The sequence below is a fragment of the Magnolia sinica genome, chromosome 4 (assembly GCF_029962835.1).
Source record: "Magnolia sinica isolate HGM2019 chromosome 4, MsV1, whole genome shotgun sequence".
Lineage (NCBI taxonomy): Eukaryota > Viridiplantae > Streptophyta > Magnoliopsida > Magnoliales > Magnoliaceae > Magnolia > Magnolia sinica.
Window position 1 is genome coordinate 1,625,442 of NC_080576.1, and position 72,089 is coordinate 1,697,530.

Below are 72,089 nucleotides of genomic sequence, written 5' to 3' on the forward strand. Positions count from 1 at the left end.
TTTACATTTTCAAGTACTGCATATGTGCCAGATGTGTCATTCTCCATCTTCAAGTGCCCAAAAAACAAAAATAAAATAAAAAATCACAAGCAAATGAAAGGAGGTGGGAATAACCATCTTTCCTTTCCACCAAGCCAAACAGTTATTCCAATATTTTGAAGGGTCAAAGAGAGGATATAACTTTAGATTGGGGCTACATGTAACGGGTTGTAGGTGATCATTTCTCCTGTCAAGTATTCATCCCAAGATTTAAATAGATTTTTATGATGTTCTGTAACCCTACATGTGTGTGTGCATGTACCTCATGAATCACGTTCTGCAGCAGTCCTAGCCCAAAAATCAGACCTGTTAATAGGTTCCCAAAACAAATGGATGACTGAATAAAATCTACAAATATTCTGTCCCATGCAATGAGCGAATCACTAAAATTTTGGACGAGGGCATTTATAAAGTGGGACCTACACAATGTAGTGCTTGGAACCTCACAAGTGTGCCACATGGGCACATGTGGTCTCTAGATGGCCCACCTTAATGCTGCGTGCCAGATCAGCATATCTCATACTTTTTTCCTACATTTACGTGAAACTACGAATTGAACTTCAATAGAGAAAATAGTGCTTAGGCTCCTTTTTGTTTTTATGTTGTTGAAACACTTTGAAACCATCATTTAATTGTCTTGCATTGCAGAAGGAGAAGAAACTGAAAGACATACAGAGAAGTGGAAACTGCATAGTTAAGAAGTTCCAGAAGCCAAAAGGAGATTGTTCAGATGATACCCTCTTCTTCTCAAAGGTAGACTTGACATTAGTATCAAGGGTACTGAGAATGTCAAGAATAACAAATGATCAGCTACTATGGTGTGACAAAAAATTGAGTATGATTACTTTTAAGAGTAGAAAGCTTTGTAGAGAGCCCTCGTTTTTATTGTTTCCTTGTTGAAATCAAACACTCTTGCATGTCCTTCACCTGTAGTCACATCCCCTTGTATAGAGAGAGAGAGAGCACTGTAATTTGGTTATTTATGTAGATCTCTTCCTCAGTTTGCTTGCCTAGTTTGAGGGGCCAGCCTCTATTACAAGGGACTACTCTCGACCGTTGCTATATATATATATATATATATATATATATATATATAGATATATATATATATATATATCCAGGGCTCTTAATTTTCATATTAGTAAGGACAGTGATTAAGGGAGTACCTTGGTCCAGGGAGCAGTGGTTTAAGGGCTGTGGCAACGGAGCTCTACTGCTAATCAACCTGGTTTAGTTCATGTGTTGGATTATTATTGTAATAATTATGAATTGATGATGGCTATAGATGTCAACTGGCAGGGCGGCTCAGCAAGTCCAACCTAGCTTTAGACCAGGCTTGGCCTATTAACTTACCATGCGGGCAGGGCTTGGGGTTGGCATGTATGGCCCTATCAATTTCCAGGACAGGTTTGGCTTTAGGTAATTTTGGCCTCACCTGATTTGACTTCATGCATACATTTATCCTATTTGACTAAGGCATACTTCGTGTATGCATATGGATTCTAGCTTTTTTTTTTTTTTTTTTTTTTAATTTATAGATTATTTGTTTTCAAGTAAATTAATGTTAGAATAAATTATTTTAATACAAAGTACTTATTTATAGTTTGTCCACTTTACTTTTGTACGAAAGCTTATGAAACTGAAGATGGTTAACCCTAACATGTGATACTTAAGTGAGATTTGTTGCATTTCTAAAATGATAGACCTACTAGCCCTAGTTCGATGCAAGCCACGTGTTCTGAATGTGCCACGTGTGTAACCATACAAGTTTAAACACCCACATTTGCAGGTGTACCACAATCAATCTTCATGTGCTCAATATGGCATGTCTATAATCATGGATCAGGGTGCCACCATCTATGTTAAGCTTGCCATATGTCACATGACTGATCCTTACTTTAGTTTTTAGAGTGTTTGACAAATAAAGAACAAAACAACTAATTGTAATAGATAGCTTATGATAGCGCAATTAGTACCAACTCCCTGTTGCAATTGGCAACATAGTTTTGCTTAATCCAAAGGGCTCCATAAATTTCTATCTATTTATCATCTATGGCCCACATGATCAAAAGGATGGATTAGGAGCATTTGTTGTGGGAAGGGATTTAAATAATTTTTGGGCTGGGTCGGAAACAAGCACACACCATTTTTTTGGGTGTAGCTTTTAACTTGTTGTGCTATGCCATTGTTGGGCTAAGTCAGGCTCAGGACTTGGGCCGGGTTGGCCCTTGCCTGACCTTATTCAAACCCTGTCCTATGGCCACCTCACCGAATCCACTAGACTCAGCTCAGTGGACTGTCCACCAAATACCCTGTCATTCATAAAAGAAAAGTGCGTGGAAATATTGAAGAAGCACTAGTGTGAGAACCGCATGATTCATAAGGTGAAATTAACCGTGGGTATGCCCTGGCAAAAAAATTAGGTCGGTCCCCTCTAGTGGGTCGCCTGGCGCGAGAAAAATGATCGGTTATAGAGGGATGATTAATGGTCTATATCAAATGTGCCTGTGATTCCCACCTAATAAGCAGAACTTCATTTTTCAGGCCTAGGTATGTGAGTGATGGGTTGGATATGCAACTGGGTGGCAACATATGGGACCAGAATCCTCTACAACACCTTTTTTAAACTCAAGCTTTGTGGCCCCACCATATTTTCTATGTCACATGGACTCCTGCAATCAAGTGTGCTCCACAATGCTATGGCCCAGGGCTAAAAAATTAGCTAGATAGAGAGTCATGTGGGCCACACCACAAGGGACTGTGCATATGAGAAACCAACCATAGGTTTGAGTATGGGGCCACCATACTTTGTATCTTTCATCAACCTGTCATAAGGGGTGGCTCACAAGGATGAAGAAAAGAAAAAACAAAAAATCAACCCGCTTCAAAACTCATGCAGACCAGGCCATGTAAACTTAGAGATTTTAGACATAATCTTCGATTGCTTTGATTTTATGGTCCATCTAAGTTTTTTCTCGTGTTATTTATTATTATTATTATATTTTTTAATGTATGGAGAAAGAAAGGTTATCACCTGATGAAATGAGTGGAACTTTTCTTTCAATAGTGTAAATTTGATTGATTTGCATGCACCAATTTGAAAGCAAGCATGATAGTGAGACTCCTGCACTAGGGCCCTTATCTTGACAAGACAAATGCAATTAGCACTAACTGGCACTGGGACCTGTCACATGGCTTTTAATGTAGGTTGTTCCTCAAAGGACTTGAATTTTAAGGGGCCATGTAAGCTTGACATATGGCAAACTATCATTGGGCGATGTTAGGGTTACATGAAACCTTGCAGCCCTAGTTGCATGCAATCCACTATAAATGCCACCTGATAACAAGGGACATTAATTTCCTCAGCACTTGTCACCACGGGTCCATCTAAGAATGTCCTCTATGGGGCTATGGCAGTGTTTCTGTGACATCCGCTCCGTCCATTTGTTGTGCCAAATTATGTTTAAGAGGTGGGACTAAAAATCAGGTAGATTAAAAGCCCAATTGAACTGAACTACAAGAAACAGTAAGGACCCAACTATTGAACCTTAAAAGAGGGTATCAACATTTTCAATCGGGATGATATTTGTATTTTTACTTCATCTCAGTAGGACTCACATAACAATTGGGTTGGAAGACATGAAAAAAATCCTTGTGGGGCCGTAGGAATTTTTCAATGGTGGCCACCTTAATTGCCGTTTCTTGCTCGCAGTGTAGCCTTTTCTTAGTTTTGGATCTGTCTCAGTTTTTATGATTCCATCCAAACTTTAGCAGGTGAAATTATCCACCGAAGTGGCCTCTACGGAGTTTTTTTGTTACATGGCAGGTGGCCACAGTTGGAAAGCTGAATGTGGTTAACTGTCCTCTTTCCAGAATGCCTATGGTTTTCTTCCACACCCCTCCAGTGGATTGCCACAATTTTTGGCCCAGACATCTACATGGTGGCCCGCTTGATGAATGGCACGTTTCTTGCACATACATGACAAGTTCGCATGTTTGCCCATCGGTTCAAATGCGAATTGTGACGTGAGAATTCTTTTTGGCTAGTAATTAGCCAGCCCGCTTCTCAGAGATGAAAACGATGAATGGCAGAGAAAAGGGACTGGAGTCCTCTACAGCACATGGTTTGGGCATGTTTTATGTGCAATATCCACGCTGTGCATCATGTGCACCCCATGAATCTAGGCCTGCTAACAAAATTAAGCTGGATCCACAACTTAGGTTGGCCATGTTACAGGAAACAACAGGTATGCCACACCAACCATACGCTTGCACATGGGTCCATCATGGTCTTTAATTCATCAAACTGATTCACCTTGGTCTATATATCTCTGTTATGATCAAGGTAAAGAAAACGAAAATCAGCCCAGTCCAAAACTCAAGTCGGCCATGTAGCGCAAACTAGTGTTTTAAGCTATTTCAAGTGCAATTTTATACTGTTTCCATTAGTATATGTAGCCCATCTGAGCGAATATATTCATCTAAATAAATGGATAGAGTGGATGTTACAAATGCAACATTGCAGACCCCACAAAGTTTGATGGACAGATTGCTTGTGGTTGGATCCACTTCAGTCAGCGATGATGTGTAAAAAAAACTGTTATAGGCACCTATTAGATATGAAACTTATAATAAAATGTAAAAATTAATATAATACAATAATTTTGGTTTTTTCACCATGAGCTTCATCACATCTCACACATGAAAAGAATAGTGATGTGGGGCGGGGGGGGGGGGAGGGGGGGGAGGGGGGGGGGGGGGTTGTGGTATATAGGGCTGTTAATAGGCTGGGCTTAGGATTGGTGGAATTTGAACTGTCATCCTGCATGGCTGCCGAGCTGTGTAATTTAAATATAGGCAGGCCGAAGCCCACCCCATTGACAGCCCCATGCGTGTGAGTGTGTAAAAAAATAAAAAATGAATCAAGTGGATCTAAGAGACTACACATTTTCAGCCACGACCGAATACACGAGTTGGATCAAAGAATCAAGTGGACCCCACCAAGCGAAAACACAAAATCGACTCCGATATGGACGAAGGTAAAACAAAGCAATAGACTTATCCAAAACTTCCGTCTGTGGGCCCAAAAAGTTTTTAACAGTAGTCGTTCAATCTGCACTGTTTCGCATGGTGTGGTCCATATCAGCTTTGGATCTGCCTCGTATAGAATATTGTCTTATAATGGGCTGGAAAAATGAATGGACGGATTGGATATAACATATACACTAAGGTGGGCCCACAGATTCTGCAGACAATCTGCGTCCCATATGCAATACCCGACACCCAATCTCCTTTTCGTACGCATCCAAATAAAACAGAATCTCGTCCGTCCAATGAATTGTTTTACTTTCGTTCGTTGGATCTAGGGCATCGACGTAGGCATTCGAGCGGAGAAACCCTTTTTCTATCCACCCTCACTCCCACTGCAAAACCCTTCCGCCTTCTCGTTTTCGTTTACTCCAGCGGCGAGAGAGAAGAGAGAGATTTGAAGATGGTGCAGCGGTTAACGTATCGGAAGCGGCACAGCTATGCTACCAAATCCAACCAGACGAGGGTAGTCAAAACCCCCGGTATTTAAAAAAAAAAACTCAAAACCCTAACCCTAATTTCTCTGTAAAAAACCCTAACCCTAACTCTCTCTCTCTTATTCTTTTTCTCTTTTTTTGTGGTGATTGTGTAAAGGTGGGAAGCTCGTCTATCAAACTACGAAGAAGAGAGCAAGCGGACCCAAATGCCCTGTCACTGGGAAGAGGATCCAAGGGGTATCTATGTCATTTTCCATCTTCCTCTACACCCGATCTAATTCTTTGTTTTGAAATCTCATGGTTCGGTTGATTTCTATTTTGTAGATATTTCATGATATGACTGTCTTTTCTCTAGGGTTTTAGGAATCTGTGACTCCTGTGTTTGTTCAGCTCGATTTTGAAAATGGTGGTGACTCGTCCTCCTCACGCGTGGTACTGATGTTCCGGTATCTACTAGACCATCAACATTATTGTTCCCATTGTGGACGGAGCATATATCTAGAATCACACTGATCAATCAATCCCAACCATCCATTTAATGTCGATCAAGTGGAATTTCTAATAGTAAAATTAGCGGGTTGTCCTTATTCAAAGGGAAAAAATCAGATGGTTAATATTATGTTTTCAGTGCAATTTTTTGGTTATGCTTCATCCACAAGCGATTTTGACGGTCTGGATCACCGAACAACTATGCATTGTGTACGATTTAAGAGTCGCTGCCATTTTTGAAATGGTGTGAGAAACCTTCACAAGGAATCTATCTCGGGGATGGATACTCTTGTGGAGATTGTATTTGTTGGGTCTACTTTCTATTGTGTTGCTTATTCGGTATGGTTGCCGTTAGGACTTAAAAAGAGTAAAATATATTCACTTCATCAAATCAAATGAATGTTTGGTACTTATTGTTGATTGTGGCTCTTTCTTTTGTTTTGTTTGGTTCCATGGGCCAATATATAGTATCTGACTGTAACTGCGATCAGGAATTGCACCTACACTGGAGCATTGTTATTGGCGAACCTTATATCCTTCCAGGCCCATCGGCTTTTCACTGTTGAGGTTCTGGTATTGTTTCTTGGTGCTTAGACATTGGGACCTGCTTATCACTGACCGATATCAATCGGAGTTGCAACAGTGCTGTTTTTTATTTTTTATTTATTTTTAATTAATTTATTTATTTCTAGTCCAGTATGCTGGTTAGTCCAGTCTGCTGGTAGTTCTGTGCATTTTGTTTGCCCATATAGGAAAAGAGACAAACTCGGTTATGGAAGTAGTTGTTAAAGGTGTTTGTTCTTGGCTCTTTGCATGGGGAATTGTTTCCTTCTCTGATGTTTATAATATTTTTTCTTACCAGTCATGAAATGACCATGTGGAGGAAGTCCAGTGAATTGTTTGAGAAACCAAGACTCTGCTGTCTATCAATCAGCTGGTCGGGTTGCCCTGGGACTGGGTTGGTCAATCTCGTGTGTTGAGAAAATGGTTTTGTTATATACGAGTGTGTTTGATTTCTCCAAATATCATGAAATTTAGTGCAACCAAGTTCACCCTAATAAAAATACAATAAAGTAAAATAAATAATAAAGTAAAGCAAAACTCCCTTATGTTAGATGAGCTGGTAGATACAGTGCAGTGTGCAAGTGATCCAGGGTTCAATCCCTGATAGCATTACCTTAAAAAAATCAATAGAAAGACATTAAATATCTCCTCATTCTTGCATTGCAAATGTCTCTCTTATGGTTACACTGTCAAGTTTATAAAGAAATGTGCTAAATAGTTTCACCGTGATCCAAGTGTGTGGCATACACAAGTTCACTTTTAGTGGATCATGGAGTTCTCAAGTAAACTAGAATCAATTAGGATTTGAGCAAGACTCGAGTGGGATTGGTTTTAGGGCAAATGTGAGATTTTTAGAGTAGTGCCCTGAAGAACCAATGTGGCTGAGAAGTCCGGTTCAACAAATGTGCTTGAAGGACTCGTATTAGGTGTTAGCGTCATTACCTAAGCAAATTTCTCCATCCTAAGAAACCAAATCTCTGTTCCCCCCGCCCCCAAAAATCCAATGATCTCTCTCTCTCTCTCTCTCTCTCTCTCTCTCTCTCTCTCTCTCCCCTACAAAGCCAAAACACTCTCTCTCCCCCAAGAAATGTTTGGTTTCTTGGGAGAGAAATGAACATTGGGTTTCTTGGGAGAGAGGAACGTTGTGTTTCTTGGGGAAGAGAGGAACATTTTGTTTCTTCGGAGAGAGTGAGGGGACTTGTGGGAGTTTTCTTGGGGTACTACTCAAGACGACTCTTACAAGTTCAGTTATATGATACTCAAGCTGGTTATAACGCTTGATATGCAAGCACTCAGATTAGTGTGCGTGGCACATACTAACTCAAATAAGATCAACTAGATTGTGCATCCTATTGTTTCCAATACACTATACCAATATCAGGTTGTTTGAACAAACCTGACCTCCGATTCATGGATGCTTGTTTGTAGGAATTGGACTGTTGGATAGTTTTAATTTTCAACCCTCCAGTAAATTTCAACCAGGATGATAATCAGATAATCAAATATGCTCAACTTTTGGTTCACAATATACATACACTGGGTGTCATAAGACAGTTTAATTTGACTAGGGAGGTGTTTGATTTTTTATTTACAATTGTAATTCAATGTATAAATAAGTCATGATTATTTACTGGCGTAATTACAACAGCGTTCCCAATGTTAATGTTGACAGGAGCTTGTTTGCAAAGCTTCAGAGTCCCCTGCATAATTTCTGTATGTAAAAATTGTGGGCCTCACCATGATGTATGTATCTTATCGACTCTGCCCATCTATTCTGCCTGCTCATTTTAGGGCATGAGCCAAAAAATGAGGTTGATCTGAAGGTCAAGTGGATCACACCATAGGAGATGGTGGGAATTGAACGCCTAATGTTAAAAAGTTCTTCGGGGCCACAGAAGTTTTGGATCAAGCTGATATTTGTGTATACCCTTCATTGTGATCTTATGAACAGGCTGGATGATAGATACACATCCCTGTGGGCCCTAAGAAAGTTTCAGTTTTGACTGGTAGATGTCATTTACCCCACTGTTTGCTGTGGTGTGGTCCACTTGAGCTTCCAATCTGCCTCATTATTGGGCTCATGCCCTAAAATGAGATGGTAAAACGGATGGATGGCATGGATCACACCCATACATCATGGTGGAACCAATGTTGTTAAACGAGATTGCCTATTCACATATGCGAATTCTCCCATGCATTTTGCATATGCAAAAAAAAAAAAGTGAGAATGTGCGATTACATACAATATATGCGATCGCACATTGGCATCCACAAATCATTATTATATATTTTTTTTTTGCAAAAAAAAAAAAAATACTTTATGCCTATAAAAAGGCATCCAAACCTCCTCCATTTGCAACATTCTCAATCCAAAACTCTCTTACTCGCTTTTTCTCTTACATTCTTCCTTCCAAGTGCCATTAATCTCTCTTTCTCTCTCATAGTCATAGTTCCTATCCTACTTCCAATCAAGTTCCAACATCCAAGTTCCTAGTTCCTACTTTACAAGATTAAAGCAAGAAGATCATTTATTCATTTAAGAATAAAAGTTTCCTTCTCTCGTGGAACATCAAGATTCAAGCTTCAAGCACTCTCAAGGAAGATTCAACTTTCAAGATTGAAGAACTCTTATTCTACAATCTACATTTCTATCTTACATACACAATAATCCTAATCTTGAATGTTGATGATTGGATGTATAATTCATTGTTTAATTGATTTTATTTCTCTCAGATGTATTTTAAATATTTAAAATTAGATATCTATTAACTCAGGAAAGTTTCCCCTAATTTCTCATATTTTTTTTGTACATTTTTTTAAAAAAAATTCTCTCTTTTTTTTTTGATTTTTAAATTTTTTTTGAAATAAATTAATAAATATGCGGTCGCATATGCGAAAATAAATAAATATGCGGTTGCATATGCACAACTTTGCATATGCGATTTAACAACATTGGGTGGAACCCATGGATTTTATCGGGACCCAATCCCTCTTTGATATCATACATTTGGATGCGGTTTTTGAAGCCTATATATAGGTATTTTCCTCTCAAACAAACACCCATCAAACATTACTATTAGCTATTTACCCCCATTTAAAATTGTGATTGAAAAAACAATCAACACCTAATTTTATGCCATGTTTGCTTTCTGTAAGTAATTTCGAGGGTTCTTGCTTATCATCCACCACATTGCTAGATTATTATCTTTTGAAAATGCTTGTGGGAGTACGGGGCTACATATTATCATGTGGATGAGACCCCCCGTCCATCGGGTGCGCCACCCTATAACTCGGCCTAGGCCCAAAACACGAAGCCTTAATGACCCTAGTTTAGAGTTCATACTAGAGGAAGTTTGTGTTAGAAGAACCTGAATTTTTGTAAAATTTTGGATCCATTTATGTGGTTGTGCGGCTTCTTGTGGTGATATAACAAATATTGTCAATGTCACTCTTACGGTAACAATGTCGGGTTTATAATGAAATGTGCTAGTCAGTTTAGTGATGATACAAGTGTGCAAGATGCAAAAGTTCACTCTTTTGGTGGATCATGGAGTTCTTAAGTAAACTAGAATCAAGTAGGATATGAGCAGAATTCGTTTTAGGCCAAGTGGGAGATTGTTGGAATAGTGGGCTAAAGAACCAATGTGACCAACAACTTCGATTCGACAAATGTGTTTGAAGGACTCGGAGGTGTTTCCTTTGGGGAGAAGAACATCATGTTTAGAGGGAGGGGACTTGTGGGAATTTGTTTGGGTATTATGCAAATGCCTCCAATGAGTTCGGTTATATGATACTTAACCTACTTGTAGCACTTGATATGCAAACACTCTGAGTTGTACACGTGGTGTATATTAACTCGAATAAAACTGACTAGATTGTGCAGCTCACTGTTGCCAATTCTCAATCCCAATTTCCCAATATTAGTAATTTCAAGGTACATGCCGGGATATGAAAGTTCTCTTGCAAAACAATTGTGGGACTTTGGAGCCCACATTGTCATGTGTGTCTTTGCTATTAACTGGTGTTGATGGAGGATTCATGTGGATGAGATCCACCTCCTCCATCAGATGCGTCACCTTGTCTCTTGTCCTGGGCCCAAAACACGGGATTGCAATCACCTCGACTTGTTCATCCTAGAGGTTGTTTATGTTAGAACAATCATACTTTTTGTATGACTTTGATGATATATCATATATTGCATTGACAGTTTCGCTCTTTGAGTGCACTTCATAGAGATAGAATAGAGGGAGAATTCTAAAGTGGTATCAGAGTAGTCCGGTTTGTGATAATCATCAGTGTCTAATTTTGTTCATGCTGATGGGTGTACGTGTATCCATTTTGCGCTCTGAACAATTAGATTGTAGTATTATTAGCATCGGCCATCTAAAATATGAGTGTGAATGGATACATGGTTTGGTATATCTAGTTGATTCAAGTTGATGTTTCGTTGATGGTCCACATTGAATCCATGAACGATTAGGCAAATTGGCACTTTTACATGTTTTTTGTTTGTCGATTTTACAGCATGTGCTGTGGTGATGCTTCTGGGTTTGGGTGTTTTTTATGATGTTGATTGGTGGTTAACTTTGGAAATTACATGTTTGTACGATTATTATTGAGTGGTTGAGGTCGACCAATGTTTTGATTTGAAAGTTGTGTAATTTCATATTTATTACACATTTCAACATGTTTAGTATCTTATATACCTGTATTATCCAGATCCTGATGCTAGCTGATAGCTCTTAGTTTTTAAATTTGCACTGTTGATGGAAATCTAATAATGCCTGATGAAGGGATTGCAAGAGAGAGAACGTGGTTGGACTAAGCGTCATGGGGGGAGATGAATGGACTGAGTGGATTCTACGATGGGGGACTGCACATGGGCCCCATGCACAGCCAACCATATGGATGCCGTCCTATGGACATATAAAGTAGGCGTCAGCCTCCACTTTCCCTCTCCCTCCCACAATCTACTCTCTCCTAAGTCTTCTCTCTCACTTTGGAATATGAGTCACCCCAAAATTCCAAATTTGGAAGTTTTCTTTCCATGATTTCCTTAATGCACAAGTTTATTAGAAGTAGTGAAAATTGGAAATTGCTACAGAACATTAGCTCCATGTGTTCCCAAATCAATCTGGATCATTAATTAATCATGCATTAATTTGTATCTAAATTTGGAAAATGTGCTTGGCTTTGGAGGTTCCACATGTGAATGTGTGGGGCCTACCCAGTTTGATGTTTGTTTGGGCAGCGCATGTTTAGATTCGTAAGATCATGTGTGGGAACTAGAAAGATGATGGTTTGGAATGGTGGCTCAATTTTGGTCCAGATCAAGGTTCTGTTTGCCCGATTTAAACTAGTGGAAGTTTAAAGTGTGACGTGGACATCAATATAATGTGGACACCAAGCAGGACAATGCATGGATCCTAGTAAAATTCGCCGGTTCTGATCGACCCTACATCAATAGGGCTGTATCTTAGAAATCATGTGTTAGTTTGACATGAAAATTGGTCAGTTGGAATTTCTCAATGTACTCTTAGAGATGGTTTGGTGATCAGATATTAGATGTTCGGATTTGGATCAAATTCAATATTTGCTATTTAAAACATGAGTTTTTGGTCCAGACGACCCCTTACTATGACATGGTCATGACATTAGCCCGTACAGACCAGATATAAGGTTTTGTAGCCCTAAAACTACTTTTTCATTTTTTGGAGGACGAAAATGCCCCTCTGCCACAATTGTGCTTTGTATGACGGGCTCGTCTTGGAAAGAGAAATGTCCTTTTAAAAAAGAATGTGGGCCCCACTCGAAATTAAAATTCGGCCTACCCCTTGGCTGATTTGATTCGTTCATTTTAATCGGACAATTGTCAACCCACAATAGGGTTTCTGGTTGTAATTCTCTGTGGCCCACAACTACACTAATGTTGTGCGTTAATTTTAAACTGTTTTCTCTTGTGTGATCAATATGTGATGAACTTTGCCCTTAACGTTTGACCGATGACATGAAATTAAAATCTCTTACATATGGACATGTTGGATTTGCTTCACGACAACCTAGTGGGCTCTACATAAGTTGTGGATGTGTTTAAAACATGAGGCCCATCCATATGAGGGCCATTTAGCCATTTTCTTTTTCTCAGGGTTTTTTTTCACGGGAGGGTTGGATGGTGTTTTTTGGTTCCCTTCTTCCTTATTCCTTCTTCGTCCTTGCTTGGTTTCCTTTATGGTTGTTTTTATTATTATTATTATTATAATTATTTTTTAATTTGGTATGAATGGTAAGAGTTTGTGAAAGGGAAGAGGGTGTGGAAGAATACTGTAATGGATGAATTTCGATAATGGAAGGATATTGTAATGGATGAATTTTGTAATAGAAGAATGTTGTAATGAATGAATTTTGTAATGGATGAATGTGCTGAATGTTGGAATGGATGACTATTGTAATGGAAGAATGCTGAGAAGGAAGTATGTTTTAATGGATGAATGTTGGATGGTGGATCATCGATATTTATTGTGGATCGACCATATTTTCACCGTGGATTGCTGATATTTAATGTAGATCATCAATATTCATTATGGACCGCTGATATTAGGAGTGGACCGCTACCAGGGTTTTAATTTCATGTCATAAGTCCAAGTTTGAGGGCATAACTCATCACAGGAGAAAACAATTCATAATTAATGCACAATATTAGTTTAGTTGTGCGCTACAGGTAACTTCAAATAGAGAATTGAAAAATACTCTTTTGTCGGTTCACGACTGTTCGATTAAAATGAATGGATCAGATCGACCAAGGGATGGATCGAATTTTAGTTTTTGGTCGGGCCCACAACCTTTTTAAAAGGACCTTTCTCTCTCTGAGATGAGAGCCCACCATATGAGGTGCAACTGTAGCAGAGGGGCATTTTCGTTCTCCAAAAAAATGAAAAAGTGAATTCAAGTTAATAAATTCTTATATCTAGTCCGTACGGGATCCTACCACGACCACGTCACGGTATGGGGCCATCTGGACCAAAACTCATTTAAAACACTGGATGTACCACCTTGGATATCCATTCAACCTAAGGATTGACTAAGTATGACTTGGCATAATCTCGAGTGATTTGTCCATGAGGTGATTCTTAGTTTTTCTGTGTGGTGTCTTTTCAAGGCATTGCCTTAAAGATGAGCTTGACAGGGATATGTGATGTTGCTTAGGAGCCATTCTTTCAGAGAGTGCTGAAGGTGTTTCATCTATTTAGTTATTTATGTTGGCATAGTGGTTGTTGCAATCTTGATTGATTAGGTCTGTGCAGTGGCATTTATAGGCATTACCTTTGAGATGAATTTGACATAGGTGTTCTTGTGTATTTTCTATTCTTGTTGTGAGTGCTGATTGCTGAGGATAATGACACTTGTGAGAGGTGTTGTAAATTGACTGCTCTCGTATTCAATTATTGAGAGGTTGATTAATGTTGTGTATATCTTTACATGCAAGTTTTGCATATGACTGTAATTTGTTGATGGTTTGTTGAGGATTTGTTGATGCAGTTTGTGTTTTTTCATTCTCAATTTACCTAGTGGTCTGTGTTCCCATGGGATCTAGTATATCAGTGTTGTAATTCATTTTTTAGATTGGCTCCCTCAGAGCATTGTTTACCCTTTTGTTTTCAGGGTTAACCTCTTTTCAATCCACGATTCCACATGCTGTCCTTGTAATCTGGGTTCTTGGCTCAGATTGGAAGGTTCTTCTTTCATCACTTTTTTCGAACTTCCAGGGCGATATGAGATCTTAAATTAGGGTTCTTGGTGACTTTTAGGCGGGCGATACCCCTTTTTTCTTGTGACGCATGGACTTGTTAGTTTGCAATTCCATGATTTAGAGGCAGCGTAACTGCACAATTTTCTTGTGCAAGGGAACATGAGATAGGTGAAGCAAGCTGGTTTAAGAGCTTCCTTTCATGGTATGGTTTTAGATAATTGTTGAGCTGTTTTGCTTTGGGCTGTATGATAGACTTTTCTTACAGTCCATGCTGCCTGATTTACTAGATGTTGTTGTGGGTTTTCATTTTTTAATGTCTATCGTCCTGGTATCCATTCCTGTTTGCCACCACTTCTTTTGTATGTGATTGATGTTTTTAATTGATCTAGTTCACATACATTCTGAAATGATGTGTCAGAGATGCTGGGATTCCAATAGTTTTAGTGTTGTGTTTGAGAGCGTGTTATTCTGTACTTAGTTGCAGTGCTGGATTATGCTGCTTGATTCCTGCCATTTTGCAACTGGGGCGTATTTCATCTGCCATTTACTTTTCATACACGTTGTATTTCAAACAATCCAAAGTTGGCCCCTCTGGCAGTAGTGTCACCTAGAGTCAAATTGTTCAAATATTTGTCATGTCGATTTTCATCACACAAGAATAATGCCCATTTTCAGGTACCAAATGGTGTTCAAGCGGCACAGAATTGTCCTTAAATGTTCAAGGGACATGGAATTGTTTTCACACTTTATGCATTGACAGTCTTACAGTAAGACAGTTTTAACATGCGAAATGACTTGCTGCATCAGGGTCAACCCAATCATGTTGTTCGGGCATTACTTGGTAGCTGAAAATGGGCCTTTTTTGTGCACTAAGGAGCACCCTTTACCCCTTCTTTTTCATACGGGACCAGGTTTACATTGTCTTTTCTTTCAGTTCATTTTGAAAATAAAAAATGTGTGATTTAGTGGCACTTAGTTTGAAACTTCAATAATCTGAATTGTTGCTTTGCCTTCTGCCTCGCTATATATACATTTGTCAAAGTATTTTCAAAATATTTTCGAGATGCATATTTGCTAACCAATCATCAAAATTAGAGGAATGCTAATACTGTGCATGCCGCCTGTTATTGTACATGTGCAAACATGTATTGTTACTGGGAACCTTTGTTCTGATGGGGACATATTGATAATCCATACTGAAAAAAATCAAAGAGGATTCGACAGTGTCAATCATCCAGTAATTTGCCTGCGAGAGGAGAACCAGTTAGCAGACGTCCACATTCAACCAGATACACTCGACTTTGTTATCCTATTTGGCCAATCATTATGAATTCTGGCATATAGCTTAGCCACGCAGTTACCCACTAAATCAACTGTGTCCCGATCTCTAAATCTGTTTGCTACTTCCTCTTTAAAATATACTACTGTGCCTGGAAAGAATTACTCAAGTTTTTTACATTACCATGTGCATCCTCTCACATGCTTTAATTGAAATTTGATTCTTGATGTTATTGGTTGCACTCTTCAGATTCCTCACCTGAGACCTGCCGAGTATAAGAGGTCGAGATTGTCAAGAAACAGAAGAACTGTGAATCGAGCTTATGGTGGAGTTCTTTCTGGTGGTGCAGTGAGAGAAAGGTTGGTGTCCGATGCCATTCAGCAAGAATAACTGTTGCCTTATTATTCTGCATGTGATGGTTAAGAGCATAGGAATGTTCCTTTCCCATATGTTGTCTTGTTTTTCTGCAGCTGATGATTAGCATGGGAATGTTTATTCTCATTTTCTGGTCTTTTTAGGATCATTCGAGCATTCTTGGTTGAAGAGCAGAAAATTGTGAAGAAGGTGTTGAAGATCCAAAAGGCCAAGGAAAAGCTGTCCACCAAGAGCTGAAGAGGAGAGACAGGAAAGAATTTTGACTAGGACGATGAATCATGCGAAGACGTGGTAAGATATATATTTGAGTGTGTTTTTGAAAAAAGGTTGTTTGTTTGGACTCATGTTTTAGTGCATAATTTTCTTTTTCTATCCCTTCGTCGACAATTCCTCAACTATCTCGGTATTTTTACCCTTTTTGATTATTTGTTCCTTCAGACATCCCCTATGACTTGGTCTTTTTATTATATTAGATTAGTGTTTTGATACATACCATATTTATCATTTAGTTGTTTCTGTTTTAATTCGTGCATAGCTTGTTCTCCAACAGCTGTGATTTTTTCTTTTCTTTTTTCCGATCAGCCATCCCACTGCGCTGTCTTGCGCAAGACCCAGTACCTTGACCCATTTCTGCAGGGATGCAACTAGATGGTCAATCTCAACTGTTAATTGTTAATTAGGATGGAATCATCCATTCTCCACAATCTCGGTCATCAGATGTCTCAGATTGTTGTCTCGATGGGTCTACAAGAGAGTGGAAACTATGCCTACTTGGTCCCCTCATCAGATGATTGTTAACTGTATGATTGGTTTGTCGCCTGTAAGATCCGGCATCCAACTGAAAGTAGTCAATCTGATGGTGAATATCATCAGTTGGGATTGATCTCCAGATGGCAGTTAATGTCCACCCTAAATTTCCATGCCTTCCACTCTTAGGGGTCGTTTGGTGCCATGTAATCATTAAAAGGGTCTCCAAGAAACTGTATCCATGATGTGGCAAAATTTGACATTTTGATTCCATGGAAATTCATTTCCTACCCTGCCCTAGACAGCACTTTGGATGGGCTAGATCCCTAGGGAATGGAACTTCATCCAAACACAACCTAAAATGAGGCATCAAACACAGAGCGGGCCCCTTGGTTTTTTATTCCTTGGTAATGAAAAAGAGTAGGCATTTGGTGGAGATTGCATCAGTAGAGATTCTGCATTTGTAATCGTGCAGAAAAATGGTACATGTTTGTTTTGATGCAATCGTACCCTCACCTGGCCTCTAATCAGCAGGCTTTAGTACAAAATCATATTGATATTGATTGCAATAGTTGGTAGGTGGAGATGGATATGCCAAAAAGGAGGAAGATGTGGACAATTGTAGGTCTTCATTTCTACATAATTTTTTGTCAAGTATTCTTTTTAATGGGTGGTTTGATGATCCACAGTTGGGTTTTGGTAGCTGTCAATTTAGGTTTGTTTGAGCGTAAAACCTAGCTTCAGGGTCTACTCAAAGCAAGTACGTTCATGGTCAATATTCGGTTCCACTAGGTTAGACGTGTATTGTTTGTTAGACACCCAATGGAAAGATTGTTCACGGCTTGTGCTAACTTCTAACTAATTTCTGAAGCTCGGCATGTGACATGGACTTGAATGAGTAGTTAATCAAAATAAATCTGTCGCCATCTACCTTGGAGTGCCAAAAAATGTGGCATGTGTCCATGTGTTTGACAAACAAGACATGAAACAGCCAGTTAGTAGCAACACATTAATTTTATTATTAAATATCGAGCCTAATAGTAAGTAAAGATTCATCTGAGTCTTCGAGTCAACTCAATATTTGATAGCGCCGCTCCCTGGCATGTTCTTCAAATCCCAATTGCCCAGTAGTGGCTTTTACAGTAGGTTGGGAATATACTCAAAATTCAGTTAATTAGACAAGTCTGTCTGAACCTTGATTAATGGACAGCAGGTCCCATTAATTGGGCGGTTCGGATGGGTTGTTTATCGATCCTCAACTGTATCCTACCGCTACAGTTTAGTCGATTTTAACATATCGAAACCATACAAAAATCCAGCTGGTTTAGATGATTGGTCAGTGCATTCCACTTGCAGGGGAAAATCTAGAGATATTTAGTGGGCCGCAGTGGATAGTTGACCGGAATCCAGTTACCGGGGATAAGAGATCTGCACCGCTGGATTATTAACTAACAATATTCACGTGACTCGAGAACAAATGGCTATCCATGACTAGTGGCGGCTATTTACATTTATTAAGATTATCATTTTTATAGTGGGGGATGATTCTGCTGATCCGGGCGAAACGTTATTTGGCCCACTCATCTCTCAGGTTGATGTAAGTGGGTCCCACATGGATGTATCATGCTTCAGAGAATCACGGAATAGAGTATACTATCCGTCGTTTTTCATGCGTTGATATACACAGTCATCAGTTTTAACTAATTAAAAAAATAAAAATAAAAATTGCCACTGTATTTATGGCCACTGATCAGATGGCTGGGATTATCTCGTCTAGTGGTGCTTTAAATAATTCTCTACCCAGAGGCTTTTTCTCTGCCACGTGTATCATGGAGAGATGGTTGTACTGTATTCCGGTTCAACCAGCTTTACCGTAACATGTCCTATGTCGGCTTTTTTTGAGTTGCAAAACTGATGTGACATGTCTCGTTTTTCACTGTTGGGGAAGCGGATTGCCAGCGATAAGCACTGTGGGGCCCACCGACATATACGTATTTTACTACTCCATACATCCTTTTCGTGAGCTCTTTTAGGACATGAACAGATCCAAAGCTCAAGTGGAATACAACACATGAAACGTTCGGGATAAAGACGCCCGTCTCCGGCCTGGACCAAGGGGCAACACAAATATATATAAGCTTTATTCAAAACTTCCGTGGCCGTTCAATCTCTACTATTTCCTATGGTGTGGTCGACCTTTGAGCTTTGGACCCGTCTCATGTTTGGGCTTAAAAGTCCTAAGTAGATTGGTGAAACAGACGGACGGAGTGAATTCCTTGCGGGGAGAGGTGCCGGCAATCGCGTCCATGGGATGGTTGTACTGCTGACATGGCATATCCTCGTTCCACATGGCACATTTTCTACTCGAGAAAATCTTCGGTATCCTCGAGAGAAGGGTGCAGGCATTCTCCGTCCGTGGGGGTGGTTGTGTTGCTGACATGGCGTATCCCCGTTTATCACGTGGCACATTTTTTAAACGAGAAAAATCTTTTATACTCTGGCTGAATGGGGTGGATGATGCGCAAGCACTTAACACTTGCACGCCAACCATTCCAATTAATATAAATAAAACCGTCCAAATTTTTGCAAATGAGAAGTTATTGGTAGGTGGAAGCTGAGTGGGGCCTTTTATGATGTCCATAAAAAATCCATTCTGTTCATCATTTTCACCAAATCAGTACAAGACAGAAACCCAAAAATGAGATATATCCAACGCTTAAGTGGACCACACGATGGGAGAAAGTGGGATTAAATTTCCAGCAGTAATAACCTTGTGAACGATTTTGAATGGCATGTAAACATCACGGCGAGCCTTAGGAAGGTTTCAATGGCAGTCATTTTCATTGCTACTGTTTTCTATTGTGCGGCCCACTTAAATTTTGAATTTTCCCCATTTTTGGGCTCCTATGAATTTAATTTGGAAAAACTGATGCATGGATTGGATTTCTCACGGACATCATGGTGGTCCACATGGAGGAGCGTCTACAGGATTACTCCACGAAATTGATCTTTGGACATCAGCGACCGTGAGAGTGGGTTATATGATTTGGTAGGTTGAATTTAATGTCACGCGCACGAGTTCTGAGTGCCTGCGTATCAAGAGTCATTTGCTACCCGAGTATCAAACAACTCCCCTCATTCACTTCACATGTGGCACTCATGTATGGCTATCCAAACGACACAAATTGTGGGGCACACTGTGAATAGAGAATATTTTTAAAATCATACCAATAAAGACATCCTAACCATCCGTTAATGATTTTCAAATGGGTGGGTAAATGTAAAATAGTCAGTGGACCAAATTCCTGGAAAAATCTCATGGTTACAATCATTTTCACAGTATAGTCTTTTCTTTTTCTTTTTCTTTTTTTGTTTCTAAGTTATGTTCCATCCACGGTTCTGTGATTTGGACGGTCTGGATTGCCGCACAAGTGGTCCATGCGCACAGATTCGGAATATGGCTTGAACTCCAGATGAAGGAATGCCCTTTTTAGTTGAATATGGATCTTTGTTGTATTTCTCTTGACATTCTATTTGTAGCCTGCAAAACAGACGGTTATGATTATCCTATGAGAAGATTTTCGTAGCAAAATCCATCCAAGATGGGACCCCAACATAAAAGTGTCCCAGAGTACGGTATCATGGGCCACATCAAAGCCCGTGTACAGTGTGTACAGAGCCATAAAAGCATGTAAAACTGACAAATACAAAACACTTCAACATTAAATCATGTTTGAAAGTAAACATGACAATTTGAGGGTGTGTTTGGATGCACTATCGAATTGAATTGTAAATGTGGAAACAATAACCCGTGTGCCAGAAAACAACCTTACATATTGCGCACATATATTTTGAATCACCGCTTTATTAAGCTAAATATTCATAATTCAATTGACCTGTGCATCCAAACTCGGCGGCCAAAGAACATATGGACCCATGTCTATATAGTCAAGCTACAGAAGACTCAAGGGCTAAGTTCCTCAGGTCCGTTGCTAGCACAACCAATTCATCAAGCGATGGCAATGTGTCCTTGACAATGCCGAGGTTGCAGAAAGCATCAATCCACGCAGACATGAAAGGGTTCTTTTCACTGTCAATCAACTTCACCCCAGTTATTTCTTCAAGCACACTGTTCCAGCACCAAACCGCTCCAAGAGCAACATCAAGGTAGCCAGGGCATTTTCCGTTGAAAAATGGTTTTTCACCTGAGAAATCCTTTTGAATCCCTTCTTCGAGCACCCTTAGATTTTGTATGAAATCTTTGATTGCCTGCGTTTGTTCTTCACCCTTGCATTTCCAAATAACACGGCAGTTTTCCACAAGCTGCATCAGTGACAGGATGGATCATCAACACAAACACTTAAAAAGTGTTAAGGCGTCTTTGGTTGCACCAAATATCATGAAATTTCACAGTATTTCATGATTAGTCAGTCAAAGATATGATAATGAATGGTTAAGATTGTCTATGAGGACAGCTTTGGGTGCATGGTTCATCGACGATGGACCCGTAAGACGGATGGTCTGGATTTATGAAAGAAGGCCTGACTTGCACAAACTGATAACCCTGCATATACTCAGGTGAGGATCATATAATCCATCTTAAACTAATCTTATGTTTATTGCACGTTTGGATGGATTGGAATCATCTACAACACCCGTCCTCATCTACAAAACCACCCAATCTCTGTCGGGTCGTCCATGTTCTGTATGAAAAATCCACTCACATAAGGAAAAAAGAAAAACCCATTATTTAGACTATACACATAGAATATAAACCCAATTAAAAACTCATATGGCCCACACCAATGGACCAATGGGAACAATGTAAAATTGTTCCCAAAATTGCTAAGTTCACACATGTAGCCCTCTTGAGGTTTTAATCAGCATGATTATTTATTTATTTATTTTTAATATCCTCTTCCTCCAGGTGAGTTACACCTGATTTAATGAAGCCAATTGCATACTTTGTAAACTCTGTTGGGCCCACCATGATTTATGTATTTTATCCAATCCGTCCATCCATTTTACCAAATAATTTTTGGGCTTAAGCAAAAAAAAAAAAAAAAAAGTCCATCCATTTTACCAAATAATTCTTGGGCTTAAACAAAAAAAAAAAGAAGAAGAAGAAGAAGAAGAAAGAAATGAAGTATATCCAAAGCTCAAGTGGACCACACCACAAAAAACAGTGTGAATTGAACATCTACAATTGAAAATTTCTCGGGGTCACAGACGTTTTGGATCAAGCTGATATTGGTTTTTTTTCCATTCATCCACTTGGGCTTTGGATATGCTTAAATTTTGGGCTCAACCCCTAAAATAAGCGGGAAAAATGGATCTACGTGGATATATCAAATGCATTCACGGTGGGCACAACAAAGTTTACTCAGTAGGATAAAAGCCTACTGAGTTACCCAGTACGCAATCCTATTTCCTGATTTAAGAGTTTGATGAACACCTTGATGCCCCCCATCCACAAACCTTTGGTTGGCATTCTATCTCCATTGTTTGATGTGATGTGGCCCATTTCAGTTATGGATCTAGCTGATTTTTGGCCTCAAGCCACAAGATGAAGTTAGAAGCTGATAGATGGAGTGGATTTTACTTGTACAACTTGATGGGCCCTACATGCTTGGGTATTTCAAGCATTGCGTAAGACAGGTGCTGCAGTCTTGCAGAGAATTTCAGTCCCGTTTAGACGAACCCTGGAATTGAATTAAAGTAGAAATAAAGCAGTGGTATGAAATTAAACCTTTTGATCATAGAAGTTGGCCCAGAAGCGGACCCTGGCACGCATGTAAGGGTCCAGTGGCATCAGTGAGGGTGAGTCCTTCCACGTGTCATCTATATATTCGAGGATGAGAAGAGACTCGGAGATGGGCCGTCCATCATGGACGAGGACAGGGACCTTCTTATGGATGGGGTTGTAGCGGAGGAGCAAGTGGCTTTTGTTAGACAGATCTTCTTCCACGTATTCGTAGGGTATGCCCTTGAGCTTAAGGGCCAGTTCCACCCTCATGCAAAATGAGCTCGCCCACATTCCATGCAGCTTTACTCCTTTCTCCTTCCCCATATCAAGACTCTCTCTCTCTCTCTCTCTCTCTCTCTCTCTCTCATGTAATGGGAAATCTATATAGAGCTTTCTACGGATTTTTCTAGCTTTTTATAATGCCAGCACGCCTCCCATTCACCCTTTCAATGTTTTCAATGGACCGGAATCCTCAACAACACTTGTTCGTAAAAACGCGTGCAACACGCAACATCTGGGAACCCCCGTGATGTGTATTTGGCATTCACTCGGTACATCAGTTGCGATACCTTATGGGAAGTGGATTGCGTGGTGTGTCACACACCACCAACCTCAGTGGTGTGTTCACGGCACCAATGGGCCTCTTTATGTTCTATGCTTTATATCCATTGTCCATCCATTTTGTGAGATTATTTCAGGGGCATGGCCCAAAAGTGAGTAGATCCAAAGCTAAAGTGGACCACACCACATAAAGCAGTGGGGACAATGACACCCACCCTTGAAACGTCTAAGGCCCACCATGATGTTTATTTGTCATCCGGTCTGTTCATCATGTCCACAAAGGCTCAATCCCCATTGCTTTCTGTCGTGTGGTCCATTTTGAGCTTTAGATCTCTCCTTATTTTTCAGCCATGCCGTAAAACAATATCGCAGAAAGAATGGAAAGTGTGGATATAACACATGCATCATGGTAGGGCCCACAAACATGATGATGTACGTCAACACGCCACCAAGGTCGGTAGTGTGCGCACATCATGCAATCCGCTTCCCACCTTATACTCACCGTAACGAAAGTAATCTGGAACGTACATATGGGCAGTGGGACCCACTTTGGACAATGGCACTGGCATGTGTGGGACTTACCTTGGAGGGATGCCCAACCTAGAACATTTTCCATGGTTTTGATAATTGTTAGCAACGAAAGTGACTTTAAATTCGCTTTTGTGAATTAATATTTCAACTTGGAGCACAATGCTTTAAATAGCCAAGCATGAAGGGCCCACCAAGTTCTGTGGGCCCCACCATAACGTATGTGCTATATCCACACCGTCCATCCATTTTTAGAGATCATTTTAGGACATGATACAAAGAATGAGTTATATTTAAAGCTGGAGTGGACCCCAACACAGAAAACAGTGGGGAGAGTAACGGTCACCGTTGAAAACTTCTAAGGGCCACAAAAGTTTTCGATCAAGCTGATATTAGTTTTTTTTTTTACCTTCTTTAATGTCCTTTTTAACTTATGAACAGGTTGGATCTCAAATGAACATCACGGTGGACCTTAGGAAGGTTTCCACGGTGGGCGTCACTCTCCCCACTGTTTTCTGTGGTGGGCTCCACTGCAGCTTTAAATATAACTCATTGTTTGTATCATGTCCTAAAATGATCTCTAAAAATGGATGGACGGTGTAGATACAAAACATACATCATGGTGGGGCCCACATAACTTGGTGACGTCACTTCAGTAGCGAGTCTAGCTGCTCAACTTGTCGGTACCTAATCCGCGTCCAGTGCAAACGCCTTTAAACATTAATAATACTAAAAGCAAGGTCAAAGGAAAAGGAGGGATCGTAATATTGTATTGGCATTTCAATAAAGTTGACGAAAATCTGGAAGTATTGATTTTTTTTTCCTCTATTTTTTTTTTTTTTTTTTTTTTACCAGAAGCAACTGCTGGATAAATTGGATGCTCATAGGTGACCAAAATATCCAAGCTTGTGCCGCCTACCATGCTATATATAAAACCCAGTCTGTCGGGCAGATTCCATCCTAGATTCTAGGAGATGGGGAAGAAAGCATAGAGATCCACAACTGAGGTGGGCCACATCATAGGGAGCAATGGGGATAGTATGACAACCAGAGGTTTATGTCTGGGCAAATACGTCAAACCCATTAATCAGTTGTAACTTACTATGATGAAGTGAAAAAAATTCACCCTAATGCAAATATCAGGTGGGACACTCGATTCGAACTCTTAGGTATTGGGAGCATTTTACATCCTTTTCGTTAGTATAGACTGGGTTGATCTTTTCATATTCTATAAGTACAGTTCAAATAGTGGTTCTATCTGTTGGATGGAGTGGATTTACATAAAAAACATAGTGAGCCCCACATCTTGGGTGTTTTATGCATGGACCCTAGTTGCCTTCTTGGTGGGCCTCATAAATGGAGCCGTGCATGAGCCGAACTGAGTCGAGCTTGGCACAACTCAGCTCAGTTCGGCCATCAGCCTACCCAAGCTCGAGTTTGGCTATGCTCCTTTCAACCATCAGAATACCCCAGCTTGAGTTTCGCTCAGCATGGTCCTGGAGCTTGATTGCCCAATGTGGCTCGATTCGATTAGTAGCTCGGGCCCGTTCAAGCTTAGTTTGAGCCAAGTTAAAGTCCCAGCCTTCAAGTTGAGCATTTTCATTTTAGTCTTGATATAGTTGAACTCCATTTTTTTAATCAAATATAGTATATTAATTAAGTTTATATATATATATATATATAGGGAAAAGGTACTATGCGCTCGACCTCACGATAAGCTCCCGTGAGGTCGAGCTATGTGGGCCCCACCGTGATGCGTGTCGACCATCAACACCGTGCATTTGATGGGTACCCTCTAAATTATGAGATATCCCAAAAATCAACCGTATACGGAACTCAGGTGGGTCATACCATCTAAATTCATGTGAAGACACCATTAAACATGTAAAAGCACTTGGTGGGGCCCACCTGAGTTTTGAATGCTGTTGAAACTTGGTCTGAACCCTCATCCAAGTGGGACACTCATAATGGATGGGCTAGATTTGCAAACTACATCTCGGTGGGCCCAAAAAATGATTATGAATTTTTAATGGTGCACGGCCCCTCCCCACTTCGGTATGTGGTGTGGCCCACACAAGTCACGGATTGACTTGACTTTTGAGACCTAGGCCCACGATGGAATGGTGCATCTGATTGATGGGGTAGATGTTCGAAACGCATCACAGTGGGGCCCATACAACTTGACCTCATGGGACGAACTCGTGAGGACGAGCGCATAGTACCTTTTCCCATATATATATATATATATATATATATATATATATATAGTTGAATGCTCATCGGTGCACCAGTTCGCACAAAACTTGTGCAAGCTTTTTTTTATAACTTATCATTCGTGATGTGACTCCAAAATCTGAACAGTCCATATGAAGCAGCACCTCATGAAACCTCCGGGGCTAATTTTTACTTTGATCCAAAACTTTGGTGGACCATGAAAAATGAAAACATAATCCTCCATTGATTTACATTTCTTTTTGCTATGGCTCACCAAAATTTAATATCAAGGTAAAAATTTGTCCATTGAGATTTCAGAGGATTCTGCATCACATGAATCATTCAGATTAGATACCCATGACACGTGTGCAAAGGTGCACAAGTGAGCATCACTCTATACATATAATATTATATGATTAAGTTGAACCTTGAGCTGAGCTGAACCAAGTCAAGCTCAAGCTGGGCTCCGAGCAAGACTTGTCTTTCAAAATTCATTCTAGCTTTAAAAATCAGCTCACCATCACCTGAACCCAGCTCTTAAGTGGAGCAAGTCGAGCTGATTCATGCCAAGCTGAGCTGAACCAGTTAACTGAGCTAGCTCAATTCGTGTCAACTCCACTTATGGAGGGATTTTATTTTATTTTTAAGTATTACCATATTCTAATGATTAGGAAGCAGATTGCATACCAAGTAAGGTCACACATACAAGAAACACAAGAATAATGGCATCCACAGTTGAAACCTTCATAGGTCCTGCGATAATGTTTATTTATCATACAACTTGTTCATAAGGTCATATAGACTTAATAGAAGAAAAAAACACAAAGATTAGATTAGTCCAAAACATTTATGGCTCTTAAGAAGTTTTCAAGCTTTTAATTCACACTATTTCCTGTACCGTGGCTCACTTGAGAGTTTTTGAAATGAGCTAAAGCCCAAAAATTAACCGGAAAATCGAATGGACCGAGAGGAGACTTATGCATTAAGGTGGGCCCACAGAGTTTAATACGCTTCCCAACAATGAATATTGTAGAAAATTCAAGTCCGCATTCACGTGCCCCAACTGCTCTCAACGTATCCAAGGCTTCTGCCATGGTCGTCTTCGCCATTTCTAGCTTCTCCATAAGACTGGAGTGATTTACCGATTGCACACGCGTGTGGAGATCCCTGCCATCCACAACGCAAGTACACGTGCCGATATGAACACGTATGCAGGATTTGGGTTTTCCATCAAACAGGTTACGCTGTTGGATCTTCTGGTAAAAGTCACGCCATCTCACATCTCAGGGGGTCCACACCATACGAAACAAATGGAAGGATGTGGCCCACCTGAGTAGTAACTGTCCGAATTTTCCGTTAAAAAATCTAAGCATTGTTGATAATCTCTAGGAACGCACAGATCTTGCACATTCATCCCATGCCGACATGTGTCTGCGTGTGGATGCTCAGGGATCCACACGCGCGTGCAATTATCAAAATTCCATTAGTCAAATATCTTGGACGCCGCCTATATTTTTAAAAGACCATTTTAGAGAATTAGACCAATATTAAAGTATATCCAGAGCTTAAGTGAAACAGTCGGAGATGAGCGCTTCTTGTTAAAACTTACCGGAGGCCACATAAGCTTTAGATGAAGTTGATATATATATATATATATATTTTACGCATGCACACACACCCCCACACAGTCACACTAGTGGAATGTCACCACCTATGGATACTCGAACCCTTGACCAGGTGCCTACCACCGGAGTAAGAGTAAGGACCCAGATAGAGTTGATATTTGTGTTTTCCTTCATCTAAATATGTGTGACCTTATAAATAGGTTGAATGATAAATAACATCAGTGTCGGCCCTGATAAGGTTTCAATAATGGCGGCATTATCCCACTGTTTCATGTGGTGCGGTGCACTTGCGGTTTGGATATACTTTAATTTTAAGCTCATGCCCTCAGATGATATTAAAAAATAAATAGATAGCATGGATATAAGAGTATGCACAATACCGTAAAGGGTGGTGAGCACGGCGTCCAACACCTTGTCCACGGAGTACAGGAAGAGAGACAAAAGGGCGAAAACGGTTTCGAGAGTACCCGTAGTCATGTCGGGGCGTCATTATTGGCTGAGGTCGATGAGATCACACCGTCCATCAGGTACAATACCCTTTGTTTGGTATGTCCCTTAAAATCAGGCAGATACAAAACTCAGATCGGATACTCAATGGGGAACCGTTGATATGGGAAGTCCCACCGTTAAAATCATCAAAATTGTGTGATGTCAACCATGATGTGTAAATTACATCCGATCCACTCATCTGACGGACCACACCAGGATGAATGGAATCTCATACCAACAGGACATTTCAGAACTCATACTGTCACGCCACATGAATTTAGAGTTTTAGGCATGATTTACACTGTTACTAATTGTGTGGCCGTCTAAGTCATGGATTGAACTGAATTTTCGAATCAATAGTGAAAATGTTGCGCTGCACCTGATGGACGGGTTCGATTTGATTCAAATTCTTCCCCGCGTGGAGCTCCATTAGTTGTAGACACGCCAGCCACTCAGGCCAGCGCGGTCGTTAGAAAGGGCGTTTGGTGGTTGGGTACTCTTTCCGGGCTTGATAATTCGCGGGTGTTTATAAAAATCAAGCGGCAAAGATGCAGGGAATCTTTCCATGCACATAGTTGCATTTGGAATCCTTGCCATCAGATTTGTTATCTGGACCGTCCATTAGGTCCAGTCTAGTATTCATAGGGTGCCTTTTAAAAAATTACACACTGAACCGATGATTCAAACTGCCACTAGCATGCAAAAATGGATGGACAAGATCATCCATAAATGGTAGGTCCATTCAAGATGCTTAGGAGTATATAATGTTGGTACAGCAGCAGAAGGGTGGTATAGACCTAATGGATGGTCTAGATGGGTGATATGGATGCCAGCCAAATGCAGCTACGCGCATGGGAGGATTTCCAAACGATGAGTAAATTAGATTATCTCTTCATATTAGAATACTAAGAAAGTTACCTGCTTTGGCCCATTATTTCTCGAAATGTGTCCTATCACGTGACGGATTGGACCGACTCTTAGTTTTGAACGCATTTCATTGTGAAACACCGCAGGCGGCTCCGCTAGACCAGGATCTGCAACACTAGTTTAACATACATAATAAAACACCCAAGCTCTCTATTGGATTCACCATATTGTGTGTGTGTGTGTGTGTGTGATTGGAATGTTCATTGAATTATATATTTTTTTCATTAATATTTTGTTTATTGTCCACTGTTCGTCGTGTACACATGAAATGAATATAATGTTTTTGACTTTATTAATGTCTCTGCATTCTAAGGGTTAAAGTAAGATAGGTTCAATGTGAATTCATTGTAATGCATAACTTATTTGATTTTTTTTATAGATTTAAAATATTGTCAATGACCAACAGATAAGTTAAGATAACTTAAATCATAGACCACCATATATGGTATGGAAATTTAACTAATTGTCTTGTTTCACTGATATGTGAGCCTTTTAGGTCAATTATAGTGAGTTGATGGTTGATTTAGCTTTCACGTGATTAGGACTCTCAACAAAAGATTTATGAATTTAGCCATATATTGAGAATTAGAATGATGGATCAAACTAGCAAGCAGACATTTTTATTAAATAAGTACTTTTAAAATTATATATATATATAGTTCTATAAAATTAATAATTCCTATTTATGATCGTAAAATGTTATAAGTGTAGAACAATGAGCATTAAGGTGGTATATAGAAAGAGGTATGTAGAAAGATGTGTATAACAACATGAAATAGAATATTAGGTACATCCATACATTACATGATGAACTTTGGATAAATTTGACTCGATCATAATTCTTATGCAATTACACGAGTATAACATGTGTGTTACTTGCATTTCAAATAACTTTCTAAAAACTGTCTTAGAGAAATCATGACAGCCAAAGTTAAATGAAAAAGACTTACAAGTCTATAAATACAAGAAAGTTTCTTTAAAGTCTCTTATAATTCCATGCTAAAAAAATTAAGAAGTAAACAATGCAAGTTCAATAAACAAATCAAAGGCCAAGATTGCCACATCTAGATCACTTGACAAATATAAAGCTGGTCTTAATGGGGCACTCAGAGGCTTTAACATGAAGTTTCTCCACTTGGAAGCTTAGGTGCAGATCACAATGATGTTTGTGATAAATCAATCGTCCATTAGTATTGTCAAGTCATTTTAAGACATGAGATAAAAAATGAGGCATATCCAGGACAAAAGTGGGAAAAAAATTAAAAAAATATGTACTGTCCAAACCTTCTTGGGTCCATCTTGATGTTTATATGCCATCTAAACTATTAATGAGGTTATTTCTACTGGGATTAGCTGAAAAGCTAAAAAGTTAGGCTAATACAAAACTTCCACAATCACACAAATGTTCCAATAGTGTTCGCTCAGCCCCCAATGTTTCTTATCATGTGGCCCACTTGAGTTTTGAATCTGACTCATTTTTCGTCTCATGTCTTAAAATTATGGGAAATGGATAGATGGGATGTAATGCGCCCCCATCTTAATGCGGTTGGGACTTCAGGTAGATCATACGCGCGTGTACGGTAGCAGATCAAAGCTGCATCCTATCTACTGCCCAGACAGTTGCATCGTATTAGAAATCTTTGCCCCAATCTCCGCCACAATAAAGAGACAGATTTGTTGACTGGAACTTTTATAATCTTGTGGGGCCCACCAGCGTAGGGGACACGAGACAGGACAAGTGGGTGATGGTTGAATTGAATTGGAATTTAGTAGAGATTTTTGTCTTTTCTAAATGGCCATTTTAGTTAATTTGCATATACGGTTGGATCACAGGGAGTCCCTATGACCCTAAGCTTTGTTGGACCCACTTCGAAGTCCGTGTGATATCCACTCCGTCCATCAGTTCAGCCAGCATATGTTGCTACAGAGCCCAAAAATGAGCCAGATTCAAAACTCAAAGTGGACCACACCACTGGAGGAAGTGGGTACAAAACACCCAGGTTGAAACCTTGTTGATGCCCACCATGATGTTTATATGCTATCCAACCCGTTCATAAGGTGGTTCCCACCTGGATGAAGGGAAAAAATAAATTTCATACTAATCCAAGACTTATGTGGCTCCGAGAAGGTTTCAATGGTGGTCGTTTTATCTCAATTGTTTCTTGTGGTGTAGCTCACTTGAGTTTTAAATCCTCCTGATTTTTGGGCTAATTAGCTAATATGAGAAGGAAAAACTGATGGAGTAAGTGGATATAACACATACACTACGATGGGCCCCACATAGATTAGGGTCACACGTATTCCCTGCAACCGGAAATTCTCGTCCATACCACTGGTACTTGTAATTTGTTGCAAGAATTTTCGCTGGAAGAGTATTAAAATTATTCTCCCCAGAAAAGACCAACCTGATGCCAATTACAGAAAAAGCTTTAATACTCTGGCAGAGTGATATAGATGATACGCAGGCACTTTCATTAGAAATTTCACAGAAACACGTGAACGAAAGATGGGAGACGTCACATATGTATGAGATCCATGCCATTCATCAAGTGGGGCCCACTGAACATTTCAGGGCCCGGAAAATCAAGATTGTGATCTAATCAAGTGGCCCAGATGTAGACATTGGGCACTATTTTTCTGATATCCTCTGCCTGATGAGCGGACCAACCTGAATTTTGGGCCTAGGCATGTGTTCATGGTGACATGGCAAGGGCATTCTCTCTCACTCGCCTGGCATATGCAGTCAAGCGACCATGATCAGGAAACGTGGCCTTCACTACATCAAGGTCCCAGAAAGCATCTAGCCATGAACACACGATTGGATTGTTTTCTCTTGTTATCAGCTTCACCCCAGCGATTTCATCAAGGACCTTGTGCCAGCAAGAGCTTGCACCTATGACCAGGTCGAGCAATCCGGGCGTTTTGCCATTGAAGAACGGCTTCCCACCTGAGAATTCCTTCTCAATCCCCTCTTCCAGTATCCTGAGATTTTCTCTAAACTCGGCTATTGCCGCTTGTTGTTGTTCGCCTTTGAACTTGAGAATTGCACGACTATGATCCACCAACTGCATGAGCGACATGTAATGCATTGTTACAATTTGCAGCTAGTTTATGATAATTTAAGAGAGAAAAAAAAAAAGGCTCTGACTATGGAATCCAACTTTAGGGCTTGTTTGGATGCACTTCCTTAAAGGGTAGTTTCCAAATGAGCCCTTCATCAATACACTATTTGCCCCTACTATGAGTTAGATTAATTAAAGCCAAGTCTGCAACACAAGCACAAAATCTCTTTCCTCAAGCTTGAAATACAATGGTCAATCCACAATGAATGAAAATAAAGAAAATGTGGATGTTACTGATTTTGGAATCGAGAAATTACAACCTAAAAATAATGAAATGGAGGAAAATTTTACACGCAATTCATGAAAATGGATTATTGTAACTGCAAGAAGAACTATTAGTCAATTAACTTTCAGAACAAGTGGTTACAAAATACCAAACTATGAAGGTTTGGCTGAAGAAAATCACTTTTAGTAAGCACAAAAGTAGGAATAGGTGCTTCCTAGATGCTTGAAAATCTGCAGACAAAGGGAGCAATTTTTTATGTTTTGATTCTATTTCTAAAGAGGTGGTTCATTAACAAATCCTGATTTTTAGTTATATGATATTTTGTTAAGTTTTTCTTTCAAATTTATATTTCAACCTTTTACTCCTGCTGCAACCTTAGATATAGATATTTGAGTTGTTTCATTCCAAGACGCAACCAAGCATTTAATGCATAACAAGATTGTAGGATACATTGCTAGCCCAGTCTGTTCCAACTATTTCAAAGAAAGCGACCTAGTCCACTCCACCAAAGAATCGCACTCAATATGTTAGTTTATCAAAGTCACTCGAAAACTTTGGGGGCTATTTGGATTAATGCAAAATTGTGTTTTGGAACAAAAGTACATTTCTTTTTCAACTCCAAAAATGCATGAACTTAGACACTTTTAAACAAGTACTTGAGACATATAACCAGAAATGTATGGATTGGTTGTTTGAACTAAAGAGATGGAACAACTTGCAAATTAATGAAAAAGCAAGATTTTAGACATGTTAAATGTTCCAAATATGTCACGCGTTCAAGCTCCCCATATGTGCATAAGCACCACCATTAATTTTTTGAGCACCTAAAATGTAACATGTGTCAACGTGCACACACACACCAATGTACTATATGCCACTGCCCGTATTATGCTCCCCACACATGTCACAATCTATCATAGCTCCCCTTAATAGAGGAGTTTGATAAACAAAGAACGACGGATAGTCTCAACAACATATCCATGTGTAGCCTATTGCAACACAACTGTTATGTCCTTCTAAAAATTAAATTAAATTTCAAAAATAAAATGATCAAAAGTAATAATTTATATGAAAACTTTATTAAAAAATACTAATTAGATTAGTGGTAAGATGAAGGGTTTTCGCCGTAAGAATCTATGTTCAAATCTCCACAGGGACGGTGTGAAGCATTATCTACCCATGCCTGTGTGGTCTAGGCTAAGATATTGACTATTCATTACTCCAATTCAAAATTTTCATTTCTTCCATTGTGTACTATATCCCAAAATCCTACAACTTGCCTTGAATCCAAGCACCCCCTTTAAATGGGTCCTTTTGGATATGTATTAGACTTTGTACCATATTACTTAACATCCTTATCCTGATAGGTGTCTGGGATACATGTATTATAACCCAGGTGTAGAATTACATGGTTGCAACTGTATGCACTTAGACTGCCCATCACCCTCATGCATATAAATCAACATCAATAAGATGATGGATCAAGTGCTTCCAGTTCTCATAAATCACATTGCTAAGAATAATTTGGATTCCTATGTGGGCCAATGAACAGGGTTCCAATCTCTTTTCAATGGTTTCAATGGCTTCTCACCTTCGCCAAAAGGCCCCCACTTCATAAATTAGTTGGGATGAGGCTTATATGATAATGATAATGATATGCATGGATTTTCGTTGAGTCGGTCATAATAGATTAATTAACGGTTTTTATTGAACTAGTCAACCATTATGATGTAGAGCGGGCCGTGGACAATTTCATGGCCAAGATGGATAAGAAAAGGCCCAGTCGACGACAGAAGTGATCCGGATTGTCGGACCTTAGATCAGGCGTATCTCACAATGCGAAATAAGTTATCAGGCGTAAAATATATTATTTTGGGATATAACGAGCTACTTTAGCCAACCAACCCGGCTATGCCGGGTTGCGCAAACGGGATTTACAAAATACCCCCAGATCGACGGTCGTTTCCTATTTTAATTCCGTTTTGACTATAAATAGTAAGTTTTAGTTTGATTATAACTCTTTGTCCGTTGGGCTTTAGGAGTTGTGTCCAACATGAAAAGTGCTTAGAATAATTAGGAGAACAGCTTGGTGAAGCCAAATACGACACTTTTTATTTTTTGCCGAAAACCTTGCGCACTAGTAGACATCACGACTATTTATAAATAGTAAGTTTACTATTTAAAATAAGTTGCAAATTCTAGGAGTTTTAGTTATAGTTTGCTTCTGATTTCTCTCACATTGCTTAGTACCCTTATTTAAAGGGTTGTGAACTCATTTATTTCATTCATTAATCAATTTCAAATTTTGTAGAATTGATTTTCTATTTTGCTTGCTTTCTTTCTCGTGGATTCGAGAAGCCTCCCTGAGAAGTCCAGAGAAATTCCATGGATTCAGAATAATTATCCTCTTGAGGGAGACGGTGCTCGACCTCATCACGTTCATCCCTACGTTACATTATATCTTAGACAATGAACATATTGTTGGAGCCAATTATGAAGTGATTGCATTCTACATGATATGGGCCGGAACGCTTTACCTTGACCGTGGGGAATCCTAGCATGTTAACTTACAGAGGAGTAGATTCCATGACCACGGTAGGCCCAGTATATTTGGAGTCCATGTTAACTTACAAAGGAGTAGATTCCATGTGATCACTCCCAATATCTAAATTCATGCTCATATGCTCATTAGATGAGCCAAACCCAAGTGTCGTGGGCTCTTTATGTTGTATATGTAACATCCACTCCATCCATCAGGTGAGCCCGTGGATGCTAGACCTAGGGCATAAAACTCGCCACATCCACAACTAAAGTGGACCACACCAGGATCCTTACTCTTGCCCCAGTGGTAGACTTACAAGAGTTTCAACACCATGTCAAAGGTTTGAGTAACCATAGGTGGTGAAATCCCACTACAGCGTGAGTGTGTGGGGTGTGCTTACGTGTTTGTGGGTGTGTGTGTGGGGTGTGTGCGTGTGAAAGAAAAAAGGTAGGCCACACCACAAAGAAACAATGGGATGTGACACCAACCATAGTTTGTATATGCGTGTTCATGTTTAATATAATCGTATCAAATTCAACGATTCAAATGATGCCACGTGATAGCGAAATCTCAATAAGAGACGTACAAATGAAAGATTTCTTTTATTGTCTTGATAGCCGAAAGAAATAAAAAAATCTTAAATTCATGAATAGCCCACAAAGGATAAATTCAGCTGGCTACAACAATGATACATGTGTTACGTATCCCGCTCACGTGGTAAAGCCAACTAATCACCATAGTGGACTTACGACTGAGGTTGGGTTTCAACCGAAACATGGTTGTAGTAGGTGATGAATTTGGCCAATACAACATGGCATTGCAAAGGAACTCTATAGCTGAAAATATCCTAGGAGCATAATAACAATTATACTAAGTTGGTTGAGTTTCATGGTGCATTATTCACGTTAGTGTAGAGAAGAGGATAATTATCACTAACACGTGGTAGCTCAAGAGAGAACTCTCGACTACATAACAGGGATAGGACATGCGCTTAACTAATGGCCAACCCATAAATGACTAGCACATGTGCCATTGTTTAATAGGCAACAACTATCTTCGAACGTGGACAATTATTTTCACATCAACAGATAGGAAAAGTGGCTACAAAGATCTCTCTCCAACAACTGGTGTAAAATTCTATAAATAGGAGGAAGATCGAAGAGCTATAGACCCTCACAAACCCAACACATATCAAATCAAATCTAGAGTACAACGTGTTTTATCCTTTTATCTTATCTTAGCATAGCTTATCCTAGACTAGGAGAACTAGGAGAACTTGAAGAATTTTTTTTCTTTTCTTTTCAGAATTACACTAAGGAAGACTTAGATTTTGGGTCTAGCCATATATGCAATAAATGTTGGATCGTCAAGGGATATTATTCTTAGTTTTTATTTTCATTTTAATTCAATAAAATTGAATTTCTTCAACTCTTACATTACACAAATTAAGCTATCTCTACTATCACAATGGAAAAAAGTCATATCCGCTGAAAGTCAAAAAGAACACATTAGAACGACAAACTCTTCCCTTCAAAATTGCACGATTTCATTTACAGGTGGCTCAATATACGGCTGAATTAACTCATTTTTTTTATATTATTATTATAGACTATTCTCACGGTCTCTACATCTATCTGGGTGCTTGGGGTCACAGGGGTTCAGTTCGGATCAAACTGTTAAAAGCTCTGGCACAGCCGACACCATACATATGTACCATTGACCGAATTTTGAACCAAACAGTGGGGTCACCATTGTTAGTATCTTTCATCAAAGCCTTAGAACACCATGAATCTGGCCCGTTGACAGCCACGTGCGTCTCCCACAGGTTAAATTGTGAGAGAGAGAAAAGAAAAGGCAAGCAAGCAAGAATGAAAAGGTGGAAATTTTGGGATGGAGAACGCACCGCGTGGTCAGAAAATTGGGCCCAGAAGCGGACCCTGGCTCGCATGTAAGGATCGTGGGGTAACAAGAAGGGAGGGTCCTTCCATGTATCTTCTATATATTCGAGGATGACGACAGACTCAGCGATGGACCGTCCATCATGGACCAGGACAGGGACCATCTTGTGGACAGGATTATACTGGAGGAGCAGCTGGCTCTTGTTCCCCAGATCTTCTTCCACGTATTCGTACGGTATGCCCTTCAGCTTAAGGGCCATCTCAATCCTCATGCAGAAAGAGCTAGCCCACATCCCATACAGCTTGACTGCCTTCGCCTCCTCCATCTCCCTCTCGGTAGACAGTTCCTGGGAATGGGGGTCTTAAAAAGATGAGAAAAACTTTGATACTCGGGCAGAGTATGATCGATGATAAACGGGCATTTAGAAATTACTCAGAAAATGCACACATGGCATAACATCAGTCAATTTAAACCGTCCAATTTATGGTAGATAGTTTCTATATATCATGCACCAAAATTAAGCTTCTTGTATTAACTGAATAATGAATTGGTAGACACTTATTGGACGGTTAAAAATAAAAACTCCAACGGTTCTATTTCCACAAACGTGTTGTCATGAATCAACGGGTTAGGATTATTCAACCAATTTAACCTTGGGCTTATAACTTGTAGACAAAGGGGATACCCAATATAGTCGGTTTTATTTGAGTTAATGTATGCCACGTGTGCTATTCAAAAGTGCCCTTTTTTCTTTTTTCTCTTTTATGAGCTTGGTAGTACAGTGCAGAGAATTGATACCAAGATTTCAATATTAAAACGAGGTATCTTTCACTCAATCTACCACCTGGAGCTTTGTATCATGGTGTAATTTAATTTAAAAGTGCCCTACTTAGCAAGGGTCGTACTCACCCTTTAGTACCACCTAACTCTTTGAAAAAAAACCAAGTGAAGGGTTGTACTCACCCTTTAGTACCACCTAACTCTTTGAAAAAAAACCCAAGTGAAGAAACGTGTGTTGCTAGTGACACGTGCCAAGGCCTGGTTGAATCGAGATGGGGTGTCTTGACGTAGGCCATTCCCCGTATAAAGGGGGATTATCACACAATGATTATGTGTAATCTGAAAATATCATGGAATGAATATTGCATTAAATAAAACTAATGTTTGGTGGACTATGGAATTATAATCAATGTAACAAGATTTCACAACTAATGTTAGTCACCTTTATGTGCATACATCTCAAGTGCATGTATGCTTAATGTGGGGCATACAGACACAGTGAATTTTAATTCCATCGAAAATTCAATCATATCTCCTACTAACACTAAGGCCCCGTTTGTTAAATCTGAAATCTGAAGCCTGAATCTGAAATCTGGAGCCTGAATCTGAAATCTGAAGTCAAAAAACTTGTTTGGTAACTATGGCTGAAGTCTGAAAATTAAGTACTGAATTTGAAACAATCTGTTTGTTAACAAACATCTGAAATGTCTGAAATATGTTAATTTGACACATTTACCCCTATCTATCTCCTGTTTTGAAATGCTTTATATTATAAAGAAATTATTTTTTATTAAATGAAAATAAAATTATTCTATTGAATTCAAATAAACTATAAAGTACTTAATAGAAAATTAAAATATCATTATTCATAAAAACAGATAAAAAATTAATGATTTGTATGTGTAAGTGTGACGGCAATTTCTTCTCGCATATTGGATATAATAGTTTGTTCAAAGTTTCCAAATACTCCTTCCACTTCAGGCATATCATTCTCTGATTCGATATTCATCTCTGAAAGAACATTTTCATCATTGTATTGTTGGAAGAGTGAATCGGAGATGGATTCTTTTCTGATGTAGTTGTGTAGTGTCATGCATGCAATAACTATGTCTCTTTGCGTCGGGAAAGAATACGGTGTCATCCGCTTCAAAATTGCAAAACGCGCCTTCAACACGCCAAAAGACCTTTCGATTACATTCCGTAACTTTGCATGCATATGATTAAAAACTTCTTCTTTACTAGTTGGCCACCCACCACTACGAAAGTCACCCAACCAATACCGAACATTACGGTATGGTGCCATAAATCCTCTTGTGTGAGTGTAAGCAGCATCAACAAGATAATATTTATCTACATAAAAACAAATGACAGTTTAGCAAAATTTCAAGTTATAATTTTACCAAGTTATATGAAAAAGTATATTAAATATTACCATGAGGGGGCAACGGAAATTTCTTTGTTGGATCAAGTACAGCATCCATAAGTACCCTTGAATCAAGTGCCACCCCTTCCCATCCAGCTATGACATATGTAAAAATCATATTGAAGTTACAAATGGCCATAACGTTCTGCGCACATTCACCCCTTCCTCTTCCTCTGTAAGATATTTGTTTATCTATCGGGATACATGCAGGAATGAGGGTTCCATCTAACACACCAACGGCACCCTAAACATTAAAGGTAAATTGTTAACCCTTAAGTAAGATGATTCAATTATAAGTAAATATATTTATATTTTTTTATATGAAGTTTTACCTTAAATATTTGCCGAAGATGTCGGTGTGTTCTGATTTCTTGGACATTTTGATCAAATGATAGAGTGACAATCATTTCTTTGACAAATTTTAGCATAGCAAATAATACCTCATGAAAGTACTTATGCACCGTTTGTGTTGAGTGTACAAATCGATTTCTTACCAATCTATTCCGAAGGTTATGACTAATTGTCATTATAAACATGGCAATCTTTTCCTCGAGTGATACATATCTACTATCAAATAACCACCTTCGAATGCGAAACAAGTTACACAAACTATTGAATGTATCTTTCTCCATTCTAAACAATTCGTAGCAAACTGAAGATGGACCATCTAGCAATTCTTTCACAAAATATGATCCAGGTAATGCAGGAGAACTTGCTTGTATTCTGTTGGTAAACGTCTCTAAATAATTAAATAGCAGCTTTAATACAACAATCTTCAATAATTTCTTCTGTTCATTTGTTAATGCCATAATTCTGTCAACATCGAAAGTAAAGACTTCAATTAGATGTTTAAACAATTAACTAGTTAAGATTAACAAATCTCTTAAATATCTTATATCGATAGAAATCGATATGCTCTATATAATAATCTTCAGCATATCGATAAATCAAGAGTTACAGTGGAATTAAAGACATGTGAAAGAAATAAAACTATTAAACTAATATTAAAATTATTCAAACTGAACAGTTCACTAATATAAAGTCTATAAGCAAAGCTAATGTCAAAACATTAAAGAAAAAGAAATAAAACTAATGTAAAAAATGTGAAAAAATAAACCACACACTAATCTAAAGTCTCTATCCAAAGCTTCATATCCTCTTCTTCTTCCAGAAGCATCCACACTTCTCTGTTCTCCTTCTTCTGGGTAAACGATTTTAGAGCTTTAAAGTATAATGGATTTGGTCTTTTTATTGATAACATGCTATTTAATTTCATTAAACATTCTTTGATAGTGGGACCTTCTGCATCTGTCTTTTTCAACTGATGTATGAGTGCATCTACGCTGCTTTGGATATCCTTCTTCCTATTTGGTTTGTGCCGTTTGCGTTGATGAGCTTCTAAATCGACAAGCGGTGCATGTTGGCATTCTTTAGTAGCTGAATTTATGTTAACATCGAGACTGCCTAAATTGATTTCATTTTCACTCATAGGTGTATTTGAAGGTATTTGAGATGACGACCCAAAATACTCCTCGGGAAGATTGTCGCTATGTGTTGTATAGGCTTCAGCACCAGTTGCAACAAAACCTTCAAATAAGGCCGTCAATTCGTTCTAAAATGCTAGTGGTCTATTTCGGAATTGAGCTGCATTCTTATTTGCCTACAAAAAAAAATAATCATAAAATCATGTCTTAATTTGATGAAAGGCAAATTCTTATTTAACTATATAACAAAATTTTATAATTACCTTTATGTACTCATCCCATCTTTCTTCAGGCCAATCGAATTGACCCGTCAATGCATTGTACCCATGTCCCGTAATGCTTATCAATTTTATCTACGCAGTATATTGTACTTTCAAATAATCCCATAAATTCTTCAATTGCTTTTGATTAAATTCTTTTCCTGTACGCTTTTTCAACTCAATTATTAATTTGTTCCATGCTTGTTTGGTCAAGCTTGAACCTGACCTACCACCCTTATGTGCTTCTTCAAGACAACAATCAATAAATAATTTTTTCTCCAAATCACTCCATCTTACCCTGCTACTATCCCTTGAAGTCATCGCTACAATAGTCTACTATAAACTGAGAATTGTTTAACGAAGAACAATTGAGTAAAAATCTTTTAATAAATTTACATGATTAAAATAAATAGAAAAGACAAAAACTCATGAAAATCAAGTCAATTTTGAAAGATAAAGAGACTGTAATACCTGTTGTATTTTAGAAAAAAATAAACGTGAATTGGTACTATACCAGATTATTTCCCGCCAACTTTGATCTCCTTAAAACTGTTTGTACAACTTGAGCTCGATGAGCCCCATATAGGCTTCCAATGCAGGAACTTCGTGCGAAGAGGAGCAGACGCGGATTTCCTGCTAAAGCCTTTCATAGGAACTTCGTGCTCTGTTAGCCCCTCCATGATGTATGTGTTTCATCCATTCCGTTCATCCATTTTTACAAATCATTCTAGTGCATCACCCCAAAAATTAGAGGGATATAAATCTCAGGTGGACCACACCATAGGAAAATAATAATAATTGGATAAGCATCATTAAAATCCTCCTAAGGCCCACTGTACTATTTATTTGACATCCAATCTTTTAATTAGGTCATACAGGCCCAGATGAAGGGAAAAAACAAAGATCAGCTTGATCCAAAGCTTTTATGGTCCCCAAAAGTTTTTTCATGGTCGACGCTATTCAACACTGTTTCCTGTAATGTGGCCCACTTGAGATTTTGATATACCTAATTTTTTGTCCCATTCCACGAAATGATTTGAAAAAATAGATGAATGGCATGGATGCAACACATACATCATGGTAGGGCCCACAGAGCACCGACCATTAGCCACTGGCCGGTGGCAGTGGAGTAGCCAGTCCGTTCCCGTCTTGGAGCTGGATGGGAATTCTTTCCCAGGAAGTTCCCGCGTTGGGATGCATGGTGGGGGCCACCTTGATGTTTATATTCCATCCAAGCCGTTTAAAAGGTCATTTTCACTGGGATGAAGTGAAAAAACCAAAAATTAGACCCCTTCGTGGCCATATAAATGTTTCAACGGTGGTCACTAAATCTCCACTGTTTCCTCTCGTGTGGTCGATTTAAGTTTTGAATATACCTTATTTTTGGCTGCATAACCTAAAATGATCTGTAAAATCGGATGGACGGTGTGGCTTTCACACAAACATCTCAGTGGGGCCCACCCAGATTCCATGCGTTGGAACTTCCTGCGTTAGGCTTTTGCGGGAACGGAAACGCTCACCTGCGAACCAGTTCGTACGTACAAGGTACGAACTTTTTTGAGAACCCATCCTACGTGATGTGGATACAAAATCTGAACCGTTCATGTGAAGCAGCACCTTGTGAAACCCCCCGAGCCCAAGTTTTACTTCCATCTAAAATTTTGATGGCCCATGCAAAATGAAAACATTTTCCTCCCTTTATTTGCATTTCTCTTTTCCATGGCCCAACAGAATTTTAGATTAGGGTGAAACTTTGGCACAGGGGGTTTCATGGAATTCCGCATCACATGGACCGTTCAGATTAGACACCCATGACACGTGTGAAAAGGTACACACGTGCGTAGGTGCGCAGGGGAGCAAGACATCTTGCGGGAAATCTGCGTCCCTTTTATGGAGGACACGGATTGCGTACTAACCCCGCCCGTCCCTGGCTCCGAACGGGCAGTTCTGTGGACGGGCCCACCGTGATGTATATGTACATCCAAACCGTCAATCCCCTTTCTCAGATTATTTTAAGGCACAAATGCATAAATGAGGCAGATCCAGCGCTCAAGTGGACCACACCAAATAATAAATGGTTGCATTAAAATGCACCGGTTGCATTAAATGCAAGAGTCATCTGTGATGTGGTCCATTTAATTGTTGGATCTAACTCATTTTTTCCTTGATGCCTTAAAATAATATGAGAAAAGGGATAGAAGGTTTGGATCTAAAGATACATAACGGTGGGCCTACCCACAGAACAGCCCGTTCGGAGCTAGGGACGGGCGGGGGTAGTACGCAATCTGTGTCCGTTGTACGAACGGTTCAAAGAAATCAAAGTTACATGGGCCACTGTGATTTTTTTTACCATCCAACCTATTCATTAGGTCATGTAGATGTGGATGAAGTGAAAACACAAAGATCATCTTGATCTGAAACTTCTCAAGCTCTCAAGAAGTTTTTAACGGTGGACGTTCAATCCCCACCTTATAGTCCAATTAATCATTGGACTTGTTTTTTTTATTGGATCACACCTTAAATCATCTAAAAAGATTGATGGACGATGTGGATCAAACACATAAATCATGGTGAGGCATAAAGAAATTCTGCAGGTTAAAGGTTGATTTTGCATTACGCAAGCAATTGAAAAGAAAAACTTTCTGTAATAACTTGAAAAGGCGTACTTTTGGAAGCAAAAAATTTTTGTTTAATGAAAAATCACGGAGCGCATTCCGCGTTCACCATTAAGCCAGACTCCTATCACTAAAAGAATTCAGTGAAAAACCACTTAGTGCTTTCCGTCTTTCGCGTTAACAACGCATTAACAAACACCACTAAACACGGAAAATTTTCCCCATTCCGCGTTAAGTGCAAAAATTCAGCGTTAACAAACACGGCCTAAATATATGATACCCCAATTAATTCTGTCATTCCCATGCATTTCAAAGGCAGTATGGAATTTACATTAGGGCTTGTTTGATTTTCCATGATCCTGATAAATACCTGGTAAAGAAGTAATTATTACTTTTTCACTTACTTGAAAATGAGGGAGTAATTCCACCTAGAAAACTGGTCCAAAAATATTGACTTAAACCCATGGGCCCCACCATAATGTATATAATATATCCTTGTTGTCCATCTATTTTATTAGAATATTTTAGAGCATTATCTGAAAAAATTAAGAAGATCTAATGCTCAAATGACCCACATGAAAGGAAACAATGGACTTAATTTGTCCACCGTTGAAAGTTGATTATTTTACTGAGCCTACATTGAGGTTTATTCACCATCTAACCGGTTCATAAGGTCACATAGACGTGGATAAGTGAAAAATATAAATATAATCCTGATCTAAAAGTTCTAAGGGCCTCAACAAGTTTTTAATGGTAGGCATTCGATTTTCATAATTTCATGTGGTGTGGTCCCCTTGAGCTTTGGATTTGCCTAATTTTTTGGCTCATGCCTTAAATTCATTTGGCATAATGAATGGACGGTGTGGATAAGCCGCACACATTATTACGAATGGCTCATAATTATTTTACAAATTCTTTCATTTAAGTCATTTAAGTGTTTAAAAGGTAACCGGTCAAGTCAGTACGAAAAAGATGCAGGTAATTACCTTAGTAAATAATGATTACTCATTTACAAGGTAATTACATTTGAGCCGGAAAATCAAACAGGCACGCGTTCTCAACTAACTTTCCTAGGGTTGTTTGGGTCAAGTATCCATGACATTTGACATGACATCTATAATCTTTTTATACTATAGTCAATCACGGAAAATAAAAGATTTGAACGGTTGCCATTGGAACCTTGGTGGGTCAACAGAAGATTTAGATCAGATGTTATTTTTGTTTTCCGTTCATACTGGTAAGAATAACATTATTAACAGTTTGGATGACGTCCAGGTGGGCCTCACAGAACTTGAGCCCTCAAGGGCTCTATGCAGGCGGGATCACGGGACCGATACCCACTGAATTGTTGGAAGCGGTGATGGATTTGTGCAAATCCAAAACCATGTGAGCATCGTCTAAGCTAGCTGTGCTAGCTGTGAGATTAGATTTTCTTTCTAAAATTAAATTGCTAGCTGTGAGATTTTTCTTGCTGTTGAGATTTTTTCTAAATTTACTCTGCTAGCTAAGAGAAGATAAACAGTAGATTTTTTCTAGATTTTTTTTCTTTCTCTAGCTACCCCTGGGATGTATCTGGACAGAGATAGATTAGTCTTTTTACGTAACAAGAAAAGCCTATAACAGCACCGTGTATTCATTTCCGTTTGAATACGATTCTAATATAGCAGCATATCACTGTTTCTTTTAAAAAAGTTTATTTTCTGTTTTGAGGTGGCTGCAGCCACTCATCAGCAAAAGGATTGGGTTTACAACCCAACAAAGTGGTATCAGAGTTAACGATCCTTGGGCCTCATCAGCAAGAGGCAGATCCTGCACTCCCGGTTTTCAAAAAAATCAGTTTTGAAAAAAATCAGATTGCAGCTGCAGGTTTTCAGAAAAAATCTATTTTGAAAAAAAATCAGATTGTAGCCGCAGTTTTTCAAAAAAAAATAAAAAAAAAATCAGATTGTTGTTTTTTTTAAAAAAAAATCAGATTGTAAAAAAAAAAAAAAAAAAAAAATTCTGTTTTTTCAAAACAATCAGATAGCAAAAAGCCAAGGATTTGTCCACAACTCGACTGTTTCAGCAAAGATGGCCAGCACCATCCAGCCGCAGGTTCCTAAGTTGTCAAAGGACAACTATGAAAAATGGTGCATCCAAATGAAGGCGTTGTTCGGGTCGCAAGAACTATGGGAGATCGTCACCGATGGGTATGAAGAACCCACTATGGAAGAAGAAGCCGCCTTCACCAACGAAGAAAAGACTGCTCTCAAAAATCAAAGGAAGAGAGACAATAAGGCTTTGTTTCTCCTCTATCAAGGGTTGGATGAATCCACCTTCGAAAAGATTGCCGAAGCAACATCAAGCAAGCAAGCATGGGATACCCTTGGCACCATCTTCAAGGGTGTAGATCGAGTGAAGCGGGTTCGCCTTCAAACATTGAGAGCCGAGTTCGAAGCAACTCACATGAAGGAAGGTGAGAATGTTACTGATTATTTTTCGTGTTTGCTTGTAACTGTCAATAATTTGAAAAAAAATGGTGAAAAGATTGAAGATGTCCGAGTTATTGAAAAGATACTTCGATCCCTCACAACCAAGTTTGAGCATGTGGTTGTGGCGATCGAATAATCAAAAGATATTGAGAAACTCTCCATTGAGGAGTTGATGGGATCGTTGCAAGTTCATGAGCAACGAATGCAGAAGAATGTCGGTTCCATGCCGATGGAACAAGCTTTGGAGTTAAGATTGACTCTGAATGATAACAATGGTGGACGTGGAAGTTCACAACGTGGTAGACGCTTTGCTAACAATCGCGCAAGAGGCAGAGGGCGCGGATACCAACAAAGTCATGCCCAAAATCAACAGAAAAATACCAATTTTCGTGGAAGAAGAAATGGTAGATGTAGATCTATGCGTGGACGGGGAAGTACAAAGAACATTCAATGCTATAATTGCAACAAGCTTGGCCACTATGCATCTGATTGTTGGAGCAAGCCGATGAATCAAGACGAGCGATCCAACTATGCTGAAGCATCAGGACATGAACAAGAAAGCTCCACACTTCTCCTTGAACAAGAGAAAGGTAGTGATCAGCAGGACGTATGGTATCTCGACACGGGTGCAAGTAATCACATGTGCGGCGATAAGAAACTCTTTATGGAACTCACAAAAGGAGTTCATGGCGATGTAACGTTTGGAGACTCATCAAAAACGCCGGTGAAAGGTAAAGGTAAAATCAAAATCTTTCAGAAGAATGGTGTTCCAAACTATATTTCCAATGTGTACTACGTACCCAACATGAAAAGTAACATATTGAGTCTCGGACAACTCCTTGAAAAAGGGTATGTCATACACATGGAGAACTCTTCTCTTTCCATAAGAGATATGCATGGACGTTTGATTGTAAAAAATCAGATGGCGAAGAATCGTATGTTTCCTCTTCATATAAACACAATGCTTGAGAAGTGTTTGTATGGAAAAGTAAAGAATGATTCCTGGATGTGGCATCTTCGCTTTGGCCATCTAAACTTCAATGGCTTAAAACTTCTGTCCTCATCAAGCATGGTGCATGGCTTGCCTACCATTGAAGCTCCAGAACAGGTGTGTGAGGCGTGTACACTTGGGAAACAATAAAGAAACTCCTTTCCAAGTGGAGTATCCCGAAGAGCAAAAGAACCGTTGCAGTTAGTTCACACTGACATCTGTGGACAATTAGAGCCAATCTCTCTTGGAGGTAATAAATACTTTATTACCTTCATTGATGATTTTAGTAGAAAGTTGTGGGTGTATGTAATCAAAGAGAAGTCCGCTGCTTTTACTATTTTTAAAAATTTTAAGGCCCTTGTTGAAAAAGAAAGTGGTCTTAAAATAAAAACCCTTAGATCTGATAGAGGTGGGGAGTAACCTCAAATGTTTTTCGAGAATATTGCAGGGAACATGACATTAAGCAACAACACACTGCAGCATACACACCACAACAAAATGGAATTGCGGAACGAAAAAACCGCACCATCCTCGATATGACGAGGACCATGCTTAAGGAGAAAAGTCTGCCAAAGAATTTCTGGGCAGAGGCAGTTGCATGTACTGCCTATCTGCTCAATAGGTGTCCAACCAAGAGCGTCAGATTCCAGACACCGCAAGAAGCATGGAGTGGATACAAGCCGAGCGTGGCGCACCTTAAGATCTTTGGGTGTGTCGCCTACGCTCAAGTTCCAGAAGCGAGAAGGAAAAAGCTTGATGATCGTGGCGAGAAGTGTATCTTTATCGGTTACAGTGAAGAGTCAAAGGCATATAAGCTCTACAACCCACTAACCAATAAGCTGATGGTAAGTAGAGATATAGTATTCTGCGAAGAAGAATCTTGGAAGTGGAACCAGGAAGATTCGGCCAAAGAAAGTCAGGTTGAGGCCGAAGTATATGAAGAAGAGAGGCATATGAATCAGGAGCAGACACCCACATCACCCCCTTCGGATCTCAGAAGTCCAGGAGTACGCTCCATATCTCCTGGAAGTACTTCATCAAATCAGAATTCATCCAGCACATCTTCATCCGATTCTCCTTCATCCTTGGCTCCTATTAAAATGAGAAGCCTCAACGACATCTATGCAGAAACTGAGGAAGTGAATTTACTCTACCTGTATGCGGACCACGAGCCTCTCACATTTGAGGAGGCTGTGAATGAAGAATGTTAGATAAAGGCTATGGAAGAAGAGATTCATGCCATCGAGAAAAATTGAACATGGGAGTTGACCTTACTCCCTAAAAGCTAGAAGACCATTGGTCTCAAATGGGTGTACAAAATCAAGCGGAATGCCGATGGTAAGATCGAACGATATAAAGCAAGGCTCGTAGCAAAAGGTTACAAACAGAAATATGGGGTAGACTATGAAGAAGTTTTCGCCCCAGTTGCTTGCCTTGACACTGTAAGAATGATTATCTCCCTTGCAGCTCATCACAGTTGGATGATCTACTAACTGGATGTGAAATCTGCATTCTTAAATGGGGTACTCGAAGAAGAAGTATACGTTGACCAGCCTGAAGGCTTTATCATGCAAGGGGAGGAACACAAGATGTATCGGCTGAAGAAAGCCCTGTATGAGTTGAAGCAAGCTCCTCGTGCTTGGAATGCATGGATCGACGGTTATCTTCAAGAGAATGGTTTCGTCAAATGTCCATATGAGCATGCCGTCTACACAAAGAAGAATACCCATGGTGATATGCTTATCGCTTGTTTATATGTTGATGATTTGTTGTTCACTGGGAACAGCCAGGAAATGTTTGAAGAATTCAAGCAGGCTATGTTCAAAGAGTTCGAGATGACTGATGGTGGATTGATGTCCTTCTTCTTGGGCATTGAGGTGAAGCAACAAGTCGGCGGCATTCACATATCCCAGAAGAAGTACACAAAGGAACTTCTTGAGAAGTTTCAGATGGCCGACTATAAAGCCGTAAATACACCTGTTACAACAGGCCTAAAGCTCACGAAAGATGGAGAAGGAAGAAACGTCGACTCAACCCTATTCAAGAGCCTAATCGGAAGCTTAAGGTACCTCACAATCACTAGGCCAGATATAGTCTACAGTGTTGGGCTTCTAAGCTGATATATGGAAGCCCCAAAAGAGTCACACTGGCTAGCTACAAAACGAGTACTGAGGTATATTAAAGGGACTATTGAATTTGGTCTTTTTTATCCATACAATGATGAGGCAATGCTGTATGGATACTCTGATAGTGATTGGGGTGGTGACCAAGATGAAAGAAAAAGCACCACAGGCTATGCTTTCTATCTTGGGTCGACAGCATTCACATGGAATTCGAAGAAGCAGAGTGTGGTTGCCCTGTCCACATGTGAAGCAGAGTACATGGCAGCATCGTCCACCGTCTGTGAAGGAATTTGGTTGAGAAATCTGCTAAAGGAGCTGAAGCATCCGCAGGAAGAATCCACAGTCATATATGTGGATAACAAGTCGGCAATCGAGCTAGCTAAAAATCCGGTGCAGCATGGAAGAAGCAAACACATTGATACCCGGTACCATTTTCTGAGAGATCATGTGAAGCAGAAAACGATGAAATTAGAGTATTGTCATACTACGGAACAGGTGGCGGATATTTTCACAAAGGCATTGCCGACAGATGCATTCAAACGACTAAGAACGATGCTCGGAATGAAGCCGGTTTTGGTTTGAGGGGGAGTGTTGGAAGCGGTGATGGATTTGTGCAAATCCAAAACCGTGTGAGCATCGTCTAAGCTAGTTGTGCTAGCTGTGAGATTAGATTTTCTTTCTAAAATTAGATTGCTAGCTGTGAGATTTTTCTAGCTGTTGAGATTTTTTCTAAGTTTACTCTGCTAGCTAAGAGAAGATAAACAGTAGATTTTTTTTCTTTCTCTAGCTGCCCCTGGGATGTATCTGGATAGGGATAGATTAGTCTTTTTACGTAACAAGAAAAGCCTATAACAGCACCGTGTATTCATTTCCGTTTGAATACGATTCTAATATAGCAGCATATCACTGTTTCTTTTTAAAAAGTTTATTTTCTGTTTTGAGGTGGCTGCAGCCACTCGTCAGCAAAAGGATTGGGTTTACAACCCAACATGAATACCTGTCCTAATAAGAACATGCAATACTCGAGTCAATGGTCCCTGTTTGTATAACATCTGCTCCGTCCATCAACTTAGTTAAATCAGCTCACTTTTAGACTAGAACCCAATATTCGGGTCGATGCGAAAGTCGGATCGGTTAGATGACAGTGAACGAGGTGGATGAGACCGGCCATTCACCACAGATTCTTCATGGCGCCAGCTGCCCTGTTGTTTCAAGAAAAGAAAAATTCTTGTGCACCATTGCGTGTTTAGTGCTTCTGCAAGGGAAACTACTTTAGGTAGTGTTACGCGTGAAAACGGGCCGGCAAATGAGATAAGGTCGGGTCGGATATCCGTGTGCACCATGAGGTCAGCTAACAACTGATACGAAAAAGAGTGCAACTCCATTCCCAATCCGAGCAGGAAAGGAGATCGGCCTTGGCCTTTCGACAGGTTCTCCAAAGGCTGGTCAGTAGATCGTTAATCTACCCGACGCCAAAAGGAGCTCGGTGACGACTCGACAGAAGAACCCAGGTCGGTTGAGCCCCTCCTTAGAACAACTCTCCATCTCGATCTCCCACTACGCGCTTCTACTAGTTCCAACCTAGGACCGACTATCCAATTCTTAACAGACTTACTCGTCCAAGATCCTAGCTAGAGATCTAGGAAGACGATTACAACACAGGTCTGTCCAAGATTCCATCAAATATCTCAGAAGATCATTGCGATACATCAGGAATTCGAATCCCTCTATAATACGTCCCTGCTAAATAGGGAGATATCCCTTTACACCACCACCTTCTCTCACCTATAAATAGGAGCATCTCTAATGGTGAAAGATATGCACAATTCTACCTAGAAAACACCTCAAAAGCTTACATTCTACTAGACTTAACTTGCCTGTCTGACTTTAGCATCGGATGGTCCCCTACAGCAGCCAGGCTCTCCATTCTTCTCCCTTTTTACAAGTCTTGATCGGTCAAAGAATGATGGAAAAAGAAAAGGCGAAGAAGATGAAGCTCACCGGAGAAAGAAATCATCGAGGGTCGCCAAAAATCACTTAAGTCAAGGAGCAACAAATGGCAGGGCAAATGAACTCCGCTCGATGAGAGTTTCTGCCTTTTCATAGGGAACCCAACTGTACAGGCACTTAATGTGCGCATTCAATGCTGCAACTGAAATGGCTCCTCGACGCATGTGCCCGGACACGTGGAGCTCTCCTGCTCGCTGGGTGACCCAGCTCTAGAGGAAACGCCATGCGTCCGCTCTCCATAAGTCACGACCCAAATTGACATTGCGCCAGCACACGTGGCCTCGAACCGACGCATGCCACCTTGAGTGTGTCGTACAATGATTGCAAATCCTCCCTAATCCTCGCACCACCCGCCCTATCCAGCATTAATGATCAAAAGGCTCAACACCCCAGGCAGAAGGTAGTCCGACCTCATCAATACCGACCTACTTCGTGAGCTCGCTGCGCGAGCTTGGAGGTAAGGGGGCTTACTGTTATGGGTAAAAACGGACTGGCCAATGAGATAAGGTCATGTCGGACATCCGTGTGCACCACGAGGTCGGCAAACAACCGATATGACAAAGAGCTTAGCCCCATCCCCAATCCAAGCAAAAAAGGAGATCAGCATCGGCCTTCCAACAAGGTTTCCAAAGGCAGGTCGGTAAATTGCTAATCTACCTGACGCCAAAAGGAGCTCGGCGACGACACGATAGAAGAACCCAGGTCAGTTGAGCCCCTCCTCGGAACAACTCTCCATCTCGGTCTCCCACTGCGTGCTTCTACTAGTTCCAACCTCGGATTGACTATCCAGGTCTTACCAGACTTACTCACCCGAGATCCTAACCGGGGATTTAGGAAGATGACTATAATACGGGTCTGTCCAAGATCTTTGCCGAAGATCTCGAAAGATTCTTGTGATACGCCGCGGATCTGAATCCCTCTACAATACATCCCTAATAAATAGGGAGATCTCCTTTATGCTACCGTCTTCTCTGACCTATAAATAGGAACATCCCTATTTATGAAAGGTACGCACAATTCTACCTAGAAAATACCTCCAAAACCTTACAGTCTACTAGATTTAGCTTGCATGTCTAACTTTGGCATCGAATGGTCTCCTGCAGCAGCCAGGGTCTCCATTCTTGTCCCTTTTTGCAGGTCCCGAGTGGTTTAAAAAGGACGTTCAGATTTTCGTATATCAACAGTTCCAAGTCGTCCAAGAAGGGCATCTAGATTTCTGCATCAACAAGTAATATGAGATTCAGACCGTCCATCACTTACAACACCTCTTGTTTGCCTGGATTTCAAAAATAGGATGATTAATTCAAACCAGCCGGTATGCTTGAAATTATACCTAAACCTATAAATTCACTTGTTGAGGCCCACATGAATTTTGGAATACTTCAGGATTTGGCAAATGCTTTCATCTTGATTAGACACATTAGATAGATGGATTGGATGAGATGTAGACAGCACCATGGACCCTACACAAAACTAAAGGTGGCTGTTCCATGCCAACTATATTACTTGTATGTGGCCTACCTTTGATCGTTAGGAGAACTAGATGGATGGTCCCGATTCATGCGTCACCTGTAGAGATGGATGCGAATCACATCCTCAAACATTGAATTCAAAAGTGGTTGGCTGGATTGTCCTTTCGTGGGTAGAAATAGATGTGGATAGTCTTGATTCATGCGTCACCTGAAGTGATGGGTGCAAGTCTAGGTATCTACCTTCACCGTCAAGGTGGCAGGTTGCTATTGGACTCTGCTGTCGATGGTCCATAAAAGATAATAGACGTCTTCAAACATTGACTTCAAAGGTGGTTGGCTCGGACTGCCCTTCAGTGAGTTGAACTAGATGGATGGTCTTTATTCATGCATCACCTGTAGAGATGGGTGTGAGTCTAGTTATCCACATGGATGTAAAAACATCACACCTCTGTTTTATCATATCTCTGAAGAAAAAAATAAAGAGAGTTAGGATTGTGTGCCAAGACATGGAAGGATTTCATTAGACCATGTGCTGTTGTTGTTGGGGATGAGCTCATGGGAGAGTATATTTGAAGTTGTTAGGTTAGTTCATACTCAACTCGGCCAGCTCCAAACATAGGTATGTGATCCAATCAAATTTCTAACACCTCCCATCTATGTATGTAGTGCTAGAGTCATCATGCAATCTACGTTTTTTTAGGAATAGCTTAAATTCAACGTAAGCAAGTGACACACCACTCTTAACAGATGGACCAGTGCAAAACATATTTGAAAGTTGTTCGTTCTATTCCATGCTTACGTGGGCCATCTTTAACAACATCCTACTACTTGATCAAATTTGGTTGCATAGTGGGGCAGCCTGGTCTATGCCAATGAAAGGATGAAAGTGGCCCAAGAGGTAAAATTGTGGGACCTAGATTGTCTGTGCCCTAGTAACAAGAAGTTTCAACACCCGTCAAGGGTTCGAGTACCCATAGGTGGTGAAATTCCACTAGGGCGTGAGTGTGTGGGGGTAGTGCGTGTGTAAAAATAAAAATAAAAAGAGAGAGAGATGTGCCGGTGACAAATCGGCTCCATTCATTAGTTTGGCAAAACTACAGTAAGACAAGAATCTAAATATCAGTTAGATTCAAAACTCATATAGCCCATACCACACGAACGCCTACCTTTGGAAACTAAGGTCAGCTAAGCTACCAATTTAAACATGTAAACATGTCAAAAGTAATAAAAAACAAAAAAAAATTAATTATTTTTATTTTGTACGAATAAAAAAATATCTAAATTTGACCATTTACTAATACAAAAATGAGTGTTTATTGTTGCATAGACAGGAGGGAAGAGTAGATATACCAAAAATGAGTACAAAGATGAACAAATAAGCTACCCACGCAGACACCACTATATTAACGGTTAGATCACTGAAGAACATCCAAATTGAGTGGTAGTATTAACAAACAACCCATCCACAAATAGGCCCACCATATAAACGGTACAGATCAATACAAAATTGAGCATTAAGATTTTTTTTAAAAAAACATTAGGTGAAAAATAATATTTGTCAAGAATGGGATTCGAACCCATGCCCTTTCGGACCAGTACCTGAAACTGGCGCCTTAGACCAACTCGGCCATCTTGACAGTTGTGATTGTAAGATCTCAAGAAAGATATATAAGTGAGAAATAGAATCATACAACATCTTAGCTTAACATATTACCTATTTTCCACACACGTGTCGCATGTGTAATATATCAAAAGAATTGTGGATCTTGGTGAAGATCAATCGGTGCAAAATTAGGATAATCTTTCGTAAGGTGGACCGCAACTAAGTTGGATCAGGTCATCAGTCATTCATTGGATCCAGTGGTGTTGCCTAAATGAAAAATGAGGTGACCTGATTTCCACGCCTGTTGTTCCCCACACCAAGCTCTTGCGTGGCTTGCAGGGGTGGCAATGAGTCAAGCTCTTACCTGCTCGATGTCAGCCCAAGCCCTACTCATTTACTAAGCGGCCTAAGAAATCTTGCCCAAACCTGGCACACGACTTGTTACCCTCTGACCCAACTTGACCCACTTAAAATTCATCAAACCCAACCCATTCCAACTGGCCATGACCCAACCCAGGTTTAAGAATGAAATACAGCACAACCTAGCCCAAATAGTGGATATGTATGTATATACGTAAAAATAAATAAAAAAGAAAAAAATAATAAATTCCATTTTTATTTTATTTTTTTTATTTATTTATTTTTTTTGGGGGGGGGCTTGGTTTAGGTCTGGTTGTTTGGCTCAACCCATTGGTAACCTATGTGGGCAGCTCTGGGTCAGGTCGAGTAGGGTAGGGTTGATCCCAAGCCCAACCCATTTGTTTAGGATAGGTCACATTTCTAACCCTAGCCCAACCCACTTCAAAAGCAGGTTCGGCCAGTTAATCATCAGGTATGACCTGACCTGTTGCCACTCCTGATGGCTTGCATGTCATAAGCATGTGAGAATTTGGCACAAAAGACTGCAGAATATACATGGGGACACCCTTCTAGTCTGTACGTGATCATTCCCTTTGCATTTACATTCACGCTCTTTCGATTCCTCAGCTTTTCAGTTCACCCTCCATTTGCAAGCCGTTGGTGCATTTGGGAGTCTGATTGAAAATCCTAGCCATACGATCTTCAGCCTTCCTTCCCATGTACGGCTGTCAATTGGCCTGGCTAGCCTGTCAGACATCAGTCTGGTCTGGGGATGGAAAACTGGGCCCGAGGGTTAGGCGGGCCTAAAATTTAAGCCCCTCTAATAACTTGACCGGTCTTCAGTTTTGTTTAAAAGCCTGTCAGCCTAACCCTGCCATTTTAGATTTTTGAGTGAATTTCTGTCATTTGTCATGTAAGAATTTTAGTGGATAGCCCGCATTGGGCTCAGGCCAACCATAAATCATCATTGGTGGGGCTCGGGCGGCCTATCATCGTAGCCCGATCCAAGCCAGGCCCATTGACAGCCCCTTGCTGCCTTGAATGTGGACCATTAGTGTGATGGCTGATGCTTGGGCACTTGGAAGTTGTACAAATAGCATGAATTACCTATATTAAACCATCGAATTTATGGGACACCTTAGATAGGTCATCATTTGAAGATCAAGTGGATTTAAGAATATTCCAAATTATTATGGCGACGACAACAATCGCAATGAGATATGATGAAACCAACACACTCCAACGTTTTTACAGCTGATCTGGTAGTTGGATGTATTTGTGGTCAGTGCCATTTTCACCATGTACACTAAATCAGGCAGATTGGATTTTTAAGAAGCATGGTAATTAAGGAAATCAAATGTGATGTAATCACCTAATCTGTTGTTCTCACAATATGTTTGGCTCATCAATCCTTCTGAAAAATGTTAGGAAATTCATTGGTATGTTCTTTCAGCTGGAATTGTTGGAACGGATGCAACCTTTCAGTGAAGAAACAGGCTTTGGTTTGTGCCTTTCAGTGACCAGTTCATTAATCAAAACGTACTCAAAAGTGCAGCCGCATTGACAATTCTCCAAAAGGATTCAGTTAGATGGACAAACTAGAGCCGTTGATCTGCATTTCGCTTGATTTATCCCATTCATACTATCTATAAAACATTTTCAGGTCGTTCCTGAAAACGTAGGGACTGTTTAGGTGCTGCTTAAAAATGAGTTCATTTATTTTAGTTAATTGTGATTATGTATTAAAGATTATGATTGTTGGTTATCAAATTATTTTTTAATCCTTACCAGAAAGAAATATGATCTTTAAGATTATTTTTTAAACCTTACCAAAAAAAATATGATCTCTAATACATAACTACAATTAACTGAAATGAGATAAATTCAGTTTTAGGTGGCACCCAAACAGCCCAAACAGGCCCTTGAGTCATGTTTTGTAACCTCATGAAAATTATTTGAACTTTTTTTTAAGTGGGACCCAAACAAACCCTTGAATTTTACCTTATCACAAATGAAAAAGGAATGAAAATGAGGGATCACATGTGCTTTATGCTTCTTCAAGTGAAACTTGCACTCGACAGTTGATGACGCAAACAAGCAAAGCAACAAACATAGGGAGCATACGCAATAGAAGACGGGATGTAGATTTTTGTTGTCCGAACATGACCTCTTTTATATTCAAATAGACTATAACTGAAATTTTCGTTGTGTAATTTATCAAAGCGACAAATGAAGATTCACAAATTACTCAGTAGCAGCTGTAAACCTTCAGCATTGATTCGTAAAAAAACTTTAGGATAGATTGGCGTGACATAATCAAACATATGTGTTCTGTTTCACAAGCTTACGAATACAGACATGATTTACAGTAATACATGACGACGTATCTGAATCCTTCTCGATGAACTCTTGACTTACTTCGTACTAATATATAAGTACTTAAGAGTATGTTTGAGTTCATCAATTGTAGCACTTGTTTGTGGAATAGCTTGTGGACATCTCACTAGGGCAGGGGAGAGACTCCCAAATTGAATTAGATTTCCATTCGTCAGACAGATCCGACGGCAGATTGAAGGGAAAACCAACTGTCCTTGAGCTTCCCCACTGGTTGTTCATGGGGCATGTGCTCGTGTTCATCTCCTCTTTGTTTTCCATGTTTCCATGCACCTCCTGCTGTAGATTGACGGTGAAACTGTTACATTGCTGCTGTGACCCAAAGTCTATGCTCGCGGAACCTTTGCCGGCATCCGCAAGTATCGAAGGAGACAGATTTAGAAGCACAGATGCGACATCAACATGGCACTTTGTGGGTACTGGCATATCGACTGGGGCGAACATGAAGCCAGGGGGGATTTCTGTGGTCAAGATGGGGAGTGGAGCCGGCTTATAGACAGTTGGATTGATGGGTTTGTAGGAGGGGATATCTAGTAACGAGAAATTAGCATTGGACTGATGTAAGTCACTGTTACCACAGAACTGGATAGCCGATCCAGCTTCAGTAGTGCATGAGATGTTCTCTGAAGTGAACTGGGTCCCATGCCTAGTGTACGAAAATATGTCCGAGCTGGTAGTTTCGGGTAGTGGAGATACCCAAGATTGGGAGAGAGCTCTCTGCGCCATGGAGTTGGTTTTCTTGAAGATCCTACAAATAGCCCATGAGTCCTGCAAGTACAAGGAATGAAAGACTGATGAGTTTACAAAATTACTAGTGATAAGAGAATAAGCTAAGGAAAACCATTTGAGTCTACTCTGTTTTGCTGGAGAACAAACAGAGCCACTTGCACAAACAAGTGTTAAAGGACGAGCCAATGCGTGATTTTTCATGTAGGCCAAAACCAAACAAGTCCTGATGGTTTCGAAGCCTTTGCAAGTTGCAATCCGAAATCGATTTTAAGACCATGGTGGCTATGGGACTTACATTGGCAGGAAGGTTTTTATCAACAGGCCTTTTGTTCATTGATGAATCGGTGATAGAAGGCAGTCTAAATTCATGCATCATCCAGTCGGTTTTGATCCCTTTGGCAGCTCTTCCTTTGTAGAACACGAGTGATTTCTTCAGGCCTATGCACTTGGTTCCTTCAGAGGAGTAGATGGGTCTGTCCGTTCCGGTCGCTTTCCAAAACCCAGCTCCTGTGACTCTGTTAGGCCTAGCGCTGTTCCGATACTTCCTGTCTCTTGGACAGTAGAAATACCATTCCTTCTCCCCAGTGGTCGCCAGCTCTTCTTGCAAAAAGCAGACAAAATGCTTCGTCAGGTTCAAGACTTTAGTAGCGGGAATTAAAGAAGAAAGAGTTTCAAACAGTAGAAATTTCAATTGATTTGGTGAGAATAAAAAATAAAAATAAAAATCTGCTGAATCTTTTGATGAAATAACTACTGGAAACAAACCATAAGTAGAACTGACACGAAAAAAATCAAAGGCAACACCATCATAGGCAAAAGAGAAGAAAAATCTAAGAACTGTTTCTTTCTTACTGAAAACACTGAGGCAAGTGATGCAGCAAACATGAAATAGCTTACTTGGAAGATCCCATGGATCGAACTTGTAGATATCCAGTTGCCTAATAAGCTCAATAGACAGAGGCCTCTGTTGAACCTTCCTCTTCAGATAGAACCCAACGAGCTCCTCATCTGTCGGATGAAATCGGAACCCAGGCAGCATCACTTCATCTACCTTATCCACATCACACTTCTCATCCATTTCTTTCCCTCTTCTCTTAGACCCCAACCCTCTTCTCAGCAACTAAGAGAAAAGAAAGAGAGAAACCAAACCGAACTTCCTTTTTTCAAATTTTCAATCCTAAAATCTTCACTCTTCTACATAAGAGTTCATGTATTCTCCTCTTCAAACCAAACAAAAACAGGCAGGAAGAGTTCTATACTGTATAGGACACTGATAGAAAACAGTTTTTATCTTCTCTTCAAATCTAAAAACCAAAACCCAGTTCTTTCAACTAAAAGAGTAGCTTCTAGAAATCTAAACAAGACCCATCTATAGAAATCTAAGATACTTCCTAACAGCAGTAGTTTTTAAGCTGTTAAGCAGATCTGGAACATGAACTCTATGAACTGAAATGAGCTCAAGAAACCCAGTTCACAGCTCCATTCACTTGGTTTAATGCCATTATATGCCTTGTTAAGTGGGTCCTGCCGCCGAAGGATCGGCCGTCCTTTCAGGAAGACTGTAACGAAGGGCGTGTTTCTGCGACGATCGCGGCGACTGTGAGATACAGAAACTTAAGCAAAGATGTTTAAAAAAACAATTCAAGGAAGTGAAGAAGTACAGCTACCAAGGAACCACCCAAGTCAGAGAGTGGATTTCAACGAGGACTCTTACTTCCTCCTCTTGTTGAGTGCAGTTGGGTTGTTTAAATCCAAGGAGGGGGATTTCATGAGACTACAAAATCAGCAGTTTTTTGGGATTTTCAATCGTTTTCTTTTCACATTTCTAATATTCATGCCACCAAAGCTTATTTATCATCCTTTGCCAAACCAAGACAAACCAGGCTTCAATGGGACTTTTTCTATTGTTTTTGGATTTCTTTATACATGGGGTGGTCCACTTCCCATCACTAGGATTCAAAACTATATTCAAATCCAATCCCTAGATTCTCTGAAAAATTCTTTCAAACCCTTTTAAAAAATAGTAACAAAAAACAAAATAAAAGAAAAGAAAAAGTTATCTCATGATCCAAAAATCCCATTTCATTTTCTTCTCAGGAGCTTCTAATCCTTATTCTCTGTCAGATGTGGATGCTTTACATGTCAGTGCGTATTTGGTATCTTTTATTTAGAGATTCCTCGTATATATTATGAAATGAGTTTCTGTGGAGGTGGGGCCCACTTAGACCCACCAACCCGTGTCCCACAAGTTGCATTAAGGGCTACAAAAGAGTTGCTGTGGAGGTGGGGCCCACTTAGACCCACCAACCTGGGTCCCACAAGTTGCATTAAGGGCTACAAATTCCTTGGAAGTCTGCTAACCTTGACACCTCAGATGCTATCGTTCCCGACTGGCCTATGACTAATTTGCCCCTGAAGTTTGGTGAGGTTAGGGTTCCACCTGCAACCAACTACTCATCAAGGGTCTTGAACCTTCCGGATGGCTTATCGGGCTTAGCAAATAATCTTGACCTTACGAAATTTTATTGGCACACTTTGGCTGTGGATCTGGACCGTCCAATTACTGGACCACCGTATATGAGTCATGGCCGAAAAATTGCACTGTTTGGAATTTCATAACTATCCGAATGATCAGGAAAGTAGAGAAAAGGTTCAGAAATAAATCTATAGATCAAACGGTTATAAATAGTTGATCCATTTGCAATTTTTAATCAGTGACCCATCCATGAGGTGATCCATTGGTTGGTCGGTTCAGATTGATCTACACATCCTCAGTCATATAAGTTGTACAAATATAAGTTTCTGAAGCACCAGAACATGACTATGATTCTGTGATCCAGACCGTTATATGATTCACCCCAAGTGGATTGATGATTTTTCATTGATCCAAGGGTTGTATTTGACTGATCTTGGGAAGTTTTTGGGCATCTCCCAACTCTTGTGCGTTGCTTAAGATCAACGGATGAAAACCGCAAACCGTGGGCCCTATGTCGCGTGGGGGCACTGTTTACGTTGTGATGCATCAGAATAACCTATATATTTATTCCATAAGGGTGTTTTGGTCATTTCGGGAGATCTGTGTTGAGATGGACTGGAATCCTGTACAACACCTACGGTAGGAGTAGCATGGAGGATCCGATCTCTTTGGTCCCACCATGATGTTTGTTTGACATCCACTCTGTCCATCAGTTGTGAAACCTCACTTTAGTATCTCGATCCCGTGAATCAGGCCCGTTCAAAACTCATGTACGCCACACCAGCGAAGAGTGGGATGGTCACGCCCACCAAGGAAGCCTTCCCCAGTCCGATCTTATTGGTTATATGACATCCCACCCGTTCATCTGGCGAGCCCCCCAGGAACGAAAGGTCATCCCAAATATAACCTGATCGAAACCTTAGGTGGCCTACACCGCGCAAATTTAGAGGCTTCCAGCGTGATTTTACATTGTCTAGTGGTGCGGCCCACTTTACCTTTGGATCGATCGGATAGTTGTTATGTGTGGTGAAAATGAGGTAGTGCAGCAAATGGATGGAACGGATGTTACACGAACATGACGGTTGGCCCCATAAGGCTTGGATGAAAATGTGGTGCAGCGGATGGACGGAGGGGATGTTACACGCACATCACAGCTGGCCCAATAGAGCTTGGGTGTTGCATAGGATTCCGATCCTAATTAAATATAAGAAGAATTATATGATCCTCGGCCTAAAGAAATACAGTATATCCTCGGGCCTTGAGTCTGTACAAGTAGGGCCTGTTGACATGGACAATGGCTCCGATGGACGACGCAAAAAGGAAAAAAAAAAAATCTTCCCCATGGGACAATCCGAGCCACTCGATGGATGGCCTTTAAATAGATGGTAGGAAGAAAAGTGCAGCAGTAGAATGATTCGAAGGAGTAAAGGCAAAAGCTTACATGGTTAGGATCTTCCAATCAGAGTCTTTTGGGGCATGGTCTGGATCGCCATATCTAGGCATACACAACCATGGTGTTTTTCTAACGTCCACGTTATAGCTGAACTATGTGAAAGTTCTTTGGACACAACCAACGAGCATCCGTGTCCATTTCGACCGTTCAGTGGGTGGGACACCTCTTCGATTGTCTATGGTCCGAAAATCACTGTATGGATGGCACTAAGGAAACACTGGAGTAGCTTTGGTACAGACACGGGGAATCAATGAGATCCACGCCGTCCAACAGGTGTGCCACCATGTGTTTATGTTAAAAAAAAAGAATCAGGCCGGTTCAACACTCAGGTGGGCCACACCATAGAAAATATTTGACATGGGAAGTCCCACCATTAAAATCATCCAAGTTTTTTGTGGGGTCCAACATGGTGTATTTATTCCATCCAATCCACTCATCTGACGTATCACGCCAAGACAAATGGATTCCAGGAAATTCAATACATTCCAATACTCATGTGGACCACACCAGGTGAATTTAAAGTTTTTAGGAATGATTTTACACCATTCCCTATGGTATGGCCCACTTAAGTCTTGGATTTTATTGATTTTTATAATCTATGGTGAAGATGTGGCGGTGTACCTGATGGCCGGGTGGATCTGTTATTCCTAGGTTGCTTCCGGTGCACTTGTAGTCCATGGTCCTAACCGGATTTTTATTTATTTATTTGAGAATGGAGGTATAACCATTGATATCACCTTGTGGAAGGTGATCCATCCAAGGGGTCGGAAATCTAATGAATGGTTTGGATTAACAACGACATGCTTCAAAAGGGTGAATGAATATCAAATCTGGTCCGTCCAATTGATAAGGCCACTTCTTCTTGATTGGATCATAAAATGAAATTGCGAAAATCAAACCATCAGCAGTGCTGAATGGGACGGATGAAATAAGATGTTTGTGTACGTTAACACAGTTCAGCCACGTGGCGGATGTTAGAAAAAACCAATGTACACTAATTTCTTTTGATAGCGAAAACGCTCCCGGCATCATGTCACGAGCGGCTGCACGTGAGGTAGATTTTGGTCATGCGTTTTATGAAGACTGCCACGTGGCCATCTAGCTAAAATCATGGGAGTGGTCTTAGGACAAAAAGGGTAAGAGACCGTTACCTAAACATGCAAAGTTTAGCACTGAGAACGCGTCAATTTATCGGAACATCCGAGCCGTCTAAAAGGTAGGCCGTATTATCAAGATCACTAGGACAGAAAATCGGAAGATATATCTTTTCAGGTGGGCCACATGCATACATTGAGTGTGACCATCGGCTGTCCATTTATTTCAACAGCATACCTCCCGTGATGAATGGACCATCCTGGTTTTCTGTGTAGGTATGTGAAGGAGTCAGAACATCATTTGCACAGCTCGTATGTTAGACATAAGCGACGTGTTGTATATGAAAGTTGACATACACCGTGTTGCATGTGAATATTAAAAAAAGAAAAAAGAAAAGAGAAAGTGGAAAAGTAGGCCTGCGGGGATTTATAATATACGATTGGGGAGTATGATATCCATACTCATTCACTCAGCGAAGGTATATGTATCATCCATGTATCTTCAATTGAACCGTCCAATGGCCCCAAAACTAGGTTGGTTGGACAATCCTAACCGCCGATCAAGGTGCACTTGTTTGATGAGTTCGGACCATTGAGTGTTCATTAGACGTGGATCGGTGGGGTTTTTAAGACATCAGTCGGTGTAATATTCGGTTGGGTCGTGAATCGTGATTCTGTGAGGGCCCCTTATGTGTGGGGTTGGAAGACGTGTTGGAGATCCGGCCCTATGGCTTACGTGTCAGAGATCCCGGCCATTCATCAGATAAGGTACTTTGTTAACATGTCCTGGTTCAAATGATGTTGGTCAGTTGAGCGGTGAAGCCAAACTTTAAGGAGAAAAATGGACCGTTGGTAAAAGAAGTCTAACAGTTCAGATTCAATGTACATCTGTGGCTCACATGATGAGTGCACACTACCCTTATTTTTTGTACACAGCATGTTCACAGTTCACGGCCTGATGAATGGCCAGGATCTATGATACATGTTCCGTACACAGTGATTTTGACACGTTTCTTTGCTGCGCATGTGTGGGCCCTTAGTGAATCACGACCCTAAGTGGCGACTATATGCACGGTGTAGATGGAGTTGCGTATATAATATTACGATGGCATGTAAGTCACAGATCATTTATTTTTCTTGCTTTTGAGCACGTGAAAAAAAAAAAAAAACCATCATATTCAGTATCCTACCACTTCACATGTATTCAAGCCATTGATCTCATTCCCGTCATGGACGGGCCATGATTCAAAATCACCTAAACTTAAATCCTAGCCGCCTAATCTGTGGCCATTTCCAGTGAACGTGGATTGTTCATGTGCCCTCTTAATCACTTATTTGCATTGTAACAGTTCAAAGGTTAGAGTTATCCTAACGAAGAGATTTTCTGATAATATGGTCCGTCCATAATGGGAGCCACAAGACCAATGGTCTAGATCACCAAACCATGGGCCCCACATGTACAAAGTCCATGAACATTGGGAAGTTCCCTATTAGTGAGTAGTAAAGAACTCCCAAGTATACCAACCATGTCTGCTGAGTGGAGAACAAAGGAAGGAGATTGTATTAAATGGGAAGTTCATAGAGTCAAATTCCCTAACTTGGAACTCAAAATTCAATGAAATTCCCCAAATCTAGCCCTCGTTTTAAACCCATCTTGTCCATTCCTTGACCTTGATTTTGCGGCCCACCTTGCAAGCGTGCAACTCAAGTTTAAAAAAATACAAAAATAAAGGGTCAAAACCTTCAAACCCAAGTCTCCTATCCTCATTCTATGTGAACACTTAACCCCCATAAACAACACATGTTTCCAATGTAGGAATGGAATTGTTTTTGGGGAGCTATTTGATACTCCGTCTGAGAATGATGCTTGATACGCCGGCTCTTAGAAATTGTACACATGGCATTTGTTGCTCGATTTAAACCGTCCAAATTGGAGAACCCACTGGAATGGATCATCGTTCATAATATCTTGTTATTTGATCAATTCTAACCTCTGATTAGAGCATACATGTTTGGGGAAATCAGACCATTGGATAGTTTCGATTTCAACCGTCCATTTTAAGTATCCACCAATAGGAAATACAGATAATCAAATAAGTATAATTTGGGCTCATATTCCATCCTTATTGTGATACACAATTTGGATGTTTTAATTTCAATTACTCGTCTGCCACGTGAACAAGTTTTGATTACCTGCGTATCAATCATCATACTCTGTCAGAGTATCAGAGTTTTTCTCATTGTTTTTAGAGGAACCATGCAATTCTTTGGAAGATCATGGATCATACTCAACCACGCACTAGACATACATGTGTCATACATCTGTATCAATCCAGATTGCTCAAATCATGGTCCATGGTTCTGATGGGAAGAGGATTTACAGTGGTCAGATAGTCCGACCTCTGTGATTTTGCTATTCGAATCTGGGCCATTGATCAATTTTCTTTTAGCCATCTATAAGTCGTAGGTGGTGAGGATTGATTGATCAGTGTGATTTTTGGACTATGGAGTGGGCCATACATACACCGCACGTGCCTGATGGATCTGGATCTGGATTCGGATGTGTGATTGAGTATGATCTGCTAGAGTGTAAGATAATTGCTCATAATACAAACATGTCCACTTAATTAATTATCATTTACTTGTTATAATTATTTTTTAATGATTTTGTTGGCCATGACTTATGCATCACACTTGAAATTGTGGAAAAACACTGACCTCTTTCCCATGCAACAACTCTCATCAGACTAGTAAAGGCTGTTCACCTACAATGCATCCCATGGGTACACACCTTCCAATATATGGCATGTGTATGATATCCAAGCCATGTGAAACGTAGGCCCCACCATGGAGATCACCAAGAACAAAAATCAACCCGGTTCACTTATCAAGCGAGCCACGCTATACAGAAATAATGGACGGTTTAACTGGACGTAGTGGCAATCTGATTCATTAGCCCACCTGATGAGCAGAACAGCCGGATTTATTGCCAAAAGATCCTCATGGTGGGATCCACCTTTTGCATGGGGTCAGATAACATTGGCACGTGTGCACCATTGCATGCGAAGTTCACATGCAATGCATTGTAGGCGGTTCCACATCAATAATCAGTTGTAATTAGTTGTTTTTTCCCATGAATTGCCCACAAAGGGGTAATTTGATCGTTCCATATAAAGGAAAGATACGACTAGATTGCCCCTCGATGGGTGGAATAGAGTTCATGTAAATGCCACACAAATGCCAGATGGAATCCATCCACCAGTTTGGTCCAACCTTGTACGTGTCTTCCTAAAAATAAATCTGATCCACTCATCATGTGGGCCCCAGTAATCGAAATAAATGGATGGGTTAGAAAACTTCAGCCAAATTTTCAGAGCCGTATATTTGTTTTACAAACTATGGCCCACTTGAACAGTGGATCAACCTCATTCTTGGGTTGGGGGCCATCAATATAAATATAATGGTGTCGTTCCAACAACCTATCATGCCATGCCATGTTGGCACGTGTGGCACGTACATGAGCTTTATTGCACAGTAGTAAAGCTCCAGTACCTCATATGCGAAGCTCACAGAAAACATGTTTGCAGGAATCCACATTTTTCTCAGAAACTAGTAACCCATTTAAATGGGGGATTACATGCTCACCCAAGACGGTATAGTCCCTTGCTGTGGGACCCATCTTGATGCATGTATTCTATATCCATACCATCCATCCGTTTTTCTAAATTATTTCAGGGCATGAACCCAAAATGAAGCAGATCAAATTCTCAGCTGAACCATATCATAGGAAACATTAGCGATTAACCATTAAAAGCTTATTACGGGCCACAAAAGTTTTGGATCAAGCTGATATTTGTTTTTCCCCTTCATCAGACTTTTGTTATCAACAGGTGAGATGGTAAGTAAACATAATAGAAACAGTACGGTATGCCCTAGGAAATTTTTAATGGTCGGTCGCTCAATCACCACTGTTTCTTATAGTACGGTCTACCTGAGAATTAGATATATTTCGTTTTTCGACCCATGGGTGTGTACAAGCTAACCCAAAAAATTAAAAAATAAAATGAAAGATATATTTCGTTTTTCGGCCCATAGCTTAAAATGGTCTCTGGAAAAACTGTTGGATGGTGTGGACATAGAATATATACATCAAGGTGGGCCACACCGTCTTGGGTGAGGCCGGGGTCGCACCTAATCCGCTCCCCCAAAAGAGCCACGACATTAACTCATGAGTTAATACATCAAGCTTTTAATATACTTAATTGATGGTTCACCACCATTTTAGAAATTGTAGTAGCTCTTCCACCACACACACAGCACACACATAAAACAATCTAGACAGTCCGAATTGCTGGCCCAATCGCATGGAGCTTACCCAGAAAATTACACGGATCAAATGATTATAGCCATCCGATTTTTTGCCCTTAATTAGAATTTGAGCAAGTCATTATTTTCTTCTAATCATCCATTTGATAACCATCAATTGGAGGGGTGTAATTGATTCATCAGTGTGACCCACAGTTTAGATGGCCTGGATACGCATGCATGAGTGCCACAAACAAGTAGGATGAGTCACCACCATTTTCAAAATGGTGATAAACAATTACAAGAGTCTAGTACTTGAAAACTCCCTTCATTTAATATTGCTAGTATTATAATGAAGTTTGTACTAATTTCCTATCTTGATAACTTACTATTCAAGCCTCATCTTAATGAATGTAAGGCCAAAAGAGAACTCCAAAGTAGCCATCTTAAGTTAATGCAATAAAATAACATTAATCAAGATTTCTCTATTATTCTTACAATATGCAATTTTAATATTTTAGGGTTTAGGGTTTCTGTGGCTAAGATCAATGAAAGGATACAAATCATGAAAGAGATGGGCGGCCCTTATTTCATATATTAATTGATTAAAACTGAAAAAAGAAAAAAGAAAGGAAAAAAGAGCATGATAGTGATATTTAGTTATTGAGGATTAATAGGAGCAGAGAGCAAAGGACAGCATAAAACACAATTAGGTTAAAATCATAGTCTTACATTCTATACAATCGGATTACATGAGAAGATGACCTTTTTATTAATTTATTTATACGTTGGGATCAGGTGTGACAATGGACTGGGCCCTTGAGCTTGGGCGCCTAAACTTGGCCTAGGGTCAACCTAGGCTTGAAATCTAGGCCGGGTGTTTGAGTAAGGCCAGGACCTGGTCAATGATGAAGGGCCTAGTCTGGCCTGTAGGCCTAATCCAACCATCAAGTGGACCACCATTTATTTTTTTTTTTAAAAAAAAAAGGAGACCGTGGATTGTATCCTGCCCCAGCCGTCTGCAGATGGTAATAGGCAGGGGCTCTGAGGGGCCACCATGATGAATGGGTTTTATTGCCACCATCCATCAACTTCGTAATGTCATTTAGTGTATAAGCCCAATAATAAGGCAGATCAAAGCCTTAAGTGGACTACATAATGAGGATTAAACTCTTGCTGTTGAAAACTTCGTGGGAGCTTTAGAAGTTTTGGATCGAACTGATATTTGTGTTTTCCCTTCATCCAAATATATGTGGCCTTATGAACAGGATGGATGGCACTAAACAATAATGGTGGGCCCTAGGAAGGTTTCAACGATAGATGTCACTACCTCTGGTACTTCATGCAGCATGGTCCACTTGAGCCTTCGATCTGCCTCATTTTGGAGCTAAGAGTAAGACACTAAAATGATATGGCAAAGTTGATAAAACCCATACATCACGGTGAAGTGTCAGAGGCTATACCTGTTCCTATCTGGAGATGGGCGGGATAGGATACAATAAGCGTTCAAAAAAGGAATGGATAATTTAAAGAAACTTGAGACCAGTGTACTTTATAATTTAAAGACACTCACGGATTTGAGTAATGTTCCAGGGCTCCAAACCGTTTATATGATAGACTCGTTGTAGATGGTGGATAACTTAAAAATAATAATAAATAAACAAATAAAAACACTTTTGTGGGACTATCCCAAACCTTTGTTTGCTTGCATCGTTTCCTTACAGGGCGGCAACTCGTAGTAAATGGAGTATATCATGGAAGAAAGAAATTTATTGGACTATTCCAAAGTTTGTTCATTTGAATCTTTTGTTTACAGGGCGGCCCTGGCCGGCTCTGCCCTCATAGGGTAAAGTAGGGGTGACAATGGGTTCGGGTCATCCCAATCCTGACCCATTCCCTGTAGGCCAGGAATTTTGGTGCCCAAACCGACCCATAACCTATTAACTTATGGCCCCACTTGGTCTACTTAAAATTCAAACATGGGCTGGGTTGTCTAATCTAGCTCAGGCCATTAGTAACGGGTAGCTCTGGTTGGATATGGTCCAACCCAGCCCAATCAATCCATTTATGAAAATGGCTGCATTTTCTAGCCCTGGCCCAAACCCACCTCAAAAGCAGGTTGGGGCAGTTGACCCACAGACGGACATGACCCATTGCCACCCCTAGAGCCAAAGACTGGACCAGGGAACTTTTCAGCGCGCTTAGTGTCAGGAACAAAGCTTAAGGAACTAGGGCCAACCCTGGCACGGGCCCGCCCATTGCTACCCCTGGTTCGCCTTGATGTTGTGGCCCATCCACAGTGTCAGTCCATTTGCTTTCAAAGCAGTGTTCATGGAAAAGAGGTTTGCTCAAATACATCCCAACGTACTGGAATATAGCAATCCCAAGGATTGGGGATGCCTGAAAAATCTCTCCGATTTAATGTTTCAACCCTTTAATAAAAATACCAAGATTATGGTAACCGTCCATTTTCAAAGCAAAAGTGCCACATTTCAAAAGGTTTAAATAATCCAATTTAAGAGTTTTTTTTGTTTTCTTTCTTTCATTGGCTATCCATTATCCAACCATATATCAACGGTATGGATCATCGAAACACAACTATATACAAAGTCCTAACGTATCATGTTGCAATATTTGGGTATGTATTTGACTAAATCTCTACCTAATACAGGGCCAACATTGATGGTTGAACCAGATTGAACCGGCTTAGGCCGCCACATGACCAGGCCAGGTACGTGTGAGTTACATGCGCACCAGTTTGATGTGATGCAGAAAGAGGAGAGGACGCCGTGGTGGGGTTTACATGACACAGGACACAGGTGAAGAAAAGTGGAAAGAAACTCAACAGGCTTGCAGGTTCCACTTCTAAGGAATTACACAACCATCGACCCAGTTTTCACAAGTGGCCCCATGATTCAGCGATCTAGAGTGTTGATCAGATGCGCCCTACTGCCAATGGCCCATTGTCTAAAAATGCCTCCATCCAAACCTTTGGCCCGATTGAGTTAAATGTGCAACCATAGGACCATCAATCAAAGAGCTGTGATTATCCATTTGAGATTTTGGGGCAAGGCTTAGGGATCGCAAATCAGCGGTCTAGATCACCTAACCATGAGACCACTTTTACAAACTGAATAACCAGACAGAGGGAACAAGGCTCAAAATGGCAGCTACTCCCGTTTCGAGTCGGGCACATGGATTGCTGACTCATCAGAGTCGACTCAGACTCGTTTAGCACTGTTACAGGTCGGTACCACTGAGTCATATTCCCCAATTCACCCTGATTTGACTCAAACCCGAATGAGCCACACCGAATCTCCGAGTCAAGAAGCCATGGATGGACATGAACAGAACATTACTTACAAGGTCCCACCCATCAGCAATCCGTGCAGTTTGCTGCGGCACATGATTCCATACAAATTGGGACAGCTCACCATGGATGTACCCCCAGAAATTTTCCAAAGGGTTGTTCAAACCCCCATGAACCATTTTTCTCTCTTTGGATATGGACCATTTCTTCAGCTGTCGTTTGGTGGGGCTTTGGTGCTCATCAGCCGTATATCTAATCAGATCAAAAGTTTGGATCACCAGATGGCCCCCACATGTCCAGAAACATCTGCATCAACAAAATTTACATTGGACGGTGAGCAGTAGACTGCAACGCCTCACTTCAATCTGAGGGCTACTTAAAATGTTGGGGATTCAATTCATCCGTCCATCCAAAAAAAACAGGCTAAGAGCTTGTTTGGGTGCCACTTCAAAGTGAGCTCATCTCATTTTAGTTAATCTTAATTATGCATTATAGTAAGGATTAAAAATCATAATCATAATCTCTAATACAAAATTATGATTCATTATTACTCATTTTTTGGTGGCACCATGGATCATGAAAAATTGCCGGCATTTTGATTCTTCCACAATGGAACCAGAGAAAGTGAGATTTCAAGTAATAATGAGTCTCCCTTTCCATTGATATGGCCACATCTAAGATAACCAAATGCTTGGGATTTCCTCTATTCTCTTCAATCCTTTTAGTCCCATTGATTGGAGAAATATAAACCATCCAAGAGGTGAATTACAATTATTGTGAATATTAGCAACTGCCTACACTGAATGGTAAAAGACCAACCAATTTGACAGGTATGCTGTCAAATCCACCTGATGAACTTCATGGTCCATATGGGATGGACCTGCCCAATGAACTGTCCAGATAGATTGCACCATCGAAGGAAATTGGTGCACAACACTTGCCTTCAAGATAATTACCTCATCCATTGAACTCTGGTCAAATATACAGCATTTTCCGTATCTATTTTTCCCACCAATGAGTTGCCTCAAAATATCAATATACAAGTTATGGGCATCTTATTTTCATCGCTTATTGGTAACTTTCAAAAATTAAACCACAAAACAAAGAAAACAAAATGCAGAGAGAGAGAGAGAGAGAGAGAGAGAGAACCTTCCAATCAATTCAACAGATGAGCCTCGTTCAGGGTCCTCCCTGCAGCAACTCTCTTATGTCATATCCTTGGAGCTGCAAATGCAACCAAACCAAAGAAGCCTTTTCAGTGCTTACAGCAGAATGCCAATCAATCCAAAGGCCGAAATTGATGTTTAAAGATATTAGCTGACGCCCAATGCATGTGCAAATCAGATTGGTCATCACATTACCTTAAACTTCAGATATTCTAAATCAACAAATATATATATATATATATATATATATATATAAATCAAGAATTTTGCCCAACGTGGGGGAGAATTGTGTTCTCAATAGTTCTAAAACTCACTGACTCGACAAGGTTTTGGGCCAAGTCAATTGGAAACTCAAATCAGACTGACTCAGCCAACTCATCGCAAAACTCGTTGAGTCTACTTGCTAACTCGGTCAACTCCACGTGACTTGCTCTGACTTGAGCGAAGTCACTAGCTATGTCAGGTTTTTAATTTTTAATTAAAGGTAAAAGGAATGTGGAAAGGATTCGAACCCGCGGCTCTTTTAGAGGTGCAAAGTACCAAACATATTGAGCTATGGACCAACTCTTTGCTTTCCTATTTTATAGTATACATATCAAATGTAACTAATTTAAATGTTTATTACCATTCCCACTATTTTTAGTTTATAGTTATTGACTATCAAGTTGAGTCAGGTTGAGTCTTCGAGTTAACCTGACCCAGATGAACATCAACTCAAGTTTTCAGGTTTTTAAACTATGGTATTGTCCGTGTTATCATATTGGCTAGCGAGTTGTGCTCAGCACCAATATCCAAACAGCAGTCCTCGGACCTAGTAGAAAAGGAGATTTGCTTACCTGAAGAGAGGTGAGAAGCAAAATCACTCCGGAGTTCCACAGTGCATGTATGGTGATTGGCGTCAGAAGATTGTGAGTTTGGGCATATGA

General features: G+C 40.1%; 6 protein-coding genes and 1 non-coding gene across 10 annotated transcripts in view; 2 read left to right on the plus strand and 5 right to left on the minus strand.

Annotated features, from left to right (window-relative positions):
• Positions 1-1,039, plus strand: part of LOC131242102 (uncharacterized) — a 9,608-nt gene extending 8,569 nt beyond the window's left edge. For all 3 annotated transcript variants that reach the window (XM_058240505.1, XM_058240506.1, XM_058240507.1), the window contains one exon: positions 688-1,039. In XM_058240505.1, coding sequence (XP_058096488.1) covers positions 688-939 — 252 coding nt within the window. In that variant the 3' untranslated portion in view covers positions 940-1,039. The remainder of the gene's footprint in view (positions 1-687) is intronic.
• A 4,379-nt stretch (positions 1,040-5,418) lies between these two features.
• LOC131242103 (large ribosomal subunit protein eL34) lies at positions 5,419-16,513 on the plus strand. The gene is made up of 4 exons (XM_058240508.1): positions 5,419-5,609; positions 5,722-5,801; positions 15,893-16,002; positions 16,162-16,513. The coding sequence occupies exons 1-4, from the start codon at positions 5,531-5,533 to the stop codon at positions 16,253-16,255; spliced, it is 363 nt and encodes a 120-aa protein (XP_058096491.1). The 5' UTR covers positions 5,419-5,530; the 3' UTR covers positions 16,256-16,513.
• A 4,066-nt stretch (positions 16,514-20,579) lies between these two features.
• On the minus strand, positions 20,580-23,072 carry LOC131244328 (glutathione transferase GST 23-like). Its single transcript, XM_058243955.1, has 2 exons — positions 22,515-23,072; positions 20,580-21,088 (listed from the first exon to the last, which is right to left on the minus strand). The coding sequence occupies exons 1-2, from the start codon at positions 22,833-22,835 to the stop codon at positions 20,714-20,716; spliced, it is 696 nt and encodes a 231-aa protein (XP_058099938.1). The 5' UTR covers positions 22,836-23,072; the 3' UTR covers positions 20,580-20,713.
• An 8,229-nt stretch (positions 23,073-31,301) lies between these two features.
• Positions 31,302-36,989, minus strand: LOC131242104 (glutathione transferase GST 23-like). Its single transcript, XM_058240509.1, has 2 exons — positions 36,649-36,989; positions 31,302-31,920 (listed from the first exon to the last, which is right to left on the minus strand). The coding sequence occupies exons 1-2, from the start codon at positions 36,967-36,969 to the stop codon at positions 31,549-31,551; spliced, it is 693 nt and encodes a 230-aa protein (XP_058096492.1). The 5' UTR covers positions 36,970-36,989; the 3' UTR covers positions 31,302-31,548.
• Positions 36,990-53,829: 16,840 nt separating this feature from the next.
• TRNAL-CAG (transfer RNA leucine (anticodon CAG)) lies at positions 53,830-53,910 on the minus strand. The gene has a single exon. It is a non-coding gene; the product is annotated as a tRNA-Leu (tRNA).
• A 2,622-nt stretch (positions 53,911-56,532) lies between these two features.
• On the minus strand, positions 56,533-59,470 carry LOC131244329 (protein FEZ). 2 transcript variants are annotated; one of them, XM_058243957.1, is made up of 3 exons: positions 58,257-59,470; positions 57,655-57,956; positions 56,533-57,398 (listed from the first exon to the last, which is right to left on the minus strand). In XM_058243957.1, exons 1-3 carry the CDS (start codon positions 58,435-58,437, stop codon positions 56,697-56,699), a joined length of 1,185 nt encoding a protein of 394 aa, XP_058099940.1. In that variant the 5' UTR covers positions 58,438-59,470; the 3' UTR covers positions 56,533-56,696. The 2 variants fall into 2 exon arrangements, with proteins under 2 accessions (XP_058099940.1, XP_058099939.1); XM_058243956.1 differs by having other exon boundaries at positions 57,655-57,959.
• An 11,469-nt stretch (positions 59,471-70,939) lies between these two features.
• LOC131242105 (uncharacterized) overlaps positions 70,940-72,089 on the minus strand; it is a 14,329-nt gene continuing 13,179 nt past the window's right edge. Inside the window, exons 9-10 of the mRNA XM_058240510.1 lie at positions 72,000-72,089; positions 70,940-71,221 (exon numbers count right to left, since the gene is read on the minus strand). The exon at positions 72,000-72,089 is cut by the window's right edge and continues 17 nt beyond it. Coding sequence (XP_058096493.1) covers positions 71,177-71,221; positions 72,000-72,089 — 135 coding nt within the window. The 3' untranslated portion in view covers positions 70,940-71,176. The remainder of the gene's footprint in view (positions 71,222-71,999) is intronic.

Bases quoted from the DNA above. Each gene is read 5' to 3' on its own strand.
- LOC131242103 (XM_058240508.1), top strand. From the start codon at position 5,531: ATGGTGCAGCGGTTAACGTATCGGAAGCGGCACAGCTATGCTACCAAA. The intron at 5,610-5,721 runs GTATTTAAAAAA...GATTGTGTAAAG, and splicing joins GAGGGTAGTCAAAACCCCCG to GTGGGAAGCTCGTCTATCAA. The intron at 5,802-15,892 runs GTATCTATGTCA...TGCACTCTTCAG, and splicing joins CTGGGAAGAGGATCCAAGGG to ATTCCTCACCTGAGACCTGC.
- LOC131244328 (XM_058243955.1), bottom strand. From the start codon at position 22,835: ATGGGGAAGGAGAAAGGAGTAAAGCTGCATGGAATGTGGGCGAGCTCA. The intron at 21,089-22,514 runs GTTTAATTTCAT...TCACTGATGCAG, and splicing joins CCAACTTCTATGATCAAAAG to CTTGTGGAAAACTGCCGTGT.
- LOC131242104 (XM_058240509.1), bottom strand. From the start codon at position 36,969: ATGGAGGAGGCGAAGGCAGTCAAGCTGTATGGGATGTGGGCTAGCTCT. The intron at 31,921-36,648 runs GTGCGTTCTCCA...TCGCTCATGCAG, and splicing joins CCCAATTTTCTGACCACGCG to TTGGTGGATCATAGTCGTGC.
- LOC131244329 (XM_058243956.1), bottom strand. From the start codon at position 58,437: ATGGATGAGAAGTGTGATGTGGATAAGGTAGATGAAGTGATGCTGCCT. The intron at 57,960-58,256 runs GTAAGCTATTTC...GCTTTTTGCAAG, and splicing joins CGATCCATGGGATCTTCCAA to AAGAGCTGGCGACCACTGGG. The intron at 57,399-57,654 runs GTAAGTCCCATA...TTGTACTTGCAG, and splicing joins ATAAAAACCTTCCTGCCAAT to GACTCATGGGCTATTTGTAG.